Raw genomic sequence first — 55832 nt, forward strand, 5'->3', positions numbered from 1 at the left:
TTGCGAATATGACGATGACAAATGAGTCTGTTCACTCCAACCCCTGAGAACAGAGCAGGTCCAAATCAAGCTTTACATAAAGCTCAAACACTTTCACGTAGAAAGTGGCTTGAGCCGAGGCGGTGGTCTTTGGTGTTCCCAGAGGAAGGGTGGAGGGCCAGAGGGGCTGTAACCTGCTGAGCCCTCTGGCAGCTTATCACATACTGAGGATAACATGTCATGAACAATAACTTAAGCATGCACTGCACATGACACATTCTGGCATGCTTCAGTTATTTATTGAAGCTCTTTCTTGTTGTTTACACAGGCGACCAGGAAATCAAACAGATGAGTGATGGAAACTCAAACCATGTTGAAATCTAAAATTGTCTTGGAACTGAATACATGCATAAATCCATGGGCGCAATCCTTTGAACACAGACAAGACTATTCACTATCTTCTCTCTGTTCACTGTTCTTGACAAAAAAAACATTTGTATTGTTTGCATTTACACAAGAGAATGATCATTTTATGAGTCATCTTCTCTCTCTTATCTCATCACTCGGCTCCTCAGTGTTTCCTGAAGAAAGAAAACAAACGGCTGTAGTGAGGTTTTCTGGACTTAACCAACCAGGGGAGAATTCATCTCCCGGTCTGAAAGTGTTTATGACACCAACACCTTGTTGATAACTAAAAGGTGAAAGGAAGGTATGATGGACCGTGTACAAGACGACTGTAAAAAGGGAGAAAAGGACGCATATAAAGCTGGTCTGACAGATGGATCCCAAATGTGGATGAGCAGGCTCCCTCTAAAAACCATTACGACAAAGCCCGGTCTCACGTAAGCAGCATGCTACATTCTTTTCTCCTCTACCTCCCTTATGCAAAGACACTGAAGGTGTCCAGGATTCCATTTAAAAACAAAAAAAAATCTATCAATTGCTAATGAAAAAAATATTGTATATTGTATGTAATTATGGACACAGTGAGTGAACCAGTCCTGTTCCCAACAATAATTAAAGGGATACGCCACTGTTTGTTGAACTAGGGCTTATCACGTTCTCCCCTAGCTGTAGATAGGTGGACCAACGCATTTTTTGTGCATGCATTGTTTTAGTCCGGTGCAACACCGGCAGCGCCGCTGCTACTTAGCTTAGCGTAGTGAATGGAATCCTATAAATAGACCGTGATAAGCCCTATTTCAACAAACGGTGGCGTATTCCTTTAAAGGGGTGATAGAATGATTATATAGGGTATTTTACACTGTTCCTTAAGGTCTCCTAATGGGGTATGTAACATTGGTTGGGCTGAAAACTGCCCGAATGCTATTTTATTAGGCCCTTAACTACCCTGTGAATATGGCTCTATTTGGAACAAGAGCTTTTCTTCCAAATATGGTATGCTCATGAATATTCAGAATGAGCTACGTGCTGATTGGTTTGAGCAAACTACATAGAAACACATGGGAGACTTCGACAGCAGGTCTCATTGCAAAGTTATACATTGTTTGTCGGGCTATTACGTTATTAAAATTCACTTCTGCGAGACTTTTTAGAAATCAACTATATAAAGCTCAAATATGGGGAAACGCTTTTTACGAAAATGTATGGCTTATTGGAAATTTGGTAAGACTGTGTGTCGGAGTTCAGCTGCCGGTGCTGCCTGTGTTGCTGCCTCACTGCCCGGCCTGCCTTCCTCCACAGACCCCGGCCTGCAGCTCCCCTCTTCCTGCTAGCTAAATGGCCCGTGTGTGAGAGTGATAGCGCGGTCAGCGAGCTTGTTACACCAGCAATCTCTTACAACAGTTCCAGTTAATCATAACTAGAGTAGCTATATTTACAGTTTGAATTTTTTCACGCCACTTATACAACATATCTCTAAAGGTCTTAAAGCTAACAACGGTGTCCGATTTCAAGTTAATTAATTTTTGTGAAGATTAGGGGTTTCGTTATCTATGACTGCTCCTTCAATCCTAGCTATGTGTAGCTAGCTAGCTACAAATACCACGGATGAGTTAGCTTCATTTTCGTAAGCTCTTGTAATTTTGTTTATATTTACAGTTTGAATTTTATCGCATCACTTATACAACATCTCCCTAAATGTCTTATAGAAGCTAATAACGGTGTCCATTTCAAGTTAATTAATTTTTGTGAACAGTGGGGTTTTAGATTAGTTATGACTGTCCCTTCAATCCTAGCTATGTGTAGCAGCTAGCTACAAATCACGGATAGTTAGCTTCATTTTCCGCAAAATTTGTGTATTTTTACAGTTTGAATTTCGTCACACCACTTATACAACATCTCCCTAAATGTCTTATAAAGCTAACAACGGTGTCCGATTTCAAGTTAATGAATATTTGTGAATTTCAGAGGAATTCTAAGAGGAGCTAGCTCTCATTGATAGAGCTACATCCAGCCGCAGGCTCTATCAATGAGACTCAGGGACAAGCGGCGTTTATTTGCCCAATCGTTTGTTTAAATAACTCAACACATTATAATTACACACATTAAAAGATTAACCCTAACCTGTGGTAACAGATTGCTGGCGTAACAAGCTCGCTGACCGTGCTTTCACTCACATACACCGGGCATTTAGCTAGCAGGAAGAGGGGAGCTGCAGGTCCTGGAGCTCTGTCAGAGCACCGGCGTTTAGTAGTCCATTATCCAAAAACCGGTGACTTTGCACGGGTATGGAGTGCTGTGGGCTGCCAGTCGTGACTGAGCTCCAAGTACCTCAGAGCAGGCGGGGTCTGTGAAGGAAGGCAGGTCGGGCGGCGAGGCAGCAACACAGGCAGCACCAGCGCTGAATTCCGACACACAGTCGGACAAAATTTGCAATTAGCCATCCATTTTCCCATTTTCCCAGTGGCCCATATTTGAGCTTTACATAGTTGATTTCTCGCATAAAAAAGTTTCAGAAGTGAATTTTGTAATGGAATAGCAGAGATCTGCGCGACCTAGATTCAGAAGACTACCTGATCTCAGGTCAGTTGTGCAGCCTATGTAAATGTTGGGGCGTGACCGTTCTCTTAATACACCCATGGGCTGACAAAGGTTCGGTTTTGGGAGGTTGACGTCAACTTCCAGCTTTGTTGGGATTCCCCCGTTTTCAGCGGCAGTTTCAAAATATAATTTTAAAAAGGGTTTTTTTTTTCACACCGTTATTTCAACTATGACAGGGTAAAATCGGTTTTGCATTCTATCACCCCTTTAAGTCTTTGTTGTGGTGGTATTAAATGTCCATGGTTCATTTGTATTTAAATTAAATTGAAGGAAACTCCATGGGAATGTCTGCAGACTTTTGTTAGGTGCACATGTAATGTTCATATTCACAAATACAGAATGCCTGCTGAAGGCTGAAGCCAGGAGAAACATTTCCGATGGTTGCAAAATGTTTTGACTCTCTGCAGGTTAGTTTAGAACATTTGTGTATTTAGGCATCTCCTTAAACAGTGAACCACCACCCCAATTACCTCCAGATGGGCTTTTATAGGCATGTTTTCAATACACAAAATATGTTGATAATATATATTATATTACCCAAAGTATGTGAACACACATACCGTATGTGATTGTTGAACACATTGCAAAAACATCCTGCTGTAGGGAAGACTTTCGACAAGATTTTGGAACCTGGTTGAAGGGATTTGCTCAGTGTGCATTCAGGGTTCATCCCAACATTGTTTGAAAGAGTCATAGGCAGATTATTAGACAATGGGCATCAAAAATCATCTTACTCTTTATCTTCCTTCCTTTTCTTCCAAAACCACTCTTTAATATTACTTTATTCTCCTTTCCTCACATCTTCCACTTCTTTTATTCCCACTAGCCACCCCTCCTCTCCCTCTTTCCCCCTGCTCCCTCACTGGCTTCCCACTATCTCATCACTCACCTTCTTCCTCCTCCTCCTCCTCCTCCTCCTCCTTCTCTCCCTCTGAGACCTTTCTCTCTCCTCCTCCTCCTCCAAGCTCTGCTATCCAGACACACACACACACACACACACACACACACACACACACACACACACACACACACACACACACACACACACACACACACACACACACACACACACACACACACACACTTTCCAGCCGAGCGTCTGCAGTGTGCTGCCAGTCTGTGAGCTGGAGAGACACTCAGACAACACACACAGACAAGAGGAATCTTCAAAAACAAAACTTTGCCTGCAACTCCCTGTATTTTTATTTTTTTTACAACTGTGGATGCAACTGGGATACCTACTTTTGCTCTACTTATTTCCTCTTATGGTCGAGTTACTTACGCAAAAAGCTGCAATGCTTGCATTCTACCTCTTGACTTTTGCTGGTGAGTACTTTTTAATGGTTGTGCCAGTGCTGGTGCATGAGGGCATGTTTATGTTAATGCCAGTTGCAATGATTCATACTTGCCATTCCCTCTCTTTATTTTCTCCCTTCTCTCATTTTCTTTCTCAAAGCCACCATCCAAGCCCACAACCAGCTATTACAAGGTTCCTGCAACTTTGAGTCCAACACCTGCGGATACACGTCAGACGCAGACTTTACGAGCTGGACACTGCATAAAGATGGTACTGGGAGACTTTTCCCTTCTGTTTTTTTTTAGGCTAGGCTTTATCATGGCTCGTTTATTAGCAGTTACAGGTTTAGCTGTGATGTTGCAGTTGTTTTGGTGCTGGTTTTTGGCCATACCACCAAAGCACACTGGTAAAAAGAAGCCCATCTGGTCTGAATTGATTCCAGCATTTCCAAACATCTGGAGTCAGTGAAATAACACATTTAGGCATCCTCCGGGTTTGTAGTGCAGCTGATACAGATGAGTTCTGTACACGCCTGTACATTATCTAGGTTATGTCATACTCCATTTATGTAGAGTGATCAAAGCCAACACATGACTGCAGCTTCATTTGTACATTACCCTGCAAGCGTCGCCAACAAATCGCAGTGCAATCGGGGCTGATGAAGACTCCTGTGGGGAAAGCAAAGTCCTTGCACCAAATATCGAGAAGGGTCTAGCTGCAGATTTTGGAGACAGATGCTTCATGTAGCAGCAGAATCCTGTCAAGTTAATTGTGACATGACAGACATGACGTGGGGTCTGTTTTGAGAGGTGGAGGTTATGTTGATGTTACACAACACTCAGTGACCTGATTTGAACTACACCAAACCTTGATAAAGCAGGCAGCCATATTTGGGCAAGAGCCAGAATTGTGTCCTCCAGTCAACTTAAACATTTAAGGGAACAGTTCAGCATTTTGGGAAAATACGCATATTTGCTTTCTTTTACGAGAGTGAGACGAGAAGATAGATACCACACTCTGTGTCCGTGTGTAGAGATGGAGTCAGGAGGTGATTGACCTAGCTAAGCATAAAGACCGGAAGCAAGGGGACACAGCTAGACCGGCGCTCTCTAAAGTTAAAAAACTACAAAGAATTGTAAAAAAAAAAAAAAAATTGGGTTTTAGTTACATGCTGGGACTATTTCTTGTCAAACAACGGTAGGGTGTAGTGACTTCCCAGGGGCTTGTTGTCAAAGTTTAGCCACATTCTCGACTGTATTACTATGTATCTTATGCTGAAGTGTTTTATTATGATTGACTGTGCTTTTGAATGATTATTGATTTGTTTTTAATGTATTTATCATTTTGGCCTGTGAAGCACTTTGTGACTCTGTCTGTGATAAGTGCTATATAAATAAACTTACTACTTACTTACTTACTTATTTGTTAAATTTGGACAGAGCCAGGCTAGCTGTTCCCCCTGCTTTCAGTCTTTACGTTCAGTCATAAGGTGTATTCTTCTTACCAACCTTACCATCTCTCATCTACACCTGTATTTGATTGGTGAGCCAGACCATGTGTATATATCTGCAGCCAGACCAGTTGGAATACTCCTCATTAAGACTTTCCTCCACCACCATGATCCTTGCTACTACTTGTCTGAAATTTGCTCTGCTGTTGCAGCCTGTCAGTCTTCCTTCAGGCATACATCACAGCTACTTTCTCTTTTCTGGTTTCCATCCCTGTTATTTGTCCGGCTTGTTTAAAAGGTCAGCGAAGCTGGTGCGTTAATGGTGTGCTCAGTTTTCCCTCATTTATTCTCCTCTCTTAGTGAAGACAAGCACTTTTTATGTATTTTTATTTTCTTTCCTGAATTCAAAACCTGGCAGAAACACTGATGAAATCAAAAATATGTCGGCTTGAGTGTGCGCCAAGGCTATGATCAATTAAATTTTAATTCAGTCAATTTGTGGAAATAGCCTACAAACATTTGAAACAACTGCATTTCGTTGGAAAATAAAATGAAAAAAAACATCTAGAATTGACCACATAAGTGTGTGTGTGTGTGTGTGTGTGTATCAGGATATAGGAGCCCCAAGGCAGCGGCGCATTCCACAAGGACAAATAATTAATGACAGACGGGTGAGGAGAGCTCAAAGGCCCCTTGAGCAAATAAGAAGCTTAGAGTATCTGTTATGGTGGGAGCTGAATTCCTAATGTATAATTAATGATTGCCTGAATTTTATCTTTTTGTATTAAATTACAGATACAGTTCCCATTAGAGACATTATCCAGCCTTGAACATGTTTCTTCCCTGTTCTACCCAAAAGAGAAGCTGTTGGATCGATTGCCTGATCTTGACTTTTCATCTATCACCCGGTCAAAATTTCTATCTGCCCAGCACTTTGGTTTATGACTAAAACTAATGACACTCAGCTGTACTTTGTGTTTATTGCTAATTAGCAAATGTTAGTATGCTTACACGCACACTGCCAACATATTAGCATTTAGCTTACTTTTAGCTTAGTTCTTGCTTGTCGTGTGGGCAGTGCCTGAAATGGGCTAATAATAGGCTGATACCAAAATAGGCTATATGTCATGATTTATTAGGACAAACCAAGCAATTCTATGTAAAATCAGTCAATCGGCATCCCCATATAGCCCAAATGGAATGATCCTTTGTTTCATAAGCACATTTTCAGACACTGCGGCGATTCGACTGTGAGATTGGCAGTCGAATCAGGCTCCTTAGATAGAATCGTCAAATAGTCGACTATACGGGGTCACCCCTACAAGATATATACGTATGAATATAAATATATTAAAGACAAATGCAATGATCATGTCATGCAACTGCTGAATTAGGGTACTGGAACCTTTTTTGGTAAAATGCAGGCACTGGCTGTGGGCTTATTAATGCTCACAGCTAGCAAGTAGCTGGCTTGTTAGCAACATATGACTTTCTCAGAGAATTTACGTGACTTTGTTCCAAGCGCTTGTTTTTATGTTTGTATCTGTAATATCTAGGGTAAGGGACACACAGAAGAGGAATCCCAGAAACTATAATAATGACCTCAGACTATTTCTCCAGACCTGCTAACGTCTTGTTCCTTCACTGCATCACTTTTTCTTTGCCAGTTTTTGTGGCAAATCACTAAAGAGCTTAAAGTGGATTCTCGGCCTCATTTGCATGAAGTAAATTAATTTTTAAACTAAACTTTGTGCTACTGGTCAATCCCATGTCATCTGCCGTTGCACAAAGCTTTGGGAAGCAATTAACCTTTGTCCCATGCAATAGGATTGGACATTTTTCTTCAGAGAAGTTTTTTTTATAGATGAAATAGTAAAAATGCTTAACCCAACAAGAAATACATCATTGCAAACACTGCCACAAAGGTCATATTAGTCCCGCATTCCAGTTAGCAGTATTTAAACCAATCTCTGGTATTGTCAAATAAAGTAATGCTTACAATATTTTGTCCCTGGATAACAATATGTCCATCAAATCCTTTTTTTTTTTTTTTTCTTGACAGCTGCAACCTTTTTGTTTCAGGCCGTTTTGTTGCATTGGACACAGCTGTGAGTGATGACCAGGATGAAATGGGGACCCAGAGAGAGATCACAGGGGTCCTGCTGAGTCCGGCTCTGGAGCAGGCCGAGTGGAGCTGCCTGAGGCTGGTCTACCAGATCACCGGCTCGGGGAGCCTGGAGGTCAGCCAGCGCACGGAGGGAAAGAGCTTTGACAGGCCGCTGTGGAGCAGCCAGGAGCCCTCTGACAGCTGGGTCATCTCAAGCATGGATCTGCAAGGCAATACTGAGCCTTATAGGGTAAGACACTTTTTAAAATAGTGTCTAATCTTTGTTTAAAAAGGGGACTAGCTTCAAATACCTGGTCCCTGGAGGTTGTTTCATTTACCTCTTAATGACATATGTATAACAGCAGTTTGGAGCATTTAAGTGTTTATACAGTGGGTAAGAAGTATTCAGATCCTTTACTTAAGTAAAAGTACTAATACCACACTTTAAAAATACTCTGATACAACTAAAAGTGCTGCATTGAAAATGTTACTTAAGAAAAAGTATGCAGGTATCATCAGGAAAATGTACTTAAAGTATTAAGAGTAAAAGTACTCCTTGCAGAAAAATCCTCACATTTTAGAAACAGTTAATTTATACTAAAACATTGTATTTATGTTATTAACATAAAATTAAAATTTCCTTTAAAGCAAACAGCATACAGACAATTTTACTATCCTAAGGGCCTTAGCAGTGGCAGTAAAGGCCAAATTATGCTTCTGAGTAAAATCTACGTCGTGGGTACGTACGTAGGTATGTGGAGATACCTACTCTACGTTGGACCCTATGTAGCCTGGTGTGCCCCTCTCGAAAAATGTAACTACACGTCGTGGCGACGCACGTTTCTCGGCCGTGGCTTGGTAGCGTTGCATTTCCCCCTACTCGTCTCCTGGTTCTCCTTCTCCATAAACAACATCAAATCAAGGAGAGGGTCAACTTCTCCTGCTACAGATTTTCGATCCTGGTCAGAAAGCAAAGGGGAGACACTTTGTTTCTCCGTCTACGCCTCCAGAGTCGGTACTCACTCCGAAGCTAATCACCGTCACTCTCTCACTCACTCTACCACACACTCCCCCCACACACACACATGCCGGCCTTGCTATTCTCTCAAAGAGATCGACGCACACACCAACGCACAAGTCTAAACCTAAGGCCACTTACGTAAGTGACGGCAAAAGCTCTGCGTGGAGCCTCCGCAGAACCATAAATCAGACTTAAGAGTGTTATGTTTGTGCAGGCAAGGTCACTCCGTATCCAACATGTAAAGTGTTTATCCTCTGAGGAGCTTGAATATGCTCATTCAATTTCACAACTAACCGCCCGTTAGATTTTGATGCCTATACTGTGCAAATGGAAATTTTGGACTGATGGTGGTGAACAGAAAAAGGTCCCAAAAAACATCAATCATGTTCATCATATGGGGACCATGAATATTAACAGAAAGCTTCATGTACATTTAACCTTCAGTTTTGGAGACGAATGTGGAAGTGAACTCACTATATCACTAATAGTCTGGAATCATGAAAAACACCTAACAATAACACTAAAGCACATAATTTGTGATGGGATTACTTATGTTGAAAACTTCTCAAGTAACAGTTTAAACAAATCAAAGTGACACTTATATACAGCTTTATACATGTTAGGGGCCACTGTTATGAAACAAAAATCTGAGATTTAAAGATACGTTAACGATAAGTTTTTGAGAAGGTCAAATCATTTTTAGAATAAAGTTGTAAAGTCGTAATAATATACTGTACAAAATAATATTTCAAAATAAAGTTGTAACTTGTAGTAATATTATGAGCGTAAAGTCATAATTTTACAAGGAAGCCTTCTGAACTTCAGTGATGGTCTTCAAAGTAGAACCAATCATGTCTTCATCAGAAAACTTTGTCGCAGACGGCTTTATGAGAGAAATAAGGTCCAAAGCTGAAGCTGAAATGAAAATGAAATTCTCCAGATTGGGTCGTGAGCAACATCACTGTAGGCTCCTCTGCAATTCTGACTTTCCTAAAAAGAAGAGCTACAATACAATACAACAAAAATATACTTTAATACATAATTATATACAGTATGTTTGTTTTTTTTACACAGTAACTGCAGATTTTCATTCCCTCATTATTTAAAGAAACAGTGGAGGTGCAGAAAACAACGTACCATCATCTGCATACACAGTTTTGTGTGTCCTCCGTTTCGCCTTGCATGCTACATACCCACTAAGGGTGGGAAAAAAATAAAAAATATAAATATTTTTTATTTATTTGTTTTTACCTTTACCTTAATGTTTTCTATTTATACCATACCTCCTAAAGCAACTACATCATATCCATTTCCTGCAAAACAGACCAAAAGCAGAAAATGCAGAAAATTCATGTTATGTACTTGTTTGCAAACCAAATAAATGTCAGATTCACTGACCAACATGTGATGTGCATTCTTCTTAGAAAACAATGAGTTTAGAAATTTCTCGTGATATATTGTCCCTAGAAGTGTATTAATCAACTTTCGTTTTTGTTGAAGAAGGAAAAAGAAAATCACAACATTTCATGCTGTTGTTAAAAGGAAGACATATTTTGATATTTCACATGCAGGCCCAATTTGAGACCAGCATGAAGTGTGTGGAGAAACACACACACACCTACACCCACACACATTATTTAAACACTGTGTGGGAAAAGTACCGCACATGTTTATATTATATGCAGAGGTAGAGCTGATGCTGACAGGGTCATGACCTACATAATGGTAAGTTGGGTCTGTGCTTTAGCTGGGCCCCTCAGTGCATAAACCTATTGCAGTTCAGACCTAGGGGAAAAAAATGAGTGTCAGAGGTTTTAGCTGCACACTGACTGATAACATGTTATGCTCTTTACTCTCACTAAACACTAGCCCACCAACGTTTTCTCATTCTCAAAAATGGCCGTTACAAAAATTACCATATGCTGTTGTTTTTGGTTAAAATGGATTTAATCACTTCATTTTTTCCCATTTAGAGAAAAATTCAGTTTGAAAAAACAAAGAATTAGAAGAAAAGCTCACATCTGTGGGTTTGGAGTTGGAGTCAGGATGTGGTTAGCTTGGCTCATCTCTCCAAAGGAATAATTGCAAAGAAATACTGACATAGTATTATGTCATAGTATTATTATGTACACTCCCCCTAAAACATTTCTGTTGATGTAGGAATCAAACAAACCCGAATTAGCATGTTAATTAGCAAGCCAGGCTGGCTGATTCTCACTGTTTCCAGCCTTTATGCTAATTAAGCTACGCTAACCCCGTCCGGACCATAGAGTGTATAAAAAGATAATTTTTTTTAAATTTATAGAGTCATTGGTCCGGACTGGTCTTGCACTGTAACTACACTGCTAGAGCCCGAACGCACAGCCATAAGAGTGATATAAATATTTCCATCTAACTCTTAGAAAGAAAGAAAAGAAGTGTTCCCCAAGTTTCCCAAAATGTTACAATGTTAACTATTCAGCTAGGGACATTGTTCACATATTTGTAGCGCAACAGAGCTTTTTAGCCTGTTTTAGCTCATAGTTTAGTTTTTTATGGACATTTTACTGTGGTAGTTCAGTCTCAATGCTCTCATTAGCCCAGTTTCCAGCAGCATGTGAGACTAGGTGGACGCTAACACAACTCCGAATGAATGCTAACCTTGCTCTGTGTCTGCTGGATGTTGTAATGGACAACTATTGGCCAACACATAAGAAGTTTAGTGTTGAGCCACAACGTTTAACCTACGTAATATAAAAAACATGCCATTCATTCATTTCAATAAGTAGCCTATAAACACACACACACACACACACACACACACACACACACACACAAGCCCTGACCTCATGCTTTAACAAGTGTGTTTCTTCTCCGTCTTCCTGTGAGGCGTTTCTCCCTCTGGAAGTCATTTCCCAAAAAAACCTGCTGCTCATGAGCTTAAAAAGTAAATTAGATTGCTGTGCGTTTCATGAGTTCACTCTCTCTGACCTTCCATACGTCCGCTTGCCTTCTATGATGTCATTCCCGTGTCACTCCACATCAGGGTTGCAGGGGTATCACTGAACATGTGTTGTTGATTAGGTTGTCATCGAAGGTAAACCTGGACGCAGCGCTGGGAGCAGCGTGGCCATCTTTGAGATCCACATCATCCCTGGATACTGCCTGGGTCGGTGACTTCACACACACAGTACAGCACTCACACATCTTTCTTAAAGCAAAAAGACAAAAATAATCAACATATGCACGTCACTTTGGATAAAGGCCATGTGTGCTATGTTCTTTTAACTCACATGGACATATTTGGTAAGTTAAAAGCCTTTTGCACCAATGACGGGTCCATTTCTCATTTGTCTCTGTCTAGATTGTGATTTTGAGGAGTCTCACCTTTGTGGATACAGTAATCAGTGGAACGCCAATGTAAACTGGTATGTGGGAGGAGGCGGGACCCAGATCCTTCACAACAACATACCCAATGACCACACGTACAACAACAGGACAGGTGAGCATTATTCATACAAAGTTTTTAATTTCAATCAGACGTGACAACATTTACTCTCCACTTTAAAAGACAAGCCTTGGCGTTACTCCATATTTTTTGTATTGTAAAACCAAAACTAACAATGAATTGTCTCTCAATACTTCCCGACTTCTCTAACATGTCTGTGGCACTCAGCCCAAAGCCCATTCCTTTTTACTAAAGATGGACATCTGTAATAGCGCGTCACAAATAAATAGTATCATTTTGTAGTACAGGCTCAGTAATTTCCACTGTAGTTCCTATCAAATGTTATGTATTATGTGTTTTTGAACAACAATTGAGTTTTATGGCACAGATGAAACAGATATAACAGGCTTTGATACACACACGATATTTGTTAGTTCATTGTGGGTTTCGGTATTTCATGGGATTTGATGTCAGACCCATAGAATATCAGCCTTATCTTTCCATTGTTGAAATCAGGGGATGTGGCAACCTCATGTAAAAATAAAAGCCCCAGATGGAAACAAATGAGCTTTCTGCGTGGCTCAGACTTGAAACACGTGGCAAACATAATTTAAAATGTTCTCAGTAGGTTTTAGTTTTTAACTTCAGACTTGTAAACATTTAAACTTGCTTCAAAAGAACAATGTTTGACACCCCTTTTTATCCAGGACGGTTCCCAGATATTTTTAATGCAGTAACAGGCTCGCCTTTAATGATAGCAGGAGCAAACCAAGTAGGCCACCTGCACCTGCAAAAATCTGCGAACATCTGTTATGTCTTCATTTGACTATATTTAAACGTGAAACTAGGACCGGCTTCAGATTAAAATAAAGTTACTCAAATGTTGTTGAAACAATGGTTATATAACCTAAACCAGTTGTTCCCAAACTGGGGTCCGGGGACCCCCAAAGGTCCTTGAGGACTGGGTTCCCCAGCAAAAAGGGGAATCATTATTTTTCATTAGATTTCCATCCAAAAGTAACACAATGGCAGAATGTCATGGGTTTCATACACTTTCAATAATAAAACATCTAAAAGAAAAAGTTCTATTAGGTAAGGGACCCTGGAACAAAATTAAATGGGGGTCAGTGGTCTTATTTGTGTTAATTTAGGGGTCCTTGACATGAAAAAGTTTAGGAACCACTGACCTAGACATCTAACTTTTAACCAAATTTTGCTAAATTTTGATGCAGATGCCCGGCAAATCACCAAATCAATGCTACATACATCAAACCCTCAAGTCCCGAGTCATGGTCCCTGAGGGGACGCTGTATTCTACAACCTGACTCCTATTTAAACTCCCTCGCAGGTCACTTGATGTACGTGGACTCTGTCTACACCAAGACTTTCAAAGAAGTGGCCAAACTAGTGTCTCCCATGACAACAGTGCCGATGTCCGGCTGCCTGAGTTTTCAGTACCAGCGCAGCGCGGAGAGAGGGAGCCTGTTCTCTGTTTTCACCAAGGACCGATTGGGTCAGTACCAGGAGCTGTGGAGGGCGGGGGCAGAAAACCAGAGCAATTGGCGTGGGACGCTCGAAGAATGGATACCTGTGCAGGTGGACCTGAAGGCACCGTACTCTGTACAGGTCAGTATGAACATGTCATGTCAGCTTTATGTACTTTTAATCTCTAGGTGCTGGCTTTTACATATACAAATATTTTAATATTGAGACTATGTAACTTTTGAAGGAAGAAATAACACCTAATCCTCTTACAAGATCATTGGAACCCACACTGATTTTCAAAATGCCACTCAAAATATTACTGGTATAATAAAACACGAGAACGCAGATTTGTCTGGTTGCCAGGCTACAATTGACCATGATCATGATCTATTTCTTGCCTTACACAGTGGTTCCCAAAGCGGGGTCCGGGGACCCCTACTGGTCCTTGAAGGGGTTCGGTTCCAGGGGGTTCTCAGTACAATATTCCATCAATAAGTAACACAATGACAGACAGACTGCTGATGGTTACACTTCCTGTAATAAAACATATAAAAGCAAAACTCCTATCAAATGAGGGCCCCTGGGATGAAATCTGTATTTACTCCTGATTTACAGTATGTGGTGGCGTATAATCTCTTTTTTTGGCCTTTGTAGGCAGTAACACAGTTTTACTGGACGACCTGTGGCTTTGAACTCACCTACTTCAGCTTGTGCAAAATGAATAAAGAATTGCTGCATAAAAAATTGTAACTACCCCTGGTGTAGTCTATGTGATCAAAGGTATGGGATTTCCATATACCCACTTAAAAATGCGCAATGACATGCAACAATATACTTTCCATTATAATTGATACATTTTTTGTGTATTTCCACCGTAAATTGGTGCAAAAATGTGTATCAGAATACAGGAAATGAAGTCTATTTTCCTGGGGGAGGACACCCAGATCCCCCACTGTGACATGCCCCCCCCCAAAAGGCCCATCCTGGCCAATATATGTAGGCCCATATATAGACAGTACAGTGTACCCACTACAATACATTAGACTACACCACTGGTACCTACATTGTACATACTTCTGTGTGTGGGGGTCTACATCTGTGTTTTTGCCTTTGTTTATGAGTGTCTGTCTCCATGTGTCTGTCTGCCTCTTCAGGTGGTCTTTGAAGTGTCCTTTAACAGTCCGAGAGGCGGACGTGTTGCAATCGATGATATTTCCTTTTCTCCAGAGTTTTGCAGCACAGACACTGGTGAGTCACAGCCACAGTCACTCACTGTTAATTCTAAACAGGCTCATTTTAACGTCACCTTTACAACGGTTATATTTCTGATTTAATGCTTTCTGGGTGAACATCCAAAATATTACCATTTTAGGATTTTTAAAAGGTCAAATAGCTTAAAGCACCTTACAGATAAAACCGTACAGGGTTCATGTGTCATGTGTGTGATAAAAATGTCAAGTTCTCCCTAAGGGTGGTAGAGTAAGGACCGTGGGGTCAACCAAAAGGTTTCATTCCTAAGCATGAATATGCTCCTTTCGTTTCATTGCATTGTGTTTTTAATTAAATTAAATTTGCCTTTGAAAAATTGTATCCGATTGTGGCACTAAAAATGTAAGAATCGTCCTGTGGGGATCCATAACACATGTCACATGAATCTTGCTGTCACAATAGTGTTCATCCAACAACATCAACCCACTGATTCCATACATTTGTTCCACAGAGCCGACCTTTGACCCCTCCATCGCCAACTGTGACTTTGAGTCCGGTTTCTGCCGCTACATCCAGGACCAGGTGATGTTGTCGTCGTGGAGGAGAGTGTCTGTGACGCCCAACATATTTAGGAACGGGGACCACACCACAGGGGCAGGTGGGCTTAAACAACTCATAATGGATTTTAGAACCGATTTTACAAATTACATGTGTTGGGGAGTACTACTGCATATGTGAGTCAGCGTTGGTTGGGGCTGAAGTCATAAAATAAAATGAATCTGGAGGTTTAGAGTTAGTAGGACATGAGCTTACCAGACCTCTGTAGCTCGCTCCTCGTCTCTGCTTGAGAATCGCAGCTCAAGGCTACATTAGCCGCTACTTGCATAACACCAGTGGTGCAAGAAGTATCCACAGCCTTTACATAAAGCTTTAGTGCGTAACTTTTTTATATTAATGAACGTCTGTTGCATTCAAGCCATTACCAAATGAGTTGTTCAGAAGATTGTGTGGCGACTTTTGTGGCACAAACTCAAGTGAAGATAATGACCTCTTCTGAAGAGTCCATCATGTTTTTTTTAATCCTCCTTGTCCTCCTTGGCTACTAGCAACTGCGTGTTTGCAACTTAGAATTCCTTCATGGGGGCGGCAGGAACTACACACTATAGCTTTAAGTAAAAGTATTAAGACTACACTGTAAACATACTGTACATTATGTTACAAGTAAAAGTCCTGCATTGAAAATGTTACTTAAAGCTTAACTCTCACCAAAATGCAACCTAGGGTCTTTTTGTGAATGTACCCGAGTCAAACTGTTGTTTAAAAGCATAATTAGGACGGAAACGCCACTTTTAAAGGAACACGCCAACTTATTGGGACTTTAGCTTATTCACTGTAACCCCCAGAGTTAGACAAGTCCATACATACCCTTCTCATCTCCGTGCATGCTGTAAGGCTGTCTGACGGCTCCAGCATTAGCTTAGCCTAGCACAGAACGTGCAGGTGAATGGTTCCAGTAATCCTACTGCTCCGAATTGTGACAAAAGTGACAAAATAACGCCAACATGTTCCTATTTCCATGTTGTGAGTCACAGCATGTACAAATAACAACGTAACATGACACACAGCCGTCTTCTAACCGTAAACAAACCGTTCTCAGACAGGCTTGCTGCGAGCATATCACTCCGCCCAAGTACTATATTCTTCCACCTGAGTGTCAATATAGACTAGGCTAGCGAATGGGCCTACCTGTCATCTCGTTGGCTCGGTGCTGCTCCGCTCCGTCAGCCGACCAACGGTGCTGATTATTGTCAGTACTCCATTGACAGTTCATTTGTAGACATTGGAAGAGGTGGAGAATAACATCAACACGACTTGATGGGAGAAAACTCATCTCTTACAGCTGTCCCAATCTCCGCCTTTGTAAACTCCCAGCTGCTTTGCGAGCAGGTAACCCACACCCACCTATCCTGGCAGTGGGCAGAACAGCCAATAGAAAGATTGTGCTGTGACAGTAATGAATGTACCAGGTTTTGATAAGTAAGAAAAATGTGTGGGAAAAAAGACCATATCTCTGGTTCTGCTGCATTCATTTTAACCTTTTTTTAACTGTCCGTTGTCTTAGTGTTAAAGGAGTGCACTGCTAAATCAGTGGACTACTCCTTTAACCAATAGTTAAAGCCTTTTAGCCTTATTTAGCTTATTGTTTTGGCACATTTCCTCTCTGGTTCAGTGCAGTAAATGTTGCCACAACAAGCAGATGCTTTTATATGTCATATTGCTAATAAGTTAGCGAATACAACTTTATAAGCCAGTGATTTGGTGGTGGCTTTGTATCTGTCTGTTTGTTAAAAAAAAAAATTTCTGACCCCTTGTGGCCAAAAATCAAATTCACGCAGCTTTAAAAACAGTTAAACCTCTGGACGACGATGTGGTGAAACAAAGCTGGATTTGAGGCTGAAAAATTGTTGAAAACTGTTGAAGTCAAGATCAATAACAGGTGCGAGTAAAGATGGGAACATTTATTGCAAGCAGATTCACGGGAAGAGACAGTTTCGCAAGAAAATAAAGGCCATCTTCTCTTTCCAGGATATTTCCTGTTGGCTCACTCCCGGCTGAGCCCACGCTTTGGTTACGTTAGCCGCCTGATGGGTCCCACTCTGCCTGGGAACACAAAGTACTGCCTGAGATTCTACTTCTCCCTGAGGGGTGAGTGTCACCCGAACAATCTCCCCGGATGGAAGGATGTTCGCCAAGACTTCCTCTGTGTTGGTGTTTGAGTCAATGTGCAAATCCTGGGCTGTGATTTATTTTACTGACTCACCAACCAGAAATAACTTTGGCAACTGCAGGTTACAACCAGACGGACCAGGCTCTCGCTGTGCATCTGCAGCACGGCAGCGTCCAGGAGAAGATCTGGACTCAGGGGGAGAAGTCCAGGGGGATCTGGATCACCACGGACATCACCTTCCAAACATCCCAGCCTGCCAGGGTCAGAGGAGGGGAAGCGGAAATATACCATCAGTCAGCATACCATCAGTCAGAATACCATCAGTCAGCATACCATCAGTCAGAATAACATCTGTCAGAATAACATCTGTCAGAATAACATCTGTCAGAATAACATCTGTCAGATAGAAGGACAAACTAAACAGCTGCAATAACAGAGAAAGAAACAAATTACTAGTAGATTAATAAAAAGCTTCACTGTCTGTTCTGTTGTTGGAGCCTCTAAAGGCCTGATCTGTGATTTACGAAACTGCTGTTGTTAGAGGACACAGTATCATCATCATGAGTTCATGTGCATGATAAGAATAAATTCCTCCAGATGCCAAAGTGCTCAAAGGCTTTCTCCACGCACGCACTCACTCACTCACTCCCCCGCTCACTCACTCACTCGGCGGCGGTTGTATTTTCTCTGGTGGTGAGGCTGCTGAAGCTCTGCTCACTGGCTCCCTTTGCTGTTCAGGTGGTTTTCGTCAGCACCTGCAGGAGCTTCTACGACTGCGGCTCCGTGGCCCTGGACGACATCAGTGTGAGCCTCGGAGACTGTGAGCTGACAGCAGGTAGAGTAAAATCGGCAACAACAAAAAATAAGAGAGCTCATAAGAACTCTATCTACACCAATCCTCATCTAAATGTGTTATGTGTTTCAAATGTTTGAGTTGCATCAACACACACAAAACAATAGACAACCATACGGTTAAGCTGATGGCAGCCATGACTTATAGAGGGAAACTCAATCCAGTCTGGGAGTCGAGGCTGGATTATTAACCGGGCAACACTGGCATTGCATGACTGGTAGGGGCCCCAAAAGCTTGTCAGCGGGTTTTGAGAATTTCATCATATCCTACTTTGTTGGGGAATGTGTGGCACTAAAGTAAGGTAAAGTCAATTCAAATCAATTATGCAGACTAGTTTTACAGAAATATTTTTGACACCTTAATTGTAGTGTTAAAATCGAAAGGGCAGCAGGAGGATGGGTTAGTAGGGCCCCACAAGTTTTTCTGGGGATTTTCTGCAGATTTTACAAAGATTTTAAACAAATTTAAAATAAATAAATAAACCTTGAATATCAACACATCTCCACCCCAAGCAGAAAAACAGTCTGCTAAAATATACAGATTTTAATTCTATATCACCGCTGAAAACTGTTTAAAAAAAAAAAAAAATCTGCAGATTCCTTTTGGATCTGCAAAAAATCTGCAGATTCCTTTTGGGTCTGCTAATAAAGGAGAATCTACGATGAAGGAATCAATGGCCAGCCCAAACTCTCTTTGTGGACCTAAGCAGATTTTGCCACATTTTTTTCAATTGCCCTATTAGCTTGTTTGGGACCCCAGCAGTACAAAAACAGATATTTGATGTTCAAATAAAAAATAGAGTCAGATTAAGGTCTAATTTGGAGTCAGTCAAGAGAGAAGCAGCCAGTTGATAGCCGTGTTCCAACACTGACTGTCAAACTCAAAGTGTCATTCATGTTCCTGTTGCAGGTCTGTTGTCGCCGTCTCTGCCAGGAAACTGTAACTTTGAAGCGGGCCTGTGCGGCTACACTCAGGACAGGCAGAGTGATGGCGCTGACTGGGAGTGGAGGAGAGGACCCACCCCGACCTCGTACACCGGGCCAAGAGGAGACCACACCACAGGACTCGGTGAGGGTCCCCTGCTTAAACCCTTCTTCCAAGTACACAATACATGCTTGTAGTGCACACAGTACGCAACACATTCTCATGAACGGGTTCGTATGATAGACAGTTAAGTTTAGCGGTCTTTACAGTTAAATTTAGCCGACAAAAGGTGCCTGGGAGCTGGGTACAGGGTACCGTGAGGTGAAGCTCCTTTCAGAGACCGTTGCAGTTGAGTTTAGCTGACAAAAGGTGACCGTCCTACCGGGATGACGGTTAAGTTTAGGCACCAAAACGACTAGTTAAGATTAGAAAAAATATCGTGGCTTGGATTAAAACACGGGTCTCCTTAAAGCTATAATGCGTGACTATTTTTTATTAATGAACATCCATTACATTTAAAGGTCCCATGGCATGAAAATTTCACTTTATGAGGTTTTTAACATTAATATGCGTTCCCCCAGCCTGCCTATGGTCCCCCAGTGGCTAGAAATGGTGATAGGTGTAAACCGAGCCCTGGGTATCCTGCTCTGCCTTTGAGAAAATGAAAGCTCAGATGGGCCAATCTGGAATCTTCTCTTTATGAGGTCATAAGGAGCAAGGTTACCTCCCCTTTCTCTGCTTTGCCCGCCCAGAGAATTTGGCCCACCCATGAGAGAGAGACATCATGGCTTTCAAACGAGCAAAGTTTTTCAAACGAGCAAAGGGGGTGTGGTCAAGGCCACACCCCCACCCTCCACCTTGCCCCCCCCCTCTCCTCCAATAGCTACAGACACAAAAATGGCACATCCTAAGGAAAGCTCATTGTGGGACTGGCTCTAGTGGCTGTAATTCTGCACCAAGGCTGAATTTCAGAAAAAGAGACTTCAGATACAGTATTATTATGTGTCTGAAGCTATTGAGGAGGAGAGAGGGGGGTCCGGGCAAGGTGGAGGGTGGGTGTGTGGCCTTGACCAACTGCCACTTTGCTCGTTTGAAAGCCAGGCTGGAGGAACGCATATTAATGTTAAAAAACCTCATAAAGTGAAATTTTCATGCCATGGGACCTTTAAGTATTACTCCAAGGACACAAACACGCATTTCCTGGGTAAAAGCCTTGTGTTTTCCCCTTTACTTCTCCCGAGACATGAACTCCGCTCCCCCGGCTTGAAAGCAATGGGTTTTATGACCCACCCATCCACCCCGATCTCCTCCCTAAGCAGACCTGAGCCGACTAACAGCAGCAGTCAGTGTGGTGCGTACAGCAATAAATCCGTGAAATACATACGAATTACAGTGCATTACTTTTCATAGCTATATGTATGAATGGTTCATGAGAACAGCCAGAAGAGATAGAAAAGGTTTCCTTTTTCTTCTGTTAAATATACAAAAACATGACATGAGCAAAAGTCTGCGTTTTGAATGTCCACAGATGTAATAGACAGACCCTTTAACTTTTGATTGACAGGATACTACCTGTACATGGAGGCATCGCCCATGCTGCCTGGGCAGAGGGTCCGGCTGCTGTCTCGCCCCCTGAGGGGCTCCAGGGGGCCTCAGTGTCTGCGCTTCTTCTACCACATGTACGGCTCCGGCACGGGTCAGCTCAGCGTTCACCTCCACAGGGACGGAGAGGACGCGTTGCTGTGGCAACTGAGCGGCGAGCAGAGCATCACCTGGCTGAGGGCCACAGTGGAGTACCAGAGCGACAGCCAGCATCAGGCAAGAGGGCAACAAAACCTCTCCTGACTGTTCTATATGCTGGACATGGGGGTGGGGGGACACACACTTACGGGAAGACAATCATGGCAGCTGGCTTACACACTTTACAAAGTATTTTTGACTAGTTCCATTTGATGCTACTTTACACTTCTTCTCCACCACGTCTCAGAGGGAAATATTGTACTTTATAATCCACTACATTTATCTGACAGGTAAAGTTAATTCAACGTCAACGGTACTGTGACATCTCAAATTTCCCACAAATGTCCTATAGGATAAAATGATGAAGTGTTGACATTTTATACCTAAAAGCTCAAAAGGTCAACTTCACTGTAACATCATAATGTTCCTGAAAAAAAGGGCTATTATTTAACGCCATAACTCAGGAACGGGAGAGGAGACATTTGGTCAGATACTAGTCTCACATTGCCAGACCTATCTCCACAAGGCTGCGGAGGAAGGTCTGGCAACAGGAGCATACACTCCTGGATAGGAGAAAAAAAAACGGTCAGGGGCTGTTTGCGTTTCTTTAAACCAATCACAATCGCCTTGGGCTATGCTCCGGACATATATATACATATATATATACACATATATACATACATATACACATATATACATATATACACATATACATATACATATATATATATACATATATATATATACACATACACACACACACACACACACACACACACACACACATATATGTTTTTTTTTTTTTTAATCTTTACAATCATTCCCCGAACGAACCAAGCTGGCCTGCCTTATTGCACGACCCAAATTTTTGTCAAAACTTGCCATTTTCAGCGTGTAACGTTGTCCAGAGGTTACAGTTAATGTTTCCTCAAAAATCAATACAACAAACGGAGTCCTGAGGACAGCAGGCAAAACAGTTCCAAAACATTGAAGAAGCCAAAAGACCAGGAATAACAAAAACAGGACCACCGAGACAAAGGGGTAGACTCCACACACTTACACAATACAATACAATGATACAATGACAACAGACAAAGACAACACGGAGACTAAATACACAAGGTAACGGGGTGAAACAAGGGACCGGTGAAACACATCAGGGTGCGGCAGACAATCACAAAGGCGGGAAAACACAAGGCAGGAAGTAAAAGAAGACATGACATGGGAGAAAAACAGACTACAAAATAAAACAGGAAACTGAAACATACACAACCATGACCGACTGGTTAGCGGAGGCAGACAACCGCAAGGCGGTATTTTGAATTTAAGTAGGACTTTTACGTGTAATGGCATATTATTACATAGTTTTATTAGTACACGTATGCCTACTGAAGGATCGGAGTGCTTCTTCGCTCACAGTGAGAAACTGATTGAGCGAATGTTTCTCTCCTTGTGTCTCTGTTCCAGATTGTGTTCGCGGCGACCAGAGGTTCATCAGTAAGGAGCGACATCGCCATCGATGACGTTATCTTGGAAGGCGGACCTTGCCCAGGTGAACAATTTTTTTTTTATAAAATATTTAAGATATTTGTTGTAAAGATTAACCAATACTCGAAACATGCACAGGGATTTTTGACAATCCACATGGTCCAAATCATTTAACTATTGAGCCACCACAACACGGACAATCTTTTAGACCAGTGGCTCTCAAACTTTTTTAAACAATGTACCCCTTTTGAATTGTTTCTTTAAGCCAAGTACCCCCTGACCAGCGCCAACCATTTTTGGTAGAAAAAAAAGTTTATATAAAGAGGAACAGTACAGCGCCGCCTTGTAACTGAAAAAAAAATCATTTAAATGCTAATGAAAAGGAGACAAAAACTTGTAAAACGTAGGACAGTAGAGGGAAGGAAGGCAATAATAGTTCCAAAGAAGGCGACACAAAAAAATAATAAGTTTACATAAAGAGGAACAATGTTCTGGACAACAGCCTTGTAACTATTAACATTTTGTTAAATATCTCACATACCCCCTGCAGTCCTCCAAAGTACCCCTAAGGGTACACGTACCCCCATTTGAGAAACACTGTTTTAGACAACAGGAGACTTTACTTTCTGTGGCCTACTCCGAAACAACTCCCAGAATGCCTTTTTTTCCCCCCCGAGACTCGCGTTCCACTCTCCACACAGCTGTCTATGGACGGAAAGTCACCACGTGAGATCGATAATGTTGTCAGAACCTTTAATTGCCATCTGAGCCTGTCGGTAGCAACAACAAAAAATATCATTTTTAGTGGACAATTGCCCCATTAGGTTACATTGCAGCTGGGTTCGCACCGGACCGTCAATGCGCTCTCGCTCAATACTGAAGATTTTTGGTCACATCAGTCTATTAGACACAAATGCATGGAGAAATGGGGTACAGGTTGAAAAAACAAACACTAAATTACCCTTTAAGGTATGTAGCAGCTTCCTGATTTCTTTCTGATTCCCCCGCAGAACTGGAGATCAAGGCCACCGTGGGAACCTCCAATGAGATAGAGTAGAAGGCAAGAGGAAATCCGCTGCGTAGGATGCTTGAACGCCGTTTGTTTTTGCACGTTGCAGACTCCTGACTCCTGCACGTCGACCTGAACACGTCGGATTGTGGGCGAAAGTGGTCATGTAGTCCTGTTTTGACGGAGCAACACATATCAGTTGTGTCATAGTCGGCATTTCTCTCAGCACCGTAGCAATAGAGAGAGTGTTTAACTGTGTTATTCTTCACATCTATATGCATTAGATTAATGCTCATTGCCTCAAATAAAGCTTGAAGGTTATTCGCCATTATCTCTGATTTTCTTTTCATCTGGAACTGCCGAATTGAATACTTGATGGCTTAGCGTGATCTGCCAATTAATCAGGACTGACTGATGTCATCCTTATGCTATCATTACGGTAACTCGGGTATAGCCTGGTTGAGCTCTCGGTTACAACTGAGAGTGGGTCTGAGGAAGCTTCATTCACAGCCCATTTCCAAAAGGGGCGTCACCAACGGCTCAAATGCCCTTGGGCGCAATTGGATAGTCCTTCAACCAATCAGAGCAGTGAAGGAGATGACGTATGCAGAGCGACGGAAAAACATCTCAACCAGCGAGCATGTTGCGCTATCGTCATCGTGTGAAGCCCGCCCCAACGGTTGTGATTGGTGCCTTGATTTGGTGGAGGTAGGGTGTCGCCCCGAAAAGCGTTAATGCATAAGTCCAATATCATTCGGACTGCTACTGAAAGGTCTGTCTCATTTTAGTTTTTAAGTATTGTGACAACCAAAAGGCACCTTCTTTGTGAAAATGACAACAAAAATAGTTTAATACTGATTGTTTGGAGCAGAAAAAATAAATAAAAATCAGAGCACTTCTGCACACACACAAACAAATACAAAAACAACATGCAGCTGACACGAAGATAAAACCAATATATTCAGATTTATTTAACCCACATACATAAACTGTACATTTCAATGAAAAAGGGGACTGAGGGCAGAACCAGTAAAGTTTCATTTGGTCCGACAGACGGTCGTCACATGATACACGTCCCGTCGTTCAGGTATTTCATGGACTCCATCTGCTGCGTCATTGCCAGAACTTCCTGAAACCCGGTGCTGAGTCCAGACATGTGCTGGAAGTACGCCTCCTTCTCCACCTGCACCGACAGGTTATTCACACCGGCGTCTTTCAAAACGGCCGTCACCTACCAATCACGGGGAACCACACAGACACAGACCAATCCCAACGGTCAATTAACCGTAACTCAAAACTGAAGAAAAAAAAATGATTAGCATTTATTTTTTTTACAGCTAATTAAACAAATACCCAATATTCTTAACATTACAAATACACAACTGAAAAAAAAAAAAGTGAAATAATGTTTAAAACACAGAAAAAAAATAAAAATACAATAATGCTAATAATTCAAATGCAAATCATGGACGTGTGTGTGTGTGTGTGTGTCTGTGTGTGTGTGTGTTACAATGATGACGCACCTTACTAGAGTGGCTCTACAATTTCACTGTACTTAAATGCAATGACAATAAAAAAAAAATTTGATTTCTAATTCTCATAGTAGTCGTCTCCATCCAACTCCAAAATGATTTATCCTCTAGGGAGCATTAGTAGAAATCACCTATCAGTGACTCTCCAATCACAAACACAGATCGTGGATCAAACTGCTGTTAGCGGTTACGATGAAGCGAAGCTAGAGCTGGGTACCGAACGTCGATACTTTTATGGTACCGGAAAAAATCCCCCAATCCTATGAGCATCGAAAAATTATTTATCTTTTGGTGCCAAATTTCGGTTCCAAAAGCGTCTGAGCGCATACTTATCTGTCGTCTCTGCATATTGACACCGAGCGGAGCTCCGACAAAGACAGACAGACAGACAGACAGACAGACGGAGTAAAGTGCAGTTTTGTTGAAGTGAACGGCGACGCTGATAAAGCGGTTTCAAGTGTGGTTACAGTTTTTCAAAACTTCACGTAGACAGCGTATGATATTAATCTATGGATATTAATGGCGAGCCGAAAGCGGTCGCTGTGCTGTTGACGTTACACTTCGTCTTAGACAAGCAAGGCACAGTGGTTTCTCTGCCCTGATGACTGACTGGCTGAGTGAGCAGTTTTACCAGAATTTTTTAATTTTGATAACGGTTTTGATTCACAATTAAGGTGGAAAATAAAAGCTTTGTGTTTAATGTATTTTTGTTGATGTTGAAATGGATTTTAAAACATATGGTATCGAAAAAAGTATCGTTAGCAACCGGCATTGAAACGGAGGTATCGAAACTGGCACCGGATCGAAAGATTTTGAACGATGCCCAGCCCTAAGCGAAGCCCTCAGATATGGGAGTCTGCAGTCAAACATCAGCACGACTCCCGATTCTACCGTTTTGTACCGACCTGCTGTATGATCCTCTGCTCCACCACGTCGGACATGATCTGGAGGTGGATGGTCCCTGCGATCATGTTGGCTGAGTGCCTCCAGAAATGAGGGTCTCTGTACGACAACACTCCTTCAATCTTCTCGATCTGGAATAACACCGGGAGAACTACTGAAACGTCTGCTGATGGGGTTAGAACATCTTACATCCAGGGAACTTTCTTTAAATCTTGATGCAAGTAGTACTTTGTTTCAATAGATGGCCATTTTTGGTTCAAAAAATGTACACTGAACACTTTAGTACTAGACCGCATCACTTTTTTGTTGGTTCTGCATCTCATCTAACAAAATGATATGAAATAGAAAACACATTTGCCCCAACGTTTGCATATTATTCCATAGTCTATATCGACGACGTTCCACTTCCGGGATTTTTTTTAGGTGGCGCCGGAAATTCCCGTGGATGTCCCTCTTTTTAGGCTGGATGTCCGTCACCTTCCGCTTCCTTTGTGTTGTAATTCTAACCTCCGGTGGATTTGTGAGGACTGTGGTTAACTGCTCCTCAGATCTCTGCAGGGTAAATCCAGACAGCTAGCTAGACTATCTGTCCAATCGGAGTTTTCTGTTGCACGACTAAAACAACTTTTGAACGTACACATGTTCCACCAAAACAAGTTCCTTCCCGAGGCTGTTTTGCAGAGACATTGTCACTGTGTCCGGTGCTTAGCACCGCCCATGACAATTGTGATTGGTTTAAAGAAATGCCAATAAACCAGAGCACGTTTTTCTCCCATCCCAGAATGCTGTGTGGACTAGCCGGACCCTCCGCCGTAACGCTGTGGAGGAAGGTCTGGCAAAGCATGACTAATTACTCCCTAACTATACGTAACCGTTAGTTTACGTTAGAAAAAAATCAATACACTTGAGTATCGCGATATTTTATTAAAAAATATTCATGTAAGACAGTGCTTCACATTTATGTTGTGTTTAAACCCCCTACCACTAGATGGCTATGCTGAGACGCACCACTAGTGTCCTTGCCTAACAGTGCCTAGCAGTGCCTGACTTTTTGCTAGAAGCTAACAATGTAGCTATGGCTGAACTTTGGCTACTTTAGCGTATCAACATTAGCTCACTAAGAACCTGGGAACCACAATCCCAAACTGGCAGTTTGATTTTCATTTTACTGAATTGTTTACCTAAAGTAAACTTCTCTGACTTTCATGAACATCATGTCTTTTTTTTAAATATTAGTTTTTCTAAAATGATACTTTTAAAAAATCCCAATATATCGCACAGTTTCGAAATACATTGCAAAATATTGAATCGTGAACCATGTATTGTGATACGCATCATCAGATTCTTGCCAATACACAGCCCTAACAACCACCATCTTTTTAGGAAAAGTGCAGTAACTTTGTCATGGTCATACCATAGACAGTATATAATGGACCAACAGACCCCGTTGCTCTGGACGGAGACCAGCGAAGGCTATTAGAAGCATTTTTCCGGTGATGGCCAGCTTTACCGTGCAGCCTCCAACTGAGAGAAACCGCGTAAATGTGACGTGAGCAACGTGTCTGAAAGTTGGAAGTCTTCTGGTAGCTGTGCCAAGAGAAATCTCAATCATTCCCAATCTTACAGAGAAGGAGAGTGTAGGTATATGTAAGGAGATAACATGGGCACAGGCTAATTATTGATAACTAAAATGCTAGTTAACATTAGTAATTAATCCCAAACAGCTCATGTCTAAACTGCCTGCAAGCTTATCCTGTACTATACGGTAATTCCTCTAATATGTGACACAATCGTTAGCCTATTTTTACAAAAACGTCTGCTACGGAGCCATAACGTGAGGTACAAGGTAATGGAGCCTTTTATACATTGTCGTGTTTCTTTAGAAATAAACAATGGACAAATAGAGTCTTTAAACACTTCAGATGTAAAGTTATTCACTGTCAAGTGGCGCCAAAATGAATGCTAGTCAGTGGAATGCTAACGGGAGGTGATGGCCAGGTAGCAACAAAATGGCGCCATAGGAGGTTCGAGTTCTGAAGCGAAGCTTACCCCCTTGGGTCATACGCGACTCCTCACCTTTTCCAGCGCACTGTTCAGGTCCTTCTCATTTTCCTGGGGAATTCGTAGAAGAAGAACCTCGCAGGCGTCCTTCAGCAGCGGGATGACGCTGAGAAAAATGAGCGTGGCGATGAAGAGCGAGCAAAGAGGGTCGGCAATCAACCAGCCGAACTGGCGGATGAGGATGGTGGAGATGATCACGCCGACGCTGCCCAACGTGTCAGCCAGGACGTGGAGGAAAACGCCTAGAAGGAGAAGAACGGGAGGTCATTTCATCTCGCCACAACATACTTTCCACACAAAGTTATTTTTGTCACGTAAAAAAAAAAAAACACCTCTCATGTTTGCGTTCATGCCTCCGCCCCCGGAGCCATGGGAGTGCCCATGTCCGCCATGCCCGTGCCCGCCGTGAGAGTGGCCGTGGCCCCCGTGGCTGTGTTCGCCGTGGGAGTGGCCGTGGTGCGAGTGGCCGTGGTCGCTTGACGAGCAGCTTTTGCCGCCGTGGGCGTGCGCGTGGCGTGACTGAAAGCGCAGATCCCCACCAGGTTGACCAGTAAGCCTCCGACAGACACCGGCTGCAAGACACAGTAAAAAACAACAACAATGAAAGGCCATTAATAACTGCCGGAATATCATCCCAAATATAGAAATATTGGGGATATCCTGAGTCAGTCTGAAAAATCTAAAGCTAATAATTACACATCTTGACTCTTAAATCCCCCCACCTCCCCCAGTCACTACACTTTGCATTAACCTACTGTACATCCTGGACTATACACCTGCCCATTACACATGCTATATACAGTAGGTTTTGTTCATTCTGCACTCAATCCATTCAGCCTTTCTTGTGTTTAACAGCTTTTTTGTATACATTTGTTTCTGTATTTAGGGTTTATTTAATGTTAATATTCAATGTGTTTGTTTGTTTATGTACGCACCTACCACCAAGGCAAATTCCTTGTAAGTACTTGACAATAAACCTTTATTTCTGATTCGGACATGCTTTAAGGTGCCGTAGGTAGGATTGTGAAGATCCAGGACTTAGTCAAAGAATTTGAACATCGACAACTTCTAAGCCCCTTACTGAAGCCCAAACGGTCTCCTACGCCCCTCCCCTCACAAGGGAGAACGAATGCATGTGCATCAGCAGTGATTAACACGCAGTTAGACAACCCCCATGGCCATGATTGGTGCATCTGAACAGGGAGCGGTGGATTTTTGGTGGTGCCAGAGGAGCCAGATTCTTTTTTAAATTACTTGCCTAATGTAGTTCTACTCTGCTAGGATCAGTTTCAGCAAATATGACAGGAAGTTAGTTTTATAAATCTGACCTACTGCATCTTTAAATCATCAACATCAGATTCCAAGCTTCCAATCTTTTACAGTCTGCTTACCAACTGTCATCTTTAAACAGACATTACCCACAAATGAAGGCAGCCGGCAAGGCGTGCATTTTCAGAATTTTACAGCTACAATGACTGTGGTGCAGGACTAGCATAATCAGTACATTCCAGGACATGCACATACTGTACATACATACTTATACTACTTACTAAAGTTACATCAACAGGTTGGAGCAAACGTTACACCGAGCCTGCCTTTACATTAAGTGGTAGATGCAGTTAACTCACAGTCAGCATGTCTGTGTTTATATTAGGAGGATCTAAAACCCGGGTCACTGACTCAACGAAGACAAAAAAAGCGATGACCATCAGGAACAGGCCATTGATGAATCCAGAGAGTATTTCGACACGACCATAGCTGCAACATAAAAAAAAAAAAAAACAAGAGTCCATTTTTAAAAATATCCAACTGAATTTTAAATGCTTTGAATGTTTCCAATATATCCCGCCAAAGCCTTTCCCCGTGTTCATGAGGACTTTTACCCGTAGGAGAAGATCCTGGTAGCTTTCCAGCGAGTCATGAGGGCAGCAAACAAGCCGAGGACTAAAGCCGAGCAGTCAAAGAGCATGTGGAAGCCGTCAGAGATCAGTCCCAGGCTGTTGGTCCAAACACCATAAAACAGCTCCACAAAGGTGAAAGCCTGAAACATGCAAGAGAGAGATGGATGAATGGATACATAGATAGATAGATAGATACTTTATTGATCCCCAAGGGGAAATTCAAGGGCAACAAACCTCACATTTACTCCAAATAACAAAAGACAATTTGAAGTCAAACCCAACTCTACACACCAATCCCAAGTTTGAAAAAGTCGGGAGTCGTAAATATTTTCTGAAAACAAAATGAATGAATTTGAAATATTTGACATCCATAGGTCTCAAAGTCGCCTCTGCACTCCCAGAAAGCTTTATTTTAGTGACATTTATTTTTGTAAGAAATGGTCACATTTATATATGTAAAGAAAACAAGGTCAGAAATATCAGCTTTTAAAAGAGCAACTCGTGTGTAATTGTAAAATGTTTTAACAATAGGACATGTTCTCCTTGTCCTCTGTAGCTACAGCTCTGGCTGCAAAGTTTCTTTGAGTCAGAAATATGCTTTTCCAACACAACTGTCACTAAGATGTTGTAGGAGAGCAGTTTGTGGAGAATATCCCTGCAATAGCTGTCGTATTTGGATTATCGATCTCTATTGGACAGTTGACATTAATATACTTCATAAACTCAGAACTGCAGTTTCTAACCCCCTATTTTCCACCGGGCGCGTCTACACTGCGTTCCGGAGGCACCGAGAGCAATCGCGGCCGTTCAAGTTGATGCTTGATATTTCACCAGCCGCGCCGTGGAGCGTCCCAGAAGTGTGCGTGAAGCGGCTCTCCGCTCCGCTAAAGATAGGGCGCCGGGTCTATTTTTCACGCGAGCCGCAGGCCGTTCGGACAGCCGGGCAGGAAGTCAAACAGCGAGAGTATCCAGTCAATTTACCAAGAGACACCCACCCAATATCTTCTCTACAACACCATGAACGACGAACAATGCCAGAAAAGAGAAGGCATTAGGGTTGCACGATATTGACAAAATGTGATATTGCGGTATTGATTATTTATTTAATTAATTTTGATATTTTTACACATATGTAAAATTACAAAAGTTATGGGAAAACACATCAAAATACATTCACAACAATATAGTTCACACTGAGACTTATGTACGGCTCCGTAGTGCAGCTGGACCACAGGTTGGTCGTGGATGAAAAATATTCAATATTTCAGACTCCAAACTCTCGTCTCATATAAACACTGTTTATAAAGATGCGGGATAGCTACCGGTGAGAAATGGATGTGGGATAGGACTACTTTTGGCCACTAAAAAGTTTCCTCTTCAATCTCGGTTATTTCATCTTCTCCCTCGTTCCGTTTTTGTAGTCTCTATACATTTCTTCACTTACACTGCCACTCTGTCGAAATATGCACACACGTCACGTGGTACGCTCCATAGGGTTGGTCACGTAGGGGACCCGTGCACTAACATGTGCAACTGGCACGGTAACTGGCCAATGAAACATCATTAAATCAAACACAAACACAACTAAGCCACACAGCCAACGGACGGAACGCAGCGCTCGACAAAATAAAATAAAAAATATTGCATACTTATCATGGTGTTCACTTTCGATGAACGGGATATTGCGATAACGACATTGCGTCTAGATATCATGCACCCCTAGAATGCACGGAGTTTAACTGCAGGAGTGCTTGGAGTGGAAAGTAGATACTAGCTAATAAACACATGATTGCTCTTTCAAGAAGCCTACTTGTAGAGACAATACATTTGCGAGTTGGACAGGCAAGATGCTCCCGGTGTGGTATGGCGCTTGGCGGAGGACGGAACAAAACCGCGGCGCAGCCGGAACGCAGCACAGACGCGCGCCAGGTGGAATATCCGGGTTCATCACTTTGAGGTTATTGTCATCTTTCTTGTATGAAATGTTGCATCCCTAATAATATGTTTTGTGCTTTCTGTTGTTTTTCTATTTTATTTATAAAGCTCCATAAATTCCAATGTAAAAAAAAAAAAAAAAAAAAAAAAAATTCTTTTTGTAATGCTGCCAATTTATAAGTGTTTCAGTGAATTGCCCCTTGCTTCAAATTATAGGTCAGCTGTGTTCTCTTCCCAGCACTGTACGTACCAGGTTGAGACACAGGAAGTAGAAGATCTGTCTGGAGTCGTATTCCTCCAGGATCTGTTTCAGGGAATCTTTGATGAAGCGGGGGAGGGACTGCGACGTGTGCTGCAGGGCGTCCCCCATGAAGTTGTACAGAGGGGTCCCTTCGGGTGAGTAACCCACCAAGGTGCCCTTCTGGCCTTTCTTTGACGGAGACGAGAGAATACTGGAGGCTGCAGAGAGAGATGAGGAAGAGGATACAATTGAGGAGAAGAGATACACATTTAACAGGAAGCCCGAGGAACTTGAAATATAGACGTACATAAACATCCGCAAATGCTTTGCCAAAGCTGTGCACGTACACCCAAGAAGTGAGTTTATCTGAGGTAGGTTTTAAATGATGACGACTACCTGATAGGGCTGCACAATATATTGTCTTTTTATCGTAGAAAACTGCACTTTAACTGCACTTTTTTTTTTTTAGCAGTGCCGTGTATATTCAATTCAATGTTCAATGTGTTCAATAACAGAATGTTGAAATGATTTCCTTTCATTTGCTTTAAATTCCACCAGCAAGTTGTTGTATTTTAGCAGAATACTGAAGTCAGCAGAAATGCAGAGCTGAGTACACTTTACTATCTGTTTATTTATCCGAAGTTATATCGTTATCCCGATATTCAACATTATCGCATATTTCCCTCATATGGCGCAGCCCTGCTACATTTCAAAGCAGCTCCATCATTCGAGGTCTCATCCTGCGGACTCCCACAGTCGGTACTGACCCATGATGAAGAAGACGGCGCTGACTATCACTCCTCCGGAGAGCACGTGCTCCGTGCTGAGCTGCTGGGGCGGTTTGCTCATGGAGCGCAGCTGGTCGGTCAGCGGGTGAGTCCAGAAGTTGGCCAGCAGCAGGGCGCTGAGGAAGAGGGCGATGGTGCCGTAGCGGGCGCACCGCGGCGCCTCCATCTTGGTATTGCAGATGGCCTCGACGTAAAACTCCAGGATCATGACGGAGAGGATGATCATGCCGAACGGCAGGATGAGGGACGACCAGGATTCTACTTTACTCTGGGGTGGAGACGAGAGTGACAAAAAGAGTCAGCGAGGAGGTCAAACTAATTGTCTGAGTGACATAGACGAAGAACAAAAATAAAGATTTTCTGAGCGTGAACAGACATAGATTCAATTAATTCACAGTATGGACACATGGAGCTAAAGTAGATGCATACAGACTGAATCACTATGACATTGCGCTAACACAAATATCACTCATCAGGTAGACACATGGCCGTTGATTTGAATTGCAGAGATATAGGAGATCGGCAAACTCGTTTATTTCTTTTGTCATTTTCAGCCATAAATGTAACATTTAAAAGGTCCCATGACATGGTGCTCTTTGGATGCTTTTATATAGACCTTAGTAGTCCCCTAATACTGTATATGAAGTCTCATCCCGAAATTCAGCCTTATAGAATAGAATAGAATACACTTTATTGTCCCCAAGGGGAAATTTGTCTTGGACACAGTGCCACATCCGTTGCTTCACAACACAAACAATATTTAACATAAAAACATTCTCAAATAAAAAAATTAAATACAATACAGTAGGATAAAATCAACATAAAGTGAGATCAGCAGAGCGTCCTAAGACACAAGGACACAAAAGAAGGACAGGTGCAGAATTACAGCCACTAGAGCCAGTCCCACAATGAGCTTTCCTTAGGATGTGCCATTTCTTTGTCTGTAGCTCTCTAGCACTCTACATTGGCTACCTGTGCGTTTTAGAATAGATTTTAAGATTTTATTGTTTGCTTTCAAGGCCTTAAATGGTCTGGCCCCGGAGTATTTGTCTGAAATTTTAACTTTGCGGGAGCACAACCGGTCATTGCGTTCTTCAAATCAGCGAGTTTTAGAAGTGCCAAGGTCAAGGTATAAACGGTGGGGTGATCAGGCCTTTGCAGTTGCTGCCCCGAGACTCTGGAACAAGTTACCCCCTGATATTCGCACTCTTACAGATGTAGCTCTTTTTAGGTCCAAACTCAAAACTTATCTGTTTAGTCTGGCTTTTAATACGTAGCAGTGGTGTGACAATTTAATTCTTTTGTTTCTTTGTAACCTTTTCTGATTTTACTGTTTTCTATGTTCATTCTTTCTATTGTATGATATGTGTTTCTGATGTTAAGCACTTTGGATACCTGCTGGTTGCTGTAAAGTGCAAAATTTTGATTGATATCGAGGAGTGTGTGTGTGTGTGTGTGTGCGTGTGTATGTATATATAATATATATTTCGTCGCTGTTGGGCAGAAACCTTGTATGTCCATATTGCATCGTTTTAATTTCTTTTCATAAATCAATTCTATTGGTTACTCTTATCTGCCTGTGGGTTTTTACAAATAATTAAACAGTGATGAGGCAATTCCATCTGACTTTGTCGTAGGTATAATATTTTCAAAATAGCATTTTTCATTTCCTAAAACTCAACAGTTTTGGACATACAATGTTTTCCCCTGACAGTGGCAATATGCATCTTGTTGTTATGGTCATATATGCTGTACAATCGAAGTAATTTAAGAAATCAGGAGATAAGAATCATCATCATAAATAGTGACACCAAACTAGGGCTGCACGATATTAGGAAAATATTGCGATTATTTTGACTGATATTGCAATTGCGATATGATTCACGATATTGGGAGGGAATGATCATTTTTGTGTCATTATTCTCATTTTCATTAAAAAATATATATATATAAAAAAAAATGATTGAAGTGTGATTTTTTGCGAGGATCTGTACCAATTAAAGATTTTTTCTTTAGTCTGTTGGATAGGATTTGTAGGCCGGGACAGCTCTGCAGCCCCACAATACTTTATTTTAGAATGGTTTGACACATATTTTGCCTTTAACAAATATTGCGCCCCCCCTGTGATTCATTGTGCAGCTCTACACCAAACTGCATGGCAATCTGGCCAGTAGAGATCTTGCTGTGGATCAAAGTGTTGGACAGACCACCAGCATCCTTAGGTCTTTCCGCCTTAACAGGGAAAAGTTAGGATGACAAGACTACAGCAGCCATTCCTGTGATTTATTATTGAAACACCACCTCTGGTTTGGTTGTTAGGTTGGGTACTAAATAAGTTCTCCCCTGGTTAAATCTAATTCTCACTATGTATTTCTCCAGACAGTCATGAGCTTTGCGATGCCTCACAGTTCTCCCAAAAGAGCAAAAGAAACTGCATGCATGCTTGTTAAGATTTCTTATGTTCTGTGCACTTACTTCTGTGGTGGCAGAGAGCACTATGACCCAGGGCAGCAGCACGACAGCAGAAACCAGGTTGTCGAGGGCATAGAGGCGTTTGGCACCACCAATTTCCACTGACAGCTTCCTGGAGAAGGTATGGAAGCCCACCTTCAGGCACAGGGAGGCCACCAGCAGCACCACACCTCCCTGATGGGAAGAACACAAAGACAGAGGAAGGAAATTCATTTAGAAAATCAAAACCAATACTTTACTATGTTTCTGTAGGCAGCCAGTGTTTTCCCTTGGTTTGTGGAAGACTTAAGCGGGATGTATGGCTCTGCGGGGGCTCTACGCAGAGTTTACACCGTAGCCTATGTAAGTGGCCTGAGTTTTGTACATGTGTGTTAGTGTGTGCGTCGATCACTTTAAGAGAATAGCATGTGTGTACACGTGGGGAGTGTGTGGTAGAGCGAGGGAGAGAGTGACCGGGATTAAAGAAGTCCACTGGGGACCAACTACAATCATTATATCTGAGAAAAGTCATGTAGTTAGTTTTGATGCTTTTGATACATTGATTTTACATTCGGCTTACGTGGTGGCCAAAACGGCTTGGTTGTCGCGCCTAAACCTTCTGACGGAAGGGAAAACCCTGGCAGCACTAAACATAAAATGTAATGTGTGACACGGCATCTGCTTACTTTATGATCTGCAACTCCTAAAAATGCAATGGCAGTGTAGAGGAAATGAGTGAGCGCGCTGTCATGATGTCCCTCAGCTGGTTGGAAGACGAGTCAAGGAAATATGATGAGGAACACAAAGAGAGCAGGTCACCAACAGTGAAAACAGCTGTAACTGCTGCCCTTTAGATATAAGCAGCAAAGGATACGGTGCTCGGCCATCTTTGCCATGAGATCGTCGTTGTCGAAGAGGAGGAGGCATATCACGGCAATGATGAAGAGAGCAGCGCCTCTGGTCTGCGCAGAGTCACAGACAAAGCAACAGCAAAGCATATTAGATACTTCTACCACAGTGATATATGATACCCTACGCCAACACAGTCTTTTTATTTGGGGTAACGTTTCGGATTCCAAAGCAGTTGTGTAATAATGGTGGCCTCCTACCTTGGACGGCCCCCCTCCCGAGCTTGTGAACAGGACAGCGAGGAGAGCAATGACCACCACATCACTGTGCTCAAAAAGCAACAATGTCCTGTAAAAGACAGATTTTAAAATCACGCTCCTGAACACAACAGAGTCCACACACACACACACACACACACACACACACACACACACACACACACACACACACACACACACACACACACACACACACACACACACACACACACACACACACACACACACACACACACACACACACACACACACACACACACACACACACACACACACGACTGTGCAATTAATGGAATTTTAACAATTTTGGCTGCTAACGATCACAAAAACAATGTGATCAAGAGATTATTTTACACCATAGTTTAGCAAGTAAACTCTTATTTTGCCTTGTGTTCTGCATTTTCAAAAAAAGGGAAAAGGTATTAAAAAGGGAAATGTCACGGTTCAAGGTGTTTTCAATGTTGACTTGTTTAACTGTTCCACTGTTTAAGTTGAATAAATGCAACCTCTTCCCAAAAGTCTATGAGTAATCGTGTTAAATAATCGCGATTGCAATATTGACCAAAAATAATCGTGATTATGATTTATTCCATAATCGAGCAGCCCTACAAAATACTTATACACACGCAGTTTAAAACATACAAATGCTCACATGCATGCACGTTGAATTGCTGCCTTATGAAAAACACTCTAACACACTTTTATGGTGACATTTTACCTCAGAGGTCCACAGAGCGTTAGACCGAAGAAGCCCAGGAGAGATATGATGCAGCTGAAAACAGCATGCTTTAGTAACTTTATCCACTACGAAGAAAACAGAATCATCTTTATGGCAGGTTGGATTCATGGCTTTATATAATACATTTTATGAAAAAATATCTTCATAAAGCTCAACTTTAAAATTTCTAAAAACACTTAAGAGAACAGCATTCACATAATAATAATAATAATAATACTGTATACTTTATTAATCCCGCAAGGGGAAATTACAATGTTTCACTCTGTTGTTTATTATTATTATTATTATTATTATTATTATTATTATTATTATACAAAGGCCTGAACTACATGCACTAATGGAGAGTGAGGGAGCTGCCCGTGGAAAGGCGCCCCGAGCAGTTGAGGGGGTTCGGTGCCTTGCTCAAGAGCACCTTGGCATTGCCCAGGAGGTGAATTGGCACCTCTCCAGCTACCATACTTTGGTCCGTATGGGGACTTTAACCAGCAACCCTCCGGTTCCCAACCCACCTCCCTACTGACTGAGCTACTGCCACCCCACACGTGGGTGAAAGATCTAACAAACATTTGCAGTCTGTGCCCCCTATTATGTCGAATGAAGTATATAGGGCAGATGAAGTTACGAGCAGTTTGAGCGAGACAAGAGCTGGCTCAATCACAAAATGAAGAGGGGAATCCAACAAACCTGTCTTTTGGAGATGACTTTGCCAGAGGAGAAAGGCTTTTGAAAGAAAAGCAGAATAACTGCACTCCTGAGAAAGGAGAAGGGTCACTGTGAGCATGTTGTCACCTTCCAAAAACTAAATTGCTAGTTGAACTAAATGGATGAAATGAAACCTGAACAAGTAATGAGCGGAGGAGTACTCACCCTAATTTTAGTATGAAGATGAACTGGACAATGTGGACTACTTTTAGGATATCGTAAGATTCAAAGATCCCAAGGGCCTTGAGGACCTTCGTGACAACCAGTAAAACTATGTATCTGGTTAACCTGAGGAGGAAACGGAGAGAGAAAGATACATCACTGAAGAAAACACACGCATTTAGTTTCTTGTGCGGTTCCATTAAATATGTGCTGATGAAGAACAATCATGAAAATCAGTGTCTCAAATGTGAGGATTTTCTTCTTTTCTCTGTTTTATATTATTGTAAATGGAAACTATTTGGAGTTTGGACACAACAAGCAACTTAAGATAAAATAAGATACTCCTTCATTGATCCCCAGTGGGGAAATTCGGTTGTTGCAGCAGTACAACAGAAACAACGGAAATAGTCCAGATAGGTATAGGAAGTAACAGAAATAAATAATGAGTTAAAAGAGACACTATGCAGTTTAGGCCATTTCTTCGCTGTTTTCTCTCTTTTTGCTGGCAGGTTTCTCTATAGAGCTCCCCCCTACAGCTTCAGAATAGATATTTGGCAGCTCCTATGTTTACTTGTGTCTGACTCATCGCTCGGTCAGTCTGCCGTTTCCTCTCTCTCTGTTCCTCCGACAATGCTTTCCTAGCTTTCTGCTTCTGTTTTTGCCGGCTCAGCCATGACGATAGTATGAAAAACTCCATCGCTACCTTGTTAGCCGGTTCCTGAATGGGCGTATGTGTGCAGTGCCGTGAAGGAATTTGTTACATCGCGAGACCTGATATCACGTGACCCTTCCTGATGCTGGGGCAACCCGCCGGCCCAAAGTTGCAAGGGTGGTTTTTCCACTCACAGGCGCTAGGGGGAAGAGAGACGACCACCATTCAACTCGAAAAAAGTCATATAACCATTCCAAGGACTCCGAAGCTGTTCAGTTAAGGTCTATTAAGCTAAAAAAAAAAAAACGGCATAGTTCCCCTTTAAATGTACACTTTAATAAATTAGAATAAAATAAAATATCAACTATACAGAGTATTTGGAGACAAAACATGGTAAAGTAAGTGGTTGATAAAGTGACAGTGGTGTGACTGATAACAGCAGAGTAGGGATAGACCGATTATTATTGGGCCGTTTTTTGGCAGTTTGCAGATGATCTGTATCAGCGTTTTATTTGCCTGATAACCGATAAAGTTAATGAATTCAAAAGTGCTCTACTTTGGCTCGGCTACAGCTCTGTGTCTGTCCATCTGCTTTGGTTCCACTCTCCACTGAGTCTGACTTAATGTCCCGCCCACAACACTATCTGACTCTCTTTGACTCAGTGTTATGTTGAAAGTTTTTAATTTATTAAATAATTGCTTAAAGCATTTAAACTAAGTTTTGTGTTGGATTTTGTAACATTCCAAAATCTTGTTCTTGACTTAAAAGATTTTCATTATCACTGTAAACGCATATCGGCTCCAATTATCGGTTATCGGTTTTATTAAAGGGGAATTATGCCTTTTTTTTTAGCTTAATTGACCTCAACTGAACAGCTTGGTTATATGACTTTTTTCGAGTTGAATGGTGGTCGTCTTTCTTCCCCCTAGCGCCTGTGAGTGGAAAAACCACCCTTGCAACTTTGGGCCGGCGGGTTGCCCCAGCATCAGGAAGGATCGCGTGATATCAGGTCTCGCGATGTAACAAATTGCTTCACGGCACTGCACACATACGCCCATTCAGGAACCGGCTAACAAGGTAGCGATGGAGTTTTTCACACTATCGTCACGGCTGAGCCGGCAAAAAGAGAAGCAGAAAGCTAGGAAAGCATTGTCGGAGGAACAGAGAGAGAGGAAACGGCAGACTGACCCGAGCGAGGAGTCAGACACAAATAAACATAGGAGCTGCCAAATATCTATTCTGAAGCTGTAGGGGGAGCTCTATAGAGAAACCTGCAAGAAAAAAGCGAAGAAATGGCCAAAACTGCCTAGCGCCCCTTTAACTACTAATAATCTATATCGGTATCAGCCTTGAAAAACCAGTATCAGTCAATCCCTACAGCAGAGTCTATGTAAACAGGGCACACCAGACTAATATAGGACATGGTCAAGTATTTAAAGACAAACCGATGTATAAAAAAGGTAAATAGGCCCAAACCAGGAAACTATGTACACTTATGTCTACATTAATTTGTATTAGCCCCTTGCTCAGTTTCTAATTGTTTTTTCATTAGCTTCTATAATTTGTTAATTCCCTTTATTATTTCTATAGGCTACTTCAACTTATGTATTTATTTTACTATGTTCATCATTCACTGACTTGTCATTTTCTATAAAGGGATATAGGTAAACTGCTAATACTCTGTTTAGGAGGTGTGATTGTGTTTTAGAAAGGACTCACACTTGAATTGTTGAACACTGAAAACACATAGGCATTTATAGGGTTCAAAAATAATAAGTAGATACTTTAGCTTTTAGATGCTGCCCTTATTCAGTTTGAGCTGGTGTCGTGGACCTAAATCAACACACTGTTACATATGGACTACAGCTACAGCTACAGTGATGCTGTGAAAAGACAGGCAATAACTCACAGCGGTTGGATGGGAGTAATGTAAGATTAACAACAGATACGTACCTAGAATTTGGCACTTCGACCATGCCCAGTTTCCCCCCTGAGAGTACGTTGCTGCTGTATTTGTCTTCCATCTTCAGCCCCAGAAGTCGACCAGTTTAAGTCCAGCTGCAGTATTTTAACATTACTGTAACCTGAGTAGTGAAATTAAACCACACCCCATTTACCGATGAAGAATACGGCCAGGCTCCTTCTGGCTCTTATTCATTATTCCGTTTAAAAGTAACTGAAATTGTAAAATAAACTGTACAAAGACATGAACCTAACAGTCAGCTGGCAGCCTTCTTTGCCTGTTTAGCTAGCCTGTTAGCTAACGTTAGCATGCCAGTAAAGTTAGATATTTTCCGAAGTTTCTAGCTGTGACACGTCCTCTGTGTACACTGAACGTCAAACAAATACATGTTGTCGCCTAGTTAAATAGTTCACTTCTAGGTTGAACTGGCCACAAAAACGGCTAGAGTCCGCAAATGAAAGGATAAACGGTCCAAGCTGGGGGGGGGAGAAAGCCACAGCACTTCCGGACACGGCAAAGTCCACGTCACGTGCATGCGTGTCTTCGCGAACATTGCTCCTGCGCAGTTGTCGGTTCTGCGCTGATGATGACGATGATGGTGCCGCCGCTTGTGTTCAAATTTTATGAATTTTATTTATCTCTAGAAAACCGACCCACTTACAGACTGAATTCCTTTGCACTAGCTTACATTGCTTAATACATTTTTTTTTTTTTTAAAGACCATTTTTCTTATGGAAGCCCGTTTTCGCCACAAAAGATATGATATATAGAAAAATAAAATGAGTCAAAATTGGACATAAATGATTGTGCTTTAAATATACTTAGAATATAGACTTTAGTGTCTCATAATGATGTCTTAAGTCAAAATATCAACGATGAATCAACACAAAATGGTTTCTCTTAAATCTTATTTCATAATTTTGACTCACAAAGTCAACATTTCAACTTGCTCTTTGACTAACTTACGTATAATTCTCATAATTTTGACCTCTTACAATGCTGTCCTACCTAAAGTATCACTTTTTTTTTTTTTTTTTTTTTTTTTTAAATCATTCCAAACCCAATCCAGACATCTATGGAAAGCATTGAACACCTCATCTTAAACGAAATTGAAGACCAATTTCTTTGGTATTCCAACAAATACGGCTCCCACAAGGCTTTGACAGTGGTCCATGTCGGAGACTCATGGGAAAGGGGGAGGGCATTGGAAATTAGCAACAGCTAAAAATGCTGTGATGCTGTACATTGGAGATTTGTTGCACAAATGTCTATGTAGTAGCATCTGTCCCTATTCAAATAAACATGAAAAAAAAAAAAAAAAATACATTTCCTGCTGATTTGAGTTCTATCAATGTTTCTGGTTCTTTTCTTCTGCTCCACCTTCCTCGTGGCCCATCACTTTCAATTTTTTTTTTTTTTTTTTAAACCTAATATAAACCATTAATCCATGTTATGAATTTCAGCTCAATATACCAGTGAAAAAAATAAATAAAAATGTATTGTAAAAGACAAACAGGCCAGATAAGTATGAGATTTTATTCTTGGTGGGATTACATCAACTCAAGACAGGTTTGGTCACGGCATTTGTAATCATTTGGAAAGCTGTGAGACTGCACCGGCATCCGATGGACAAGCTGGCCTCCAATTCCAGTGAAGTGGTTTCAGAATTTCAGAAAACCGAATTTCACTCTGGTCCACACAGTGCAAGCAGGGCGCTCTCAAATTGTTCCTTAGTGTCCCTCTGTGAAACAGAGTCAAAGATGTGCTCAGCTGAAATGCTCTGATAATAGTTATATTGTCTTTTGTTTCTGTACTGAAAGAGTAAAAGACAGAACATGAAGGCAGCCATTCAGGAATATTCAAAATATTTCATATGCACGTCATTTTACCCGTATGGCCTCCTGTAGGCTGACGCCATACATGGCCTTGTATTCCTGCACAATCTTCTTCAGGTCGACTTCAGAGCGGCTCACCAGCACCCGGATCAGTGTGTTCTCATTTGTGCCGAGGCCCTGTGAACATGTAGAAAACATGCAAATCTCCTCACTCTGCAGGTTTACTACACACTGCGTTTAATCAAGTGTTCTCATGCAATATTTGTATATCGGGTAAAGTGATGTACCATACTAAGTCGGTGTACGTTTGGTTGCATAGCCAATCCCCACAGTTAAGCAGTGTTTTACAGAGGTTGATGATATTTATGGTGACCAGTCCTCCAAAATCTGACATTTGAGAGTCAGCTGCAGAACAAGGATTCATTTACAAGCTAATTTCTGATAAGTAAAGTCAGTTTGACATATTGTTTGCATGTGGATGCAGAATATTATGGCTGACTTTAAGGGATTTAAACTACTTCAAAAACATTGCCGAGCAGGCATTTGAAAGAAAGACAAATACGTTAAGACATTTTTTTTTACAAATGACATAAGCAAAACTGGAAATGAAAACTACATTCAACACACACACATACACGCAGTAAGTAAGAGATATTCACACACACCTTCATAGCATGATGGAGCTTCTCAGCGAAGAAAGCCGAAGTGTTCCAGGAACATTTCACTACAAGTTAAAGAGACACATACACAAACATTCCCAGTGAAAATATGCACCGTCCATATGCTGCTGTGTGTGACAGCTCACGGTGTTCCTTTATTTACTTTGATAATGTTTTAGGTTAAGGTTCAAGGTTTGTTGATAGGTCATGGTGTGCTACGCTGGAGACTAGAATGTGCAGACCGTATCATTGGAATTGGGTATACCCAGTGTTCCACTATGTTGTTTCATGCACTTCTCTTCACTTGTACGGACAATTGTTTATTTGTGCATTTCAGTTTTTCTGGTTCTTTATGGACACCCTCCTCTTTTATGGCATGACTGCGACTTTTTGTTACACCCTTTTGTCCAACTAGCTGTGGAAGTTAAGCATGACTATGTCTGTCAGTCCGTCCACAATGTCTTTTTGGTGGACTTTGGTGACCCTCTGACCTTACCTTCAGAGTAACCAGGTTGCCAAATTTCTAGGATTTCACTGAAATCCTAGAAATATCAAAGTCTAATGGGCAGGCTTCCATAAAACCACCTTCAGGACAAACAAAATGTAACAACGATGAGTTAAAAATCAAGACGTGTCAAGATTACAACCTGTTGAGATTTATGCAATTTTTTTTTATTTTTTATTTTTTATTTTTTTAAAAACAGCCTGATTTCACTTGTTTGACTTCAGACGTCACTACATCTTCTTAGTTTATTTGAAGAGATTTTCTATTTAGTTATTTTAATGCAATTCTATTTTTTGGCCCTGAATTACTCTCCATGACGTTTCTCATTCATACTTTTTCTATTGTTGGCTGTAATGTGGATAACTATATCGCAGCCTGTAGTCTAGTTAACAGCTTCTCCATATAAACAATCAGTCGAGCAACACTAGTCCATGCTTGTTTCAAACTTTAAAAGGTCCGATGACATGGTGCTTTTGGATGCTTTTATATAGACCTTAGTGGTCCCCTAATACTGTATCTGAAGTCTCTTTTATATAGACCTTAGTGGTCCCCTAATACTGTATCTGAAGTCTCTTTTATATAGGCCTTAGTGGTCCCCTAATACTGTATCTGAAGTCTCTTTTATATAGACCTTAGTGGTCCCCTAATACTGTATCTGAAGTCTCTTTTATATAGACCTTAGTGGTCCCCTAATACTGTATCTGAAGTCTCTTTTATATAGACCTTAGTGGTCCCCTAATACTGTATCTGAAGTCTCTTTTATATAGACCTTAGTGGTCCCCTAATACTGTATCTGAAGTCTTTTTCCCGAAATTCAGCCTTGGTGCAGAATTACAGTCACTAGAGCCAGTCCCACAATGAGCTTTCCTCAGAACATTCCATTTCTGTGTCTGTAACTATTGAGGAGGAGAGAGAGAGGGAGGGGCAAGGTGGAGGGTGGGGGTGTGGCCTTGACCAACTGCCACGTTTCTTGTTTGAAAGCCATGATGTCTCTCTCTCTCTCTCTCTCATGGGTGGGCCAAATTCTCTGGGCGGGCAAAGCAGAGAAAGGGGAGGTAACCTCACTTGTTATGACCTCACAAGGAGAAGATTCCAGAACAGCTCATCTGAGCTTTCATTTTCTCAAAGACAGAGCAGGATACCCAGGGCTCGGTTTACACCTATCACCATTTCAAGCCAATTGGGGACCATAGGCAGGATGGGGGACACTCCTATTAGTGTTAAAAACCTCAAAGTGAAATTTTCATGCCACGGGACCTTTAAATATTCCTGTATTATATTGAACTATTACTGAACGTGCAACAATCACAGTTAAAGTTTGAGGAGGAAAAGCATCCTTATGTTATTTATTAAGAGATTAACACTTAAAAAAAACTCAGCTAATCAGCTTCATCCAGACTGCGGGGGTGTGCTTTGACCAAAATTGATTAACAGTGGCCTGGCAGCATAAGTAAACAAGTGAGAAGAGCACAGACAAAAACACACACACATACAGAAATCTCATGTGTAGGACCCCAAATGGATTTCAGGGCCTTTTAAAGTGCGTTCCACATGCTCCACAAGCTCTGAAAGAATTCCTTATTCATAAAAAAAAAACAAAACAAAAAAACAAAGCTGATCGATCATGAAAGAAACGCAGAAACCCTCCTTACCAATGTCAATGAGACAGTCTTCAATGTCTCCCTTCAGCTCCAGTTGCAGGGCTTTAGGTAAAGTGATGTCACTGGTGGTAGCATACTGCTGGAACGCTAACAGGTAAACAGACAAGCAACAGGTATTCATGGGTAACGGCAGCTTGTCAGACAGAAAACAGGTTTGTTTTGAGATCATTGCGTATACCTCAAACATTTCTGGAATTTAAAAACAAACAAGCCTTTAGCTGGTTTTAAAGGATGTTGAGACATGAACTACCAGAATTCATACATATATACAGTGGTGTCAAACTAATTTTTTGTTCATGGGTCACATACTCCTAATTTGATCTCAAGTGGGCTAGACCAGTAAACTGCCACAGTTTCTTGTCAGCTTGAGGTTGGCAAACGCAAGTGGTTTCTGCTATGAAAGCATTCTAAGGACATTGTAAAAAAAAAAAAAAAAAAAAAAAAAAATTCTTATGGACCCGGGAGAGAGGGGTTATATTTGAAGAGAGAAAAAAAAAAAAATCATAGATAGAGATAGATAGATAGATAGATAGATAGATAGATAGATAGATAGATAGATAGATAGATATATAATAATTTCTAAGATTAAAGTTGTGACTTTGCAGCTGGGTTAGCTCAGTTGGTAGAGCCGGTGCACATACTGTATATAGAGGTGTGTGCACCTCGACGCAGAAGGTCCCGGGTTCAAATTCGAGCTGTGACGACTTCCTGCATGTCTTCCCCCTCTCCGCCCTTTCATATCTAGCTGTCCTTTCAATTAAAAGGCTGAAATGCCAAAAACACTTACAAAAGTAAATAAAATTAAAGTGGAAAATTTGGAATGAATTAATTCACACTTTTCAAAAGTCATCCACTGGGCCTGATTGGACCCTTTGGCGGGCCGGTTCTGGCCCATGGGCCGTATGTTTGACACTCCTGCTCTAAATAATAGGGATGTAACAACGATTAGTTAAAAAGCAAGATGTGTCAAGATTACAACCTGTTGAGATTTAAAAAAAAAAAAAAAAAGAAATAGTGATTTTTTAAACAGCCTGATTTCACTTGTTTGACTTCAGACGTCACTATGTCTTAGTTTATTTGAAGAGATTTTCTATTTAGTTATTTTGATGTGGGATTGGTTTAAAAAAAAAAAAAAAAAAAATTAATTTTCTATTTTAGAATAAGCAATTTCAGTTGGACACATCTGTTATTTTGCAGTCAATACAAATAAGGAATATTTTTCAGTCATTTGTCTGCAGCTCATCCGGTTAAAAATCCTGAGAAAATGTTATTGTGAACTTAAATTTGTAAATTCAAATCGTGAGTCGAGTGTATGGTTACATCCCTACTAAAGCAACATTCAGCCAAAGTACAAAAATACACACACACACACACACACACACACACACTAAAGTATGTAGCGCAGATACATGGAGCATTGCTATGTTGAAAAACTATGACTGTGTTTGTCCTGGTACCTGAAAGAGTGCACTGGTTCCACGTGTGTGTGTGTGTGTGTGTGTGTGTGTGTGTGTGTGTGTGTGTGTGTGTGTGTGTGTGTGTGTGTGTGTGTGTGTGTGTGTGTGTGTGTGTGTGTGTGTGTATTTTCTGATGAGTCAATGCTAACAGTGGAAGCAGTCACCACCCATTTCAGGCACTCACTTTTGCAGAGCTGCGGCGCGCTGCGCATGGTCAGGATGTCGATGAAGGCAGAAACATTGGATCCTTTGATCTTCTCACCCGCCTCAAACAGAATCTACAGAAACAAGACAGGAACACGCCATTACCTGTTAATACTGTTCTCTAACACTTCTGCATGAATGAATAAGTATTATTCTATATTTTTCTTACTGTCAACAACTGATCCTACAAATAAGTATTGTGTGTTTACCCAAAGCCTGAAGTTTCTTCTTCCTCTGTGCCATAGAGATCCATTATTGTCCAAAAAACTATTAAAAGCATGTCAATGAGCCACACGGTTGCACCTTTGGATATGTTCCTTCATTACAATAAACACTGGTTTAGTTTTGACTCAACCCCAAACACGCCGGCCCGCTGCAGGAAATGCGCCCTAGAGCACCAAATGTGTAGTAATCCACTGCTGAAAATAGTCAAAAACGCCAATTATAAAGTAGTTGTTTGAGATATATTGACGTAAGAAAAATACCAGCCTTATCCTTAAATAAAAATAATTAAAAAGTACAGCGTTTTAAGTATTTTATTACCTAAAAATCTAAAATTTAAAAGCCTGCACTGCACTTTAAGGCCGGGACACACAGGGCCAATAATCGGCCGTTGGACAGTCTGGCGAGGTCAGTGACTCGAGTCTGTTCGGTGTGTCCCGTGCCGTCGTCCGTCGGGGGGGCTGTCGGCGTTCATTTTGGCCGACCTGACGTGTTCGGTCGGAGACAGGGAAGTCAGGACTCACCCGGAAATGGGGAGCGGAATGAGCGTGACTAGAGTCTCTCAAAATCTGACGAAGATCTTTTAAACTGACCTTCGTTGATCTGAAATGAAGACAGATTCAGCAACTGCACGGCCTATTTCTCACTTAAAATGTTTTCAGAAACCTGTTTCGGTGAACTATTTTAGTACAATATGAGATCGTATTCTGAACGGCCGCCATGACAGTCTGGCTTTGAATTTCCAGAGAAAACAAACCCATGTGAAGCGCTGGTCCAATCAGCTGCCGGTTATCATTTCTTGGGCAACATTACAGAGTAGCGCCACCTGCTGTTATGAAGACGTATTACGTTTCTCCAGTCAGTGTCGCCTCAGTGTGTCTCGAGGCAGTTTTTTGGACCTCGGGGACCCGACTGATCATCTCGACTGACTTTTCTGTCGACGGTCGGCCGTCTGGCGTGCCCCCGGCCTTTAGTTCATAATGGAGGATCATACTTATGACGAGCCACAGGAGGAAAAAAAAAAAAAAACGAAAATTGGCCTTTTGTCATAGCTTCTTGGTACATTGCAGCTACCGTAGTTGCAACACGCATTTGAAAAAGCAAGGCGCTAGAGAGCACTATTCGTTTGAATGCAAACGACCATTTCACCGCTTGATGGGAGAAATTCCTACACAGTGTACCTTTTAAAAAAGGTGATTTTCCTGATTTTACCTCTGCGTCCCTTTTGGCCAGATCGTTGTTGACTTCCGTGCTCTCATCTTTGGTTGCTTTCAGCATGGCCAGAAGGGCCGCGGTGAAGTCACCGCTGGTCTCCAACTTAATAACTTCCTCCAGCTCGGTTTTGTACACTGGAGGAACAGAGAACATTTCAGCACAAAGATAACTGACATTCCAATAAGATAAATGGAACAAAGTGTGACTGCAGCGGGTAAAACTGTTGTTTAGAGGCCTACAGTCGTCATGACTGGGTCATTACAGAGCTGCACTGTCTAAAGAATTCAGTGTTGGGTTTCTGCTGCATGCACAGAGACACCAAAGAGGGTCAGGTAAATACATAAACAAGTTATGTAAAATGTGAAAACCTTTTCCACGAACTCAGAGCTCAGCTTGTTCGCCAACTAATAACAGAGTAGCAAACCTTCTTTGTAGACCCTCTTGAGGTCTCGAATCTCTTGGTTTGTTCTTGTTGCCAGAATCTCCACCAGGATGTGTTCACGGGTGCCCAAACCCTGTTGGAAGAGAGAAAATGTTTCGAGTGACCAAATCCTAAACATTTAAGGGTAACAATACTTCTATAGGAATCTTTAAAACATAATTACAAACAAGCATTAAACATATTAGGGATCAAACTGATAACTACAGAGAGTAGCACAGTCATGGAGAGTGACATTTGGAAACACTCGGGATATTTGGTAGATAAGGCGCTGATATTTACCTTTGTGGCCTTCCTGAACAGGTAGGCATCAAAGTGAGCGGGCGTCGAGATCAGAGCCAGAGCCAAATCCTCCAAATGTGAGTGGAGAGCCGACTGCAGAGCTTTATCCAAACTCTGCAAGACACACCAAGGCGTCATGGGTACATTGTATTCATGGCATTTCAAAAACAGACTAAAGCGTGTTTTACAGTAACCGCAGCCCAGCTGGCGTTACGGCATGAAATTGCTGTAACTATTTATACCCGCGCTCAGGACTCCGTTTCCTTTTTGTCGTGCGCTGCTGAAAAAAAATTAAATAAAAATGCTTGCACGCCATAAAGCGGGTGCGCCGGCAGGATATTACGTCATTTTGACATCACGATTGCGCCACCTTGGATGAAGCTAGTATAATTCACCTTTAAGACTGCTGCAGAAAATTAAAACCATAGTGTGGGTATTTTTTTTTTTTATATTACATCTGCCACACTGCCTGTTTTTGGTACCACCACTAGGTGTGCCAAAGTGAGAAATTCTACAGCTAGCAGCTTTAAAAAGCAAGACACGGGTGTGTCTATCACATGATTTGATGAACCATCTGTCTATATCACACCCGCTATTGTGGTTTTGAACAAACAATCGCGGCAGTCACACACCTAAGTCACGCCCGTAGCTCCTGACCGGACGCTGATTGGTTCAGTGAGCTGCTAGTTCAGACACAAATGCACGAGGTTCAAGATGGATTTCTGTGTCATGTGTGATCCCACAATTTTCACGAGATATCGTCATCTTGTGATCTTGCGTGAATCCAGCTACCGTGCAAGGTAAGTCGCTGTGGCCACAAGTAGAAATTACAGGGTAGGACCACATTCAATTCCTTTTCATGAGATTAGCTTGAGTTAATTACTTTGAAAGTGCTCATATTATGCTCATTTTCATAATTGTATTTAGAGGCAAGAGCAGAATAGGTTTACATGGTTTCATTTTCAAAAAAAAACCCTTATTTTTGTTGTACTGCACATTGCTGCAGCTCCTCTTTTCACCCTGTGTGTTGAGCTCTCTGTTTTAGCTACAGTGTGAGACATTTTACTTCTGTTCCATCTTTGTTGGGAGTCGCACATGCTCAGTAGCTAGGTAAGGACTACTAGCCAGTCAGAAGCAGAGTATGAGGGCGTGCCACGCTAGCAGCTAGGCAAGCATTAGAACGTGTGTTACAAGGTGACCCACGTTTGTCTCTGAAGTAAAAGGTTGGACTACGACAGACAAAATTATGAATATCACCAATCGGTCTTGGTGTGGCCATAGTGGTCGATTGGTTGGGGTTAGGCATTTGACCTTGAGTGGTTAAATGTTGCTTTTAAAAAAAAAAAAAAAAAACCTTATTCAAAAGGTTAATCTATGACATGCTAAAACATAATAGCCTGTAAACCAGACATCTGCGAGCTCATGTTTTGCTCTTTCAGATATGGAGCGGGTTTATTTGACCATGAGAAACGGATCACTCACCTGCCCAGTGGACGCTTCATACACGGCCTTGATCTTCTGTCTCTGCTCGTTGCTTCTCTTCACCAGGATGGCAAAGATCACATCCTTGTCCAATTCTGTGAGGGATACGTTGTGCTTTACTTTCTTTAAAGTGCTCAGAGCACAGCCTCTACGGCAGAAATGTGCAGTCTTGAAAGAGGTGTCTTTTGAAAAAAATTAAAATAAAAAAACTCCTAGACTAAGTACTTTTAGAATGATGAAATCCAGAAGGGCAGCTTGACTTTCATCCTGTTTAAAATGGCTATTGTTTGGAGGAAACATTACGCACATTTTAATTGTTAGAGTTCTTTACCTTTAAAATTGTACACCATCTGCAAAAAAACATTTAGAAACAAGCCACACTTAAAAAAGGCACATTTTTAAGGGTTAACACATACTTTTAATGGCGCTCTGAAGAGTGGAAGCATCACTTGTGGCGTCGAATTTCGGATACGGGGTGACTGTTCCGTAATAGGGGGGTTTGGGCTTATCCTTCACCTAGAACAGCCAGAAGTATAGATTCTTTTAAGGAACTCTGGCTGACACAAACCATCAGGAATTTAAACCTACACATCATTTCAGTTTTGATTCATTCCAGTTTCAACAAAGGGCAGAGTCACACAAAAGGATGGCAGAGCTACAAATGGCTGTCATTTTATATGAAAAAAATAAATAGAAAAAGGTGGAGTCTGTGATTCTAATCTAATACACAATTTGTCAAATGCAGCGAATATCTGCTCTGTAAATGGGAAACAAGGTGGCTCGGACCAAGCAACACAACACTATAGACCTTTTTCACGGCAGACATGTTGACATGTCATAGTAGGACAAGCACAGGTGAATTCAAAACCATTACTGATGGCTGCATTCCACTTAGGAGAGGCCCTGGTGTTGTGCATGCTGACTCACTGAAATAGCTTAGTGGGACACTTGATGGAACTGAGCCATCGTTAAGGTTATCAATTTCAGCTGTGCTTTTCCTGCTATGACAAGTCGGCAGCACTGTGGCTCAGGGGTTAGCACTTCTGCCAAGGTTCTGGGTTCGAATCCAGGCCGTTCTGTGTGGAGTCTGTGAATTTCATCCCATCAGCATGCTAAGTAACTAAGACTACAGTTGAAAATTGGGCAATGGTAAATCTGACACACAGCCTACTATTGTTCTGAAGGAGTTTGTTTGGGTGTTGAGCTTGAATATCAACATTCTTTCTCCAGCATCGCAGACTCCACCTTTAAAAGGAATTCCCAAATACTCAAGTGTTAGCACCTAAGAAAACTAAATGTCCAGCTTCTCATTAACTTCCACATGGATGTTAGATTTAAAACTTGTATTTAAACTGCAAAACTTTAAAAAATAAAAAATAAAACTGGAGGGTGATCATCTATTAAACCAAACTGCAGTTACCCATCAACCAGGTGTATCCTGCTCATGTCTATTTGTAGTTGGGGGGGGATCTGCTACTCACTGGGATGATGCTCTTGTCGGGGTCTTTCTGAGGGATGACATGAGTGAAGAACTTCTTGAAGAAGGCCATGATACTTGGCTGGAAAAACCTGAAATGAAAATGATCGCTGTATAGAGGGGGAAAAAGGAAACAAGAAAGAAAAACTAATAATTCACAGTTAATTCAAATAGGTATGCATATATTTTAACAACCAAACACCTTACCTGTGCTACTGCAGACGGTCTTCCCACCCCGGGTTAAAGACCTCAGGTGTTCATCGCAGTATTTAACTCCCTCTGCAGTGTCTCCACCCATCTCTGTGCAGATGCCAATCGTCTGCCACCTCTCAAAGGCAACATTCCTGCGAGGCGACAGTAGAGGTTTGGGGCCCTTCTGACAGGTTGGGTGACTCTTCTGTACCGACTTGTATTGTACATGTCTAAGCTCTCCACCCTTTAACCAAACACCGTATCATTCACACAGACATTGGTGATTTAAGCACTCCAAATACTAACCTATGTGTCGCGCCGGCACTGGGCTCTCCCCTCAGCCACGCCCACTACCCCATTCTCCACTCAATCAGTATCATCGTTCACTATCCCCGGCCTCTTAGCACTCCTCACATGTTGCCTGTTTCAGCTCGTTAACCCATCTACAAAAACCCTCTCCAGTCCTCAGTTGTTGTCTGGTCTGGTCTCTACATGGCATACAGGCTCCCTTAGTATTGTCGTGGTAGCGTGTTGCCAGATCTTCCAGTGTTTGTCTCCTGTAAAGTTAAGTTGATGGTCTGGGCTTTTGTACTACTAAGTTTGTTTGAGCAGTTCAACTAGAAGTCTAAGTTTTTTTTTTTTTTACACTGCCTTGGGCTCCACTCTCCTTTGCGATCTCCTGTGTTTTTTTACCTCTTGGACTCTCCCTTGTTTTTTGATACTGTTTTTGACTTTTGTTTGCCTGTCAAGAACCTTCATTAAAAACATTTGGGTTTTATTCTTTGTCCTGAGTCTGAGTTTGAGACACTATGACTGAACCGGATGTTCCACATGTTTCTCTTGAGCTGATACTGCTGAAGAGGAGCTCATCTGATTTCATCTAGTAATGCTCCCCAAGACCTTTTAAACAGATAAAGGTCTTGGGGAGTATTACTATATATGTGTATATAGTAATAAGTATTTTGTGAGGGAGCTGGGCCAAGTCTGATAAACTCCCTCAAGTGATGTCGCTTGAGTCAGCGGGTGGATTCCCAAGACTCTTATTTGATATCTCCTCGCTTGAAGCGGAAGTCGTTGTGGTCCGTCTCAAAGCTGTTATTCCTGCCCCGAGGAGCGAGGATCGAGGATTGAAGAGCAAGGATCGAGGAGCAAGGATGGAGGATTCAAGAGCGAGGAGCTAGGAGGAAAGGACGTCTCATCCCTCTAAAACCACATTTCCTTGTTTTCTCTCTCCTCGCGTCATTTCCTCAGGACGCGAGGAAGGAAAGCAATTGAAGGCGACATGGATGCAATTAAAGGACCTGGGACGTACCTAGTGTCAGCTGGGGCCGAAGGCTACAAGTTTAAAAACCATGGTAGCACGCTCCTCATCGCAGATTGAACACACTCATCTTGGCTCTTTATGTATCAAGACTGGGGATGTAAAGGACCTGACATGTCTACTTTATGACATAAACTATGAAAACTTGACTAAAATAAAGTAGGATTAAATACAATTTAGAAAGAAAATCAATGGATATAAACTGCTGCTTTACATGTGTTATTAAAATGTTTTAAACTTTATTTAAAGTCAGAATCATACCAGTCAGTGTAAATGTGAGAGAAAACTAAAAAGCATGAGCACAGACATGAGCACACAATAACATGTTTCTGTGAGTATTATATATGTAAGCGAGATGTCTCGATATATGGAAATAATATACAAAGTGGATATTATAAAAAATAATTATTTTCTATATCAACACCCCTCAGATTAAAATAATTATTGTAATATTGTCCTTATACCATGGCCCAAAGAGAGGAGTCTGTGTTTGAACTTTACTATTCTATTTCCTTACTTGTACTTTGAAACATAGAAACTCCCTGCACTTTAATTAATCTGTTGCACTGTTGTCATTTGTCTTTACTATATTATGTTAAATTTTTATTTTACGAGAAATATGTATACAATTTATACAGAGCCAGACAAAATAAATCTTGGTTTAAGTTTTTCAAGGTTTTCAGCCATATCTCAATTTCTTCCTCAGCAGAACTGTTTGCTGGGTTGTCATATACAGTTGATGATGACAACTGAGAAAATTCCTTTCATTTACAAAGACTGTGAGATAGCACCAGAAAAAGTCTCACATATTGGTTATGTTGCCAAACTATTGTTTCTAAGAATACAACTTTTTTTTGCTCCAGTACACTGACTACTTTGGGCACAGAAATTTCCTTTGGAATAAATAAAGCTCTATCTTCCTGTATCTGATCTAATCAGAAGTACAGTTGCTATGGTTACCTACAGTTTAATATGAATTAAACACTGACCAAGGTGTCCTGATATAAACCGACACTATACCAGCCAATCAAAAATGTATATTTGAAGGGGCCATGGTAATGTAAGCGTAATTCATTTTAGACTGTGAGCAATAGCAAATCAAGTTTAGACAATGTGGTAAACAACACATATCCCACATGTATGGGTCCTAATCTCGCCCGAAAAGGCCCAATCTGCAATCCACCTTGGCCCCTTTAAGCAGGGCAGACTCTCAACTGTATTTAGCTATATTGTCTGCATCTCTGTTTCTGCTCTATTCTTTTATTTTATTCATAGTAGAATTGCAAAAAATAGTGCTTCCTCTTTTTTTGAACATTAGTGAGGATGCTGTTGTCTTATTTGAATAAACTTTATCAAAATTATCAATGGACAAAACCAACTGGAGGTTCCCTGCTTACAGTATGTTCAGTGTGAGCACCCGCATCAATTAATCCATACAATGTGAGCATTAAGGGGTAACTCTCGCCAAAATGCAACTTTAGGTCTTTTTGTGAATGTACCCGTGTCAAACTTTCGTTTAAAAGCATGTTTAGGACGGAATCGGCACTTTTAAGATTTACCGTATTTTCGGTTTTTAGGTCAAATGGCCTTTTGAATGGGAGCGCTAGGGGCACTTTTATGCTACCCTCAAAATAGCTATTTTTAAAACACTAAGAAGGCTCAACACAACATTAAACTTTGCTCCAAGTATCACCAGGGGCTCTATACCTTAACGAAAGCATTGACAACATTGTTTGTGTACCCAGAGTTTACTAAAAAGAAAGGTTTTCAACAACTCACCGCAGCTGTTGTTGTTTCCGGATGCTACCACCTCTGCTACCGCAGTCAAAATGAGTCGATATCCGAATGTGAATGAATAGACTCCATATGAGGCTCCTTTTTCAACTACAAGGTCAATATTGTTTTTCAATAACGACAAAAGAAATAATCTGTGCATTTATATGGAACTAAGCTTTAGGAGCTTTCCATCTTTACTCTCCTCCCTGTTACATTGCATTTGGATA

General features: G+C 41.5%; 3 protein-coding genes across 4 annotated transcripts; 1 reads left to right on the forward strand and 2 right to left on the reverse strand.

The window, feature by feature from the left end:
* Positions 1 to 4060: 4060 nt before the first annotated feature.
* LOC120545586 (MAM domain-containing protein 2-like) lies at positions 4061 to 24051 on the forward strand. The gene is made up of 15 exons (XM_039780071.1): positions 4061 to 4308; positions 4439 to 4549; positions 7812 to 8086; positions 11921 to 12005; positions 12201 to 12338; positions 13633 to 13910; positions 14924 to 15017; positions 15490 to 15636; positions 17565 to 17684; positions 17828 to 17967; positions 18445 to 18541; positions 19469 to 19627; positions 21048 to 21301; positions 22691 to 22775; positions 23722 to 24051. The coding sequence occupies exons 1-15, from the start codon at positions 4206 to 4208 to the stop codon at positions 23766 to 23768; spliced, it is 2133 nt and encodes a 710-aa protein (XP_039636005.1). The 5' UTR covers positions 4061 to 4205; the 3' UTR covers positions 23769 to 24051.
* Positions 24052 to 24667: 616 nt separating this feature from the next.
* Positions 24668 to 41438, reverse strand: slc30a5 (solute carrier family 30 member 5). The gene is given in 17 exon segments (XM_039780070.1): positions 24668 to 24951; positions 26158 to 26286; positions 28232 to 28458; positions 28549 to 28731; positions 28734 to 28788; positions 29845 to 29974; positions 30100 to 30257; positions 32303 to 32511; positions 33061 to 33349; positions 35557 to 35727; positions 36219 to 36295; positions 36407 to 36494; positions 36642 to 36729; positions 37378 to 37463; positions 38083 to 38149; positions 38266 to 38388; positions 40869 to 41438. Coding segments are annotated over 17 exon segments (2322 nt in total). The 5' UTR covers positions 40940 to 41438; the 3' UTR covers positions 24668 to 24780.
* Positions 41439 to 42400: 962 nt separating this feature from the next.
* Positions 42401 to 52707, reverse strand: LOC120546028 (annexin A1-like). Of its 2 annotated transcripts, none has more exons than XM_039780771.1 (12): positions 52524 to 52707; positions 52321 to 52408; positions 51256 to 51355; positions 50840 to 50934; positions 49358 to 49471; positions 49061 to 49151; positions 48634 to 48770; positions 47180 to 47273; positions 45530 to 45625; positions 43379 to 43437; positions 42768 to 42890; positions 42401 to 42619 (listed from the first exon to the last, which is right to left on the reverse strand). In XM_039780771.1, exons 2-12 carry the CDS (start codon positions 52387 to 52389, stop codon positions 42563 to 42565), a joined length of 1035 nt encoding a protein of 344 aa, XP_039636705.1. In that variant the 5' UTR covers positions 52390 to 52408; positions 52524 to 52707; the 3' UTR covers positions 42401 to 42562. The 2 variants fall into 2 exon arrangements, with proteins under 2 accessions (XP_039636705.1, XP_039636704.1); XM_039780770.1 differs by having other exon boundaries at positions 52321 to 52426; positions 52524 to 52705.
* Positions 52708 to 55832: the final 3125 nt, after the last annotated feature.

Source organism: Perca fluviatilis, chromosome 17 (genome assembly GCF_010015445.1).
Source record: "Perca fluviatilis chromosome 17, GENO_Pfluv_1.0, whole genome shotgun sequence".
NCBI classification, from domain to species: Eukaryota; Metazoa; Chordata; class Actinopteri; order Perciformes; family Percidae; genus Perca; species Perca fluviatilis.

Coding starts and splice junctions, on each gene's coding strand:
- LOC120545586 (XM_039780071.1), top strand. CDS start 4,206: ATGCAACTGGGATACCTACTTTTGCTCTACTTATTTCCTCTTATGGTC. Junction 13,911..14,923: donor AGGCACCGTACTCTGTACAG/GTCAGTATGAAC, acceptor CTGCCTCTTCAG/GTGGTCTTTGAAGTGTCCTT. Junction 15,018..15,489: donor GTTTTGCAGCACAGACACTG/GTGAGTCACAGC, acceptor TTTGTTCCACAG/AGCCGACCTTTGACCCCTCC.
- LOC120546028 (XM_039780771.1), bottom strand. CDS start 52,389: ATGGCCTTCTTCAAGAAGTTCTTCACTCATGTCATCCCTCAGAAAGAC. Junction 50,935..51,255: donor TCTTCAGAGCGCCATTAAAA/GTATGTGTTAAC, acceptor TATCCCTCACAG/AATTGGACAAGGATGTGATC. Junction 47,274..48,633: donor TGGCCAAAAGGGACGCAGAG/GTAAAATCAGGA, acceptor TTGTTTCTGTAG/ATTCTGTTTGAGGCGGGTGA.